Source organism: Pseudophryne corroboree, chromosome 3, assembly GCF_028390025.1.
Source record: "Pseudophryne corroboree isolate aPseCor3 chromosome 3, aPseCor3.hap2, whole genome shotgun sequence".
In the NCBI taxonomy this organism is placed as follows: Eukaryota; Metazoa; Chordata; class Amphibia; order Anura; family Myobatrachidae; genus Pseudophryne; species Pseudophryne corroboree.
The window spans coordinates 327734575-327806663 of NC_086446.1; the positions used below are offsets into that span (position 1 = coordinate 327734575).

Here is a 72089-nt window from a genome sequence, read left to right on the forward strand (position 1 = left end):
CCACATGATTGTAAACCGTTGGGAAATACCAAAGGTGGACATGATGGCGTCCCGTCTGAACAAAAAACGGGACAGGTATTGCGCCAGGTCAAGAGACCCTCAGGCAATAGATGTGGACGTTCTGGTAACACCGTGGGTGTACCAGTCGGTGTATGTGTTCCCTCCTCTGCTTCTCATACCTAAGGTGCTGAGAATTATAAGACGTAGAGGAGTAAGAACTATACTCATGGCTCCGGATTGGCCAAGAAGGACTTGGTACCCGGAACTTCAAGAGATGCTTACAGAGGTCTTATGGCCTCTGCCGCTAAGAAGGGACTTGCTTCAGCAAGTACCATGTCTGTTCCAAGACTTACCGCAGCTGCGTTTGTCGGCATGGCGATGGAAAGCCGGATCCTAAGGGAAAAAGGCATTCCGGAAGAGGTCATTCCTACCCTGGTCAAAGCCAGAAAGGAGGTGACCGCACAACATTATCACCACGTGTGGCGAAAATATGTTGCGTGGTGTGAGGCCAGGAAGGCCCCACAAAGAAATTTCAACTCGGTCGTTTCCTGCATTTCCTGCAAACAGGAGTGTCTATGGGCCTCAAATTGGGGTCCATTAAGGTTCAAATTCGGCCCTGTAAATTTTCTTCCAGAAAGAATTGGCTTCAGTTCCTGAAGTCCAGAAGTTTGTCAAGGGAGTATTGCATATACAAACCCCTTTTTGTGCCTCCAGTGGCACTGTGGGATCTCAACGTAGTTCTGGGATTCCTCAAATCACATTGGTTTAAAACCAGTCAAATATGTGGATTTGAAGCATCTCACATAAAAAGTGACCATGCTCTTGGCCCTGGCCTGGACCAGGCGAGTGTCAAATTGGTGTTTTTTTCTCAAAAAAGCCCATATCTGTTTGTCCATTCGGACAGGGCAGAGCTGCGGACTCGTCCCCAGTTCTCTCCCTAAGGTGGTGTCAGTGTTTCACCTGAACCAGCTTATTGTGGTGCCTTGCACCTACTAGGGACTTGGAGGACTCCAAGTTGCTAGAAGTTGTCAGGGCCCTGAAAATATGTTCCAGGACAGCTGGAGTCAGAAAATCTGACTCGCTGTTTATACTGTATGCACCCAACAAGTTGGGTGCGCCTGCTTCTAAGCAGTCGATTGCTCGTTGGATTTGTAACACAATTCAACTTGCACATTCTGAGGCAGGCCTGCCACAGTCTAAATCTGTTAAGGCCCATTCCACAAGGAAGGTGGGCTCATCTTGGGCGGCTGCCCGAGAGGTCTCGGCATTACAACTCTGCCGAGCAGCTACGTGGTCAGGGGAGAACACGTTTGTAAAATTCTACAAATTTGATACCCTGGCAAAAGAGGACCTGGAGTTCTCTCATTCGGTGCTGCAGAGTCATCCGCACTCTCCCGCCCGTTTGGGAGCTTTGGTATAATCCCCATGGTCCTTTCAGGAACCCCAGCATCCACTAGGACGATAGAGAAAATAAGAATTTACTTACCGATAATTCTATTTCTCGGAGTCCGTAGTGGATGCTGGGCGCCCATCCCAAGTGCGGATTATCTGCAATACTTGTACATAGTTACAAAAATCGGGTTATTATTGTTGTGAGCCATCTTTTCAGAGGCTCCGCTGTTATCATACTGTTAACTGGGTTTAGATCACAAGTTGTACGGTGTGATTGGTGTGGCTGGTATGAGTCTTACCCGGGATTCAAAATTCCTCCCTTATTGTGTACGCTCGTCCGGGCACAGTACCTAACTGGCTTGGAGGAGGGTCATAGGGGGAGGAGCCAGTGCACACCACCTGATCCTAAAGCTTTACTTTTTGTGCCCTGTCTCCTGCGGAGCCGCTATTCCCCATGGTCCTTTCAGGAACCCCAGCATCCACTACGGACTCCGAGAAATAGAATTATCGGTAAGTAAATTCTTATTTTTAATAATAGTGCTGAAGCGGCAGGTCTCCGGGAACGCTGGGTCCAGTCTCCCTGTATACTTCTCCAATTGCAATTGTATATTTTTATATGCATTGTATGTGACTTGTGCTAGCTCTACTGTCTGATTTACTCACTGTCTGTTATATCTATCCATTTTGTTAATTATAACTGGTGGCCAATCCCGGGATCGGTGGGATCACGGGATTTAGGGCCAAAAATGGCCGGGATTCAATCCCGGGATTGGAAGCTCCAATCCCGGGGATTGAGGGTTCAGCGTTGAGCGTCCACAGGACGCTCAGACGCTGCCCGGCTTCCTCTTTCCGGGTCCCCAGCGCAGCGTGAGTGGTCACGCTGCGCTATCAACAGCTCCTAGCAGTGATCAACTGATGTTCCCCTCCCGGCCGCCCTCGGTATATGGTAAGTTATATGTGCGGGGTGGGGTGGGGTGAGGGGGCGGCCACCCAGGATTGAAAAAATGGCCTGGGATTGTCTTCCCTAATTAAAACCCTACAGGTTCTCCTTACCATAGATGCAAGCCTCTGTGGGTGGGACGCAGTGACCGGCCAACACTCCTTGAAGGGCCATTGGACTCCCATTCAGAGTGTCTTGCCAGTCAACGTCCTGGAGCTTCGAGCTGTCTACAGAGTACTCACTCTGGCAAAGTACATTCTCCAGGACAGACCTGTCCAAGTCCAGTCTGAAAACGCCACTGTGGTAGCCTACCTCAATCATCAGGGAGGCACTCGCAGTTTGTTGGCAATGCAAGTAGTGGCACACATTCTCAGATGGGCCGAACGTCATCTCCTGCCCATCTCAGCGGTGTTCATCCCGGGGATCCTCAACTGGGAGGCGGACTTCCTCAGCCATTAGACGTGCATGCCGGAGAGTGGCCTCTACACCCAAAAGTCTTCCAGCTCATGGTGGACAAATGGGGCTGAACGGACATGGACCTCATGGCCTCCCGACACAACGACAAGGTTCCCGTGTCCTTGTCCAGGACAAGAGACCCCAAAGCAGCCTTCATCTATACCCTGGCAGTAAAGTGGACCTTGCATCTGGCGTACCTTTTCCCTCTGCTCTCCATTCTAAACAGGGTTCTTCGCAAATTCAAGCAAGAAGGGACCATCCTGTTGATGGGTCCAGCCTGGCCCAGGCGCCACTGGTTCATTGATCTCCAGTCTCTCCTTTGATGCTCCTATATCACTTTCTCTGCAACCAGATCTGTTGTCTCAAGATCCCGGTCTGTACTCAGCTCATGAGTCATCCCTCCTAAGGTTTCTCCTGCTCTGTAAATCAAACCATCCTCAGGGCACGAAAGCTTTCCTCAGCCCGTGTGTATTAGTGTTTGGCATGCTTACTTCCATTGGTGTGCTGTAAGACTCTATGATCCTCTGTTTTTTGGGGGGTTTCTAGGGTTCTTGCCTTCTCCGAGCTGGATTGGATCTCTGACTCTACCTGGCATCTCTGAAAGTGCACGTCTCTGCTCTGTCAGCCTGGTTCCAGCGAAGGATCGCTCTATTGCCTGATGTTCACACCTTCCTTCAAGGTGTCCTTCACATTCAACCTCCCTTTGTCCCTCCAGTGGCTCCATGGGATTTGTTGTTGGTTCTCCAGGCTCTACAGGAGCCCATGTTTAAACCTCTGGACTCAGTGGACATCAAATGGATGACGGTAAAAATACTTTTTCTTTTGGCTACTGCCTCTGCCCCGAGGGTGTCTGATTTAGGGGCGCTCTCCTGTTACTCCCCTTTCTGATCTTTCATCCGGACAGGACTGTCTTCCGGCTACCTCCCCAAGGTAGTGTCCAGATTACACCTTACCGAAGAAATTGTGGATTCTCCCTTCCAATCCCAGACCTCTCAGCAGAGGAGGCCTTCTTGGATGTGGTCCATGGTCTTCGGATTTACGTGGATATAACCTCCATCAGGAAAATGGATTCCCTCTTTGTTCTCTATGGGTTCCACAAGAGAGCCACGTTTGCTTCTGTTCACACCTTTCTATGTCTTTCATACCTTTGCCTCAGGAGGTTTCCTTTTGATGCCGGTTTCTCCTCTCTGCTCAGGAGTGTCCCCTCCCTTAAAAAGCTGCTTTGGGACATCCCCAGTATCTTCTCTGTGGCGATTATGGACCCTGAAGAAGAAAAGTTATGGAACACCTTACCTTTGTTAACTTTTTCTTTGAGGTCCATAGGATCCACAGGGCACCAACCCTGATGCACCTGGCTTCTATGGGTTCCGTCTCTTGGTCACCGGTTCCCTTCTCTATTGAGTGAGTTTGTTTCTTGTGTGTACCAGTCTTCGTTCTCTATTATCTTGCCTTGGGCTTGTTCACAAAACTGGATAGCCTGGGATGGGGGCGGGGTATAGGGAGGGAAGGGCCAGAGCATCCTGCAAACTCAAAAGCTTTGTTTGGTGCCTGGTCCTTTCCAACCACCTACACCCCAATGTCTTCCTTGTGGACTCTATGGACCTCGAAGAAAGAGTTAACAAAGGTAAGTTTTAGCATAACTCTTATTTCTCTTACATCCTAGAGGAAACTGGGGTCCATTTAGTACCATGGGTATAGACGGGTCCACTAGGAGCACTTTAAGAATTTGATAGTGTGGGCTGGCTCCTTCCTCTATGCCCCTCCTACCAGACTCAGTTTAGAAAATGTGCCCCGAGGAGCCAGTCACGCTGAGGAAGCTCCTGAAGAGTTTTCTGCATTTATTTTCTCTGTTTGTTGTTTTCAGTCAGGGCTGGTTGGCACCAACCTGCCTGCTTCGTGGGACTTAGGGGGGGGAACGGGCCAACCTCTTGAAGGGTTAATGGTCCCGTTCCCCACTGACAGGACACTGAGCTCCTGAGGGAACTATTCGCAAGCCCCACCATGGCGAACGTACATTCCCGCAGCACGCCGCCACCCATAACAGAGCCAGAAGAATGAAGAGTTATGAGTACTTAGCGGGGCACCGGCCATTATGGCGGCACGAGGGTACGGAGATGCACGGCTTATAAACGGGGCGGAATGCGTCTCCAGCCACAGTACACAACTGTGACTCAGTACACTGTACACGGGGGGTAATTCTGAGTTGATCGCAGCAGGAACTTTGCTAGCAGTTAGGCAAAACCATGTGCACTGCAGGGGAGGCAGATATAACATGTGCAGCGAGAGTTAGATTTGGGTGGGTTATTTTGTTTCTGTGCAGGGTAAATACTGGCTGCTTTATTTTTACACTGCAATTTAGATTGCAGATTGAACACACCACACCCAAATCTAACGCTCTCTCTGCACGTTATATCTGCCTCCCCTGCACTGCACATGGTTTTGCCCAACTGCTAACAAAGTTCCTGCTGAGATCAACTCAGAATTACCCCCACAGTACCCAGACTGGCAACACAGCCTTAAAACGGTTTCTCCCCATTTTAAGCACCAGATTCCTCAGCCAGTATGAAAAAAGCGGGAAGGCTGCGCGCCATTGCTGGTGCTGGCCTTCACTATGAGAGGACCCAGCAGCTCACCAGCACCATTTTCCCTCTGCAGTGGACACAGATGCTGACAGGACAGGGACGCGCAGCTCCTCCGATGTGACTCCAGATTACCTCAGTGGTACCAGGGGGTCATAGCAGGGGGGAGCGACTATTAGTGTACTAAGTCCCCTATCAGGGTACTTAGTCTGCGACCTGGCTAAGCTTGGCATTAGCAATAAGGGTGCGGTGGGTGCTGGCTCCAAACAACTCTCTCTCTCCCTGAAAGGCTCTTTGTGGGTTAATTGTGCTTAACCTTTTCCTGCGTGTGTGTGCTGTCACATTTACATTATGTCAGGCAAAGAGTGTGTTTCTTGTACAGCAGAGTGTTCCTCTTCACCAGGGGGCTCACTACTGGGTACTCCGGGTTCACAAGCTAGCGGGGCTGAACCGGAGTGGGTTAATTCTCTCAAAGGACTGATTTCCACTCTTTCTACAAAATTGTCCATCAATGAGAAAGCGACGCAATATTTAAAACAAACTGTGGATGAGTTTATGAACAGAGACTCAGTCCCCAAAAAAGTGTCTCAGTCCCCTCCCATTTGTCCGCAAAAGCGATCTCTGGCCCATATCCTGCAATCTGACTCTGACGGGTCAGACTTGGAGGAGGGTGAGGTAGACTGGGAGGGGGAGGGGGGGGGGAGTGACTCTGTCACAGGGAATAGAGACTCTTATAGAGGCTATCAAGAGATGTTCTGCATATTCCTGATAAGGTGTCAGAGGAGAGTGAGGAATCTTATTTTAATGTAAAGAAGTCCTCAGTTACTTTTCCTGTGTCAAAGGAATTGAATACCCTGTTTGTACAACCATGGGTTAATCCTGCTAAAAAAAAGTTTCAGATCCCTAAAAGGTTGTTCTCATCTTTTCCTTTTCCTCTGGAGGATAGGAAAAATGGGAAATTCCACCAATAGTGGACGCATCAGTCTCTAGGCTGTCACGTAAAATTGTATTGCCTGTTCCTGGTGCAGCCCCCCTAAAAGACACGGCTGATCGTAAAATTGAGACTACACTCAAATCATTGTACACAGCTGTTGGGGTGGCCCAAAAACCCACTATTGCATGTGCTTGGATCACTAAAGCCATTGCTAAATGGCCAGGTAACCTAATTGAGGGGTTAGATTCCTTATTTAGGGGGGATGTTGTCTTACTCCTGCAGCATATACAGCACTCTGCAAACTTTATGGTGGAAGCCATAAAGGAAATAGGTGTACTTAATGCACGCACCACCGCTATGGCAGTGTCGGCATGCAGGGACTTGTGGCTACGCCAGTGGACTGCTGACGCGGACTCCAGGAAAGGCGTGGAAGGCCTACCATTCACAGGAGAGGCCTTGTTTGGAGATGAACTAGACAAATGGATCTCCACAGCTACTGCAGGTAAGTCTACGTATCTTCCTTCCGCAGCCCCCCAAGCAAGAAGACTTATTCAGCTTCTAAGTTTCAGTCCTTTTGGATGGCCAAGTTCAAGAGCAAATCCAGAGGTGCTTCTACGTCCTCCAGCGGCACAAGAGGTAAACCACGCAAACCAGCAACTGCAGGTGCTCAGGGACAGAGCTCAGGCTCTGCTTCCTCAAAGACTTCAGTATGACGGTGGACCGCAATGCCTGGAAGGCTGTCAGGTGGGAACCCGACTACAATTCTTTAAAATTCGTGCCAGGATCCCTGGGTCATAGATCTTATTTCCCAGGGCTACAGACTGGAGTTCCAAGAGCTCCCACCTCACAGATTCTTCAAATCCGACTTGCCAGTTTCACAAGAGGCAAGTATAACTTTACAGCAGGCCATCCAAAAACTGGTACAGACTCAGGTCATCATTGTTCCAGTTCCACCTCATTTACTAAGCAAGGAGTACTATTCCAAGTTGTTCGTAGTACCGAAGCCGGACGGTTCAGTAAGACCGATTCTGAACCTCAAGTCTTTGAACCTGTACTTACGAGTGTTCAAATTCAAGATGGAGTCTCTGAGAGCGGTGATCTCAGGTCTGGAGGAGGGGGAATTCCTAGTGTCTCTGGATATCGAGGATGCATACCTTCATATTCCGATCTGGGTGCCTCATCAGGCGTAGCTACAGTTTGCACTGCAGGAAAGTCACTACCAGTTCCAGTCTCTCCACGGCACCGAGGGTGTTCACCAAGGTGATGGCAAAGATGATGTTTCTACTCCGCAAACAGGGAGTGAACATAATTCCGTACCTGGACGATCTCCTGATAAAAGCGCCGTCCAGGGAGAGGTTGCTGGACAGCATTGCTCTCTCAACCCCAACTCCTCCAGGATCACAGGTGGATTCTGAACCTTCCGAAATCTCACCTAGCGCCAACACGGAGGCTCCCATTCCCGGGAATGATACTGAACACGGAGTCACAAAAGGTGTTCCTTCCATTGGAAAAGGCATTGGTAATCCAGTCGATGGTTTGGGATGTCCAGAAGCCAACCCGGATGTCTGTGCGTCTGTGCATTCGCCTTCTGGGGAAAATGGTGGCATCTTACGAGGCACTTCAATGCGGAAGGTTTCACGCAAGACCCTTGCAGCTTGATCTGTTGGACTAATGGTCCAGATCGCATCTTCACATGCACCAGAGGATGTCTGTCGCCAAAGGCCAGGATCTCCCTTCTGTGGTGGCTACACTCTTCTTACCTCATTGCAGGACGGAGGTTCAGAATTCAGAACTGAATTCTGTTAACACAGACGCAAGCCTCAGAGGTTGGGGAGCAGTCACTCAGGGGTGCAGTTTCAGGGAAGATGGTCAAGTCAGGAAGTCATCCTTACAACATACATTCTGGAACTCTGCCATACACAACGCCCTTCTGCAGGCCTCGCATCTTCTTCAAGATTGGGCAATTTAGGTCCAGTCGGACAATGTGACGGCAGTAACGTACATAAACCGACAGGGCGGAACGAAAAGCAGAGCAGCAATGTCAGAGGTGTCAAGAATTCTCCTCTGGGCAGAAAGAAATGTTGTGGTGTCGTCAGCGGTCTTCATTCCGGGAGTAGACAACTGGGAAGCAGACTTCCTCGGCAGACACGACCTGCACCAGGGGCAGTGGGGCCTTCACCCGGAAGTGTTCAGGTGCTTCACAAGTCGATGGGGATATCCACAGATCGACATGATGGCCTCTCGTCTGAACAAGAAGCTCAGGCGGTATTGTTCCAGGTCGAGAAAACCACAGGCGGTGGCGACAGACGCCCTGATAACTCCATGGGTCTATCGGATGGTGTACGCGTTTCCTCCACTTCCTCCGATTCCGAGAATTCTAAAACGAATAAAAAGAGAAAAGGGGCTGTTTCACACGAAAACACAGGTTTCACTGAACTGGTGTGTTTTCGGGAGAAAGGGTTTTTTGTTGTTTTTTTTTACAGGCGATCCATCTGGATAGCCTGTAAAAAAAAAAAAAAAAAAAAAAAAACACCTGTTAAACATCGAAAAAAAGTCAGAAAAACGGCCGTTTTTCGGACACGATGTTTTAACAGGGATAATTGGATATCCCCCTAGATTCCAGATCCTCACCAATTCCATTTTACAGGTGCCTGTGTAACAGCCAGGTCTGCAGGAAGAGGCCATGATCTGCGGCATCTCATGTTCAGAGTGACCATCTTGCTCAGTGCTCTCTACTTTCTTTTATCAGCAGAACAGGATGTTACAGAATTGTTGATAGGGTGATTACGGTAATGTAGGAATTTACTTCAGATGTGTCCTCCTAAATCTAGCCTCAATACCCCATGCAGCACGGAATGCCTAGCGGAAGTGAGCCACCAGAGGTCCTGTGCAACTCTTCTAGCATTTTATGCTGAAAACGCAAAAATCACAACACAGTGTGAATAGGATGCACCAGGAGACTCTGCTGATTACTTTGATATGGGACACTTGGTGCTTCATACACAGTACAGATCATCTTGTTGAGGGAACAGCTTGCATTTTGATAGGATATAAATGGGATTATGGTAGTAGCTATAATGACCTGCGAAAAGGTTCAGTTACTCAGTGTAAGATCTGCCCCCAACAAGAATTACTGTGCAAGTCCTTATATTGCACTGACAGTCTGAATGCTGCAATGCACTAGGCACTGCTTCCTATGTGCATTTAAGTGCTAAAATTCAAACCTATAGAGCAGGCATTCCCAACATTGGTCCTCAAGGCACACTAACAGTGCAGGTTTTAGGGATACACAGGCCTCCGCACAGATGGTTAAATCAAAATAACTGAGGCACTAATGAAGTCACCTGTGCTCAAGCCTGGATATCACTAAAACCTGGACTTTAGTGTGCCTTGAGGACCAAGGCTGGGCATGCCTGCTCTAGTGCAACTGGAGCCAGCACTCTGTTATACCCCTTTCAGACATCAGCACGCCAGCAAATTCCAGGGTCAGCTCCATGACCCTGGTTGGGAGAAGAATCGCGGAACTGAGAACTGGGTCGTTTGCATTCAGACATACATCAAAATCCCAGGTTGATGCATGTTCACGTGCATAACTCGGGGATTTTGATGCATGCCTGAAGGGGCGATTTTTTTTTTACAAGCTTAGAACTGAAGTTCCAGATAATTGAAAAAGCTACTACCAAAACCTTAGACAAAAGAATAATCTAAACTCCGATTTATTACACTGTTTCTTTGTAAGACCCATTTCCTATATCCCAAATGTTAAGAAGCCCTTCATAAAAAGGTGCATAAAAGATTTTATTTTTTTTTTAATTTAAAAACTGGAGTGTGTGTGTGTGTGTGTGTGTGTAATATAATTCAACAGCCAACAGAATAATCCAGGAAAGCTATTTATTTTTCTGTATGAATACACCTGAACATTTGTCTGGTGCCTCAATGGTCTATAATCACTGCCTTAAACAATAACAAATGAGAATAAGCAGTCTGACACACATTTTAATTAAAGGCTTATTTTATATATTAAACAGTGTTTATATTACAGTGCAGAAAATGTAAGTGCTGAAGTTAGACTCAAACGACTAGTGCACGTCAGCCTGTGTACACCGGAGGCAACAAATCAGTGACCGACTTAATACTCAGTGAGGTCATTAGTTCCAACTGATAGGCAGCAATGTTATTTTGGTTTAGCCACAAAATGGTTGCCGTCTGCGTGGAGGTGACCAGCACTCTTTTTTTAAAACGTTTCTCAAGTCCCATGTGTTAAGGCAGGGATGGGGAACCTTCGGCCCTCTAGCTGTTGTTTAACTACACATCCCAGCATGCCCTGCAACAGTTTCAGCATCGCCAAATAGCAAAACTAACAAGGCATGCTGCTATGTGTAGTTCAACAACAGCTGGAGGGCCGAAGGTTCCCCATCCCTGTGTAAAGGCTATCCATGCATGACCAGAGGGGAGATTGTGCCTCAGACAGTTTAATTAACCCACCTTTGCTCAAGCATGAACATAGTTAATACCTGGGCTGTTGTGGGGTTATGGAAAGTCACTGCTCCCACCCCATATATGAAATCAAGCAGCATTAACATTCAATCATACGCAAGTGCTTAATGACGATAATCGTGATGAAATAAATAGCCAGGATGTTTCAATGTGTCTTCCCCCAACACTTATTTACTGTATAATACCACAGTAACGGGAGAAGGAAACTACACCTAATAGCAGGGATTTCACACACCCAGGGGCTTATGGAGTAGCCCGCCCGGGAATTCCGACAAGACTGCCTGTGTATTTAAAAGCCTTTTAAACGATTGGTGCTTTAAAAATATAAGCAGACGCGCTGTCATTCCCACACAGCCTGCAGCTCGCAGGCTATTACATAGGCGCCCTAGATTATTGGGATAGGGAACCGGTGTAGAGTGTGTAAATCATTATTTACCAATTAAATCAATCTTACACCAACAGCATCTTCATTAGAATTACAGTGTTCCCACAGGCCTTAGTCAGGGACCAAAGGGACAGCAATGCACAACACGATTCATAGCAAACATATCAGAACTTTTTATCCTAAACAAATATGGGATAAAAGTACAACTTCAAAAATTTAATATATATATTATATATCACTGAATGAAAGTTAAATTGCTTTGTAGATACAATAATTCAGCTTAACAGAAGCAGATAAACTGACACATTTAAAATAATATTCTGACAGTAGTAAAAGAAAATGGCTTTTTTTTTCATGGAATTATCAAAGCAGACTTTGGAATGAGTTATTTCACCATAAAAGGAAGAGGACCTCTAACTGAAGTCTCTATTGGTGAGGAAGATTGGAGCGACCAGTGTCCAGGTATAGAGAAGCAGACACACCCAACTAGAGCTGATCTTCACCCAGACAGCTGGCCACTTGCTTGTTATGGTCTTCAAGTCCGCATCCGGGCTGTTACAGAGAAAAAGAAAAACAGAATTGATAAAATGTTCTGAGCTGAGGGCAGTGCTAGGTGTTGCCCAGGCACTTCATCTATGGCGGTTCTTGTTTTTTCCTTTTGAAAGCAGGTTTTATCCTTCTCACCTATAAGTCTCGGTTTGTTTAGCAATATGTACAAGGCCCATCACTCCAGTCAATTTGCAGTAATAATATTACACTACTTGCTGCAGTAACACATGGAATTATAATGTTAACCCAGGAATAGTGTGTCTGATCCCTATGTACAGTAGTAAACATTCAGTGGAGTAAAAGAAATACTACCTCTATTAGGTTATCTCTGTTACTTCTGCCCGAGGGTGCAGATAGTTTGTGAAATAATTTACCCCCTGCCTGCATCTGTATACACTCACAAAGGAAGAGCACAGACATACAATTTTTTCCATTTTCTCTCTATATATATCTATATATATCTATCTATATATCTATATATATATATATCTATATCTATCTATATATCTATCTATCTATATATCTATATCTATATATATAATCTTAATTGTGTTTACCAACACTGATGGAGCAATTCAATTATGAGACTTGATAGACCACATCAACTACAGTAGCCCAATATTGCAGAGTTTCCTGCACCCCTCCGTGGAGAGCAGTACACCGGTAAATAGCAGCCATCGCCCCTTTAGTGTCCCAATCACTTACACCATGACACAGTAGTCTTTGACGTGTACCATACACTTAACAGTAATGTTTCACAGTATTTGTTGGAGCTTAAACCTGGCCTTCTAAGTACATTCACCTGTTTCTACCCTTAATTGCAGCTGGTGACTACACTCAGTGGACAGCTGTGCTAATAGCTCAAGCACAGTGCAGCTTATTAATGATTTTAGAAAAGTGTTAGTACCTCCGCAATGGCACTGCTTCCTATTAAACCGATAAGCAATGTTCTCATTAATAGCAGCTTAGTAAACTGTACTTTACAAAAAATCTTTCTAGATAATACAAAGGTCTCACCTGTACCAGTTGGTGATGGTCATCATTACATAGAGAGAAGCAAGGCAAAGCATGAAGTGGAAGAAAGAATAGCTGTACTGAACCCCATCTCTCTCATTGTCCACCACGCGCCGCACCTCTTCCTCATTGACATCTGTGCTGCTCCCTGTGGTGTCATCCAGCATGACAGTGTCATGTCCAGACAAAGTCAGCTTGTTCACCTGGCTGTTAGTGGAGTTACGAATACTGCAAGGGAAAATAAAACAAAAATTGTGTAATGTTCATGTTGTATAAAAGCACCAAAAAGCCATAATTATGATATTTTGAACACGGGAGAACATACAATAGTATGTGCATTTCTCAGCTGTAGTATCTCTTCCCAAGAGAAGACGGATATTTAAGTGCCTGAGTTTGCACATTATTATTATCCTTTATTTATATGGCGCCACAAGGGATCCGCAGCGCCCATTGCACAGTACATAATAAAATAAGCAAACAAGAAAACCGCACTTACAGTACAGGACAATATAGGACAGATATAGAAAACCCGGGGTTAGGTGCCATCAAAGGGAGTATGGAGTATAAGATAGTGTAAGTGAGAAAAGGAAAAGCACATGAGGCAAATCATCTTCAAATTAACTATAACTGGTAACCTATAGCCAGAACTTCAACAGTGTTGAAGTGTTGTACATTGTAGTGTTGCTTCAACACTACAATGTAACACCAATTGGGACAGCAACATGGAGAGAAAAAAGAAACCCCTCTAAAAGTAGTAAAGCTGGATGTGACATTATTAATTACTCGAAGCCTGGTAACTTTTGACCCAGCTCTCCTGCGTCAAGTAACCCCGTGATTGTTCTTTTAACACAGCATCAATTTGTGAAATCTCCCCATCTAAAACGGTGTGAAACTTTAACATATATGCAGCATCAATCACATGTAATCCTCATTCTCACCAAGAGTACAGGAGGCACAGTACAAATACGATGAGACCAATGATGTTCTGAGCATCCCACCACTGCAGGGACTTGACCGGCTCAGGAGTGATCGTAGTAGTCATTGTTTCATTTATAGAGCCGATTACTGGAGATGTTATTTTGTTCAAGAAGCTCATTAAGTTTGGCCTACAAGTAGTACCTGAAAAGAAAGAGGAATTATTATTTTACAAGCGTCAGTAGAAGGGATGACAAGGTGTGTTCCAGAGTCTACAGAGTGTGGGCCTAATTCAGAGTTGATCGTAGCAGCAAATTTGTTAGCAGTTGGGCGAAACCATGTGCACTGCAGGGGGGACAGATATAACATTTGCAGAGTTAGATTTGGGTCGGGTGTGTTCAAACTGAAATCTAAATTGCAGTGTAAAAATAAAGCAGCCAGTATTTACCCTGCACAGAAACAAAATAACCCACCCAAATGTAACTCTCTCTGCACATGTTATATCTGCCCCACCTGCAGTGCACATGGTTTTGCCCAACTGCTAACAAATGTGCTGCTACGATCAGGTCTGAATTAGGCCCTAAGTCATATTGCAGACAGACATGGGCAACCTGTGGGTCTATAACACAATACCGGCATCAATATACCGACGCCAAACGGGATGGCGGCATTAAAATACCGACAGTCAGCAACCCGATCGTCCTGCCGCGGGGTGGTTAAGTTTAGGCAGCAGGATGGGGGTTAGCGGTTGGGAGCAAGGAAGGGAGGGTTAGGCACACAGAAGGGGGAGAGTTAGGGTTAGTCACCCACAAGGGAGGGTAAGGGTAGGGAAAAGATTAGGGTTAGGAGGCTGTTGGGATCATGACGGATGGGATGCCGCTGTCTGTATAATGACAGCCAGCATCCCATCCATCGGTACATCATACTGAACCCTATGGCAATACATTGTGGTACTGGCACCATATGGGTGATGTATGGAGCATGGAAAATGGTAAAGTCAGCTTCTACATATAATTTTTTAGAATATACTTGATAAATGGTACAATAAGCTAAATGGGTGCTATGGGCAACTTGAGTCTTCACTGCTTAATACATCACCCCACATTCTTAGATATCTATCCTTTAGGTGTAAGTTTCTGCTGCAACAGCAAAGATATTCTGACAACAGCACTGTAACTAACCCCCCTAACAGCCCGATTTCGCAGATTTATATCCTATGGGGATACTAACAAAAATTTGCAAGTCCACATGAACTGTAAATGCAGCACAGCCACTAAGAGAACTCACGGCTTATGGGACTGACCCCTTACTGTCCTGTCAGGTAGTATTATGGTGGGCTGAGTACAGGAATGTAGCTTGTCCCATAGGGGACAGAATTATGGTGTTACACATGATTCTGACCTGCACTCATCTGTGCGGTTTAAAGTCTATATGTACATATTTTCTTCTTTTTTACCTTTAGGTAGACATGTTGGGAAGTTACAAAAGGCACTGTAGCTAGTGTATTCATGTTCTTACTTTGGTGAGAACTTAGTGGGTGTATTCCTAGGACACTCACCAGGCTCATTGGACATAGCGGACCATGTTAGGTATACTGTATATAGTGTAATCACAGAAGACTGAAGCAGTCCAGACCGTGGCTGATGTTCCTGCAATGTATGAAGAGAGAATTTTAAGGACGTTTGGTTCCTAAAAGATCCATATGCACTATGAAGATCATTCGGGGAAGGTCTGGGGAATATAACCCATGAGCAGTCCCCTGAAGACTCATCAACTACAAATTAATTACTGCAGCACAAACCCACCCTGAGAGTAAAAATAAGATTTTACTCACTGGTAAATCTATTTCTCGTAGTCCGTAGTGGATGCTGGGGACTCCGTAAGGACCATGGGGAATAGACGGGCTCCGCAGGAGACTGGGCACTCTAAGAAAGATTTAGTACTACTGGTGTGCACTGGCTCCTCCCTCTATGCCCCTCCTCCAGACCTAAGTTAAGGAAACTGTGCCCGGAAGAGCTGACATTACAAGGAAAGGATTTTGGAATCCAGGGTAAGACTCATACCAGCCACAACAATCACACCGTATAACTTGTGATAAACTTACCCAGTCAACAGTATGAACAACAACAGAGCATCAAACAATGGATGCCAACATAACAGAACCCTTTATTAAGCAATAACTATATGCACGTATTGCAAAAAGTCCGCACTTGGGACGGGCGCCCAGCATCCACTACGGACTACGAGAAATAGATTTACCAGTGAGTAAAATCTTATTTTCTCTAACGTCCTAGTGGATGCTGGGGACTCCGTAAGGACCATGGGGATTATACCAAAGCTCCCAAACGGGCGGGAGAGTGCGGATGACTCTGCAGCACCGAATGGGCAAACACAAGGTCCTCCTCAGCCAGGGTATCAAACTTGTAGAACTTAGCAAATGTGTTTGAACCCGACCAAGTAGCTGCTCGGCAAAGCTGTAATGCCGAGACCCCTTGGGCAGCCGCCCAAGAAGAGCCCACTTCCTTGTGGAATGTGCTTTCACTGATTTTGGATGCGGCAATCCAGCCGCAGAATGAGCCTGCTGAATCATGTTACAGATCCAGCGAGCAATGGTTTGCTTTGAAGCAGGAGCACCCAGCTTGTTGGATGCATACAGGATAAACAGCGAGTCAGTCTTCCTGACTCCAGCCGTCCTGGCTACATAGATCTTCAAAGCCCTGACTACATCAAGCAACTTGGAATCCTCCAAGTCACGAGTAGCCGCAGGCACCACAATAGGTTGGTTCAAATGAAAAGATGACACCACCTTCGGCAGAAATTGCGGACGAGTCCGTAATTCTGCCCTGTCCATATGGAAAACCAGATAGGGGCTTTTACATGACAAAGCCGCCAATTCTGACACACGCCTAGCCGAAGCTAAAGCCAATAGCATGACCACCTTCTACGTGAGATACTTTAGCTCCACGGTCTTAATTGGCTCAAACCAGTGGGATTTCAGGAAACCCAACACCACGTTGAGATCCCAAGGTGCCACTGGTGGCACAAAAGGGGGCTAAATATGCAGCACTCCCTTAACAAACGTCTGAACTTCAGGAAGAGAAGCCAGTTCCTTTTGAAAGAAAATGGATAGGGCCGAAATCTGGACCTTTATGGACCCCAACTTCAAGCCCATAGTCACTCCAGACTGTAGGAAGTGCAGGAACCGGCCCAGCTGGAATTCCTCTGTAGGGGCCTTCCTGGCCTCACACCAGGCAACATATTTTCACCATATACGGTGATAGTGTTTTGCTGTCACGTCCTTCCTAGCCTTTATCAGCGTAGGAATAACTTCATCCGGAATGCCTTTTTCCGCTAGGATCCTGCGTTCAACCGCCATGCCGTCAAACGCAGCCGCGGTAAGTCTTGGAGCAGACAGGGCCCCTGTTGCAACAGGTCCTGTCTGAGAGGCAGAGGCCATGGGTCCTCTGTGAGCATTTCTTGCAGTTCCGGGTACCAAGTCCTTCTTGGCCAATCCGGAACAATGGGGGTAATTCCAAGTTGATCGCAGCAGGAAATTTTTTAGCAGTTGGGCAAAACCATGTGCACTGCAGGGGAGGCAGATATAACATGTGCAGAGAGAGATAGATTTGGGTGGGGTGTGTTTAATCTGCAATCTAAATTGCAGTGTAAAAATAAAGCAGCTAGTATTTACCCTGCACAGAAACAAAATAACCCACCCAAATCTAACTCTCTCTGCAAATGTTATATCTGCCCCCCTGTAGTGAACATGGTTTTGCCCAACTGCTAAAAAATTTCCTGCTGCGATCAACTTGGAATTACCCCCAATGAGTATTTTTCTCACTCCTCTTTTTCTTACGATTCTCAGCACCTTGGGTATGAGAGGAAGAGGAGGGAACACAGACCGACTGGAACACCCACGGTGTTACTAGTGCGTCCACAGCTATCGCCTGAGGGTCTCTTGACCTGGCGCAATACCTTTGTAGCTTTTTGTTGAGACGGGATGCCATCATGTCCACCTGTGGCAGTTCCCATCGATTTGTAATCTGAGTGAAGACTTCGTGATGAAGTCCCACTCTCCCGGGTGGAGGTCGTGCCTGCTGAGGAAGTCTGCTTCCCAGTTGTCCACTCCCGGAATGAACACTGCTGACAGTGCTTGCACGTGATTCTCCGCCCAACGAAGAATCCTGGTGGCTTCCGCCATTGCCACTCTGCTTCTTGTGCCGCCCTGGCGGTTTACATGAGTTACTGCGGTGATGTTGTCTGACTGAATCAGCACCGGTTGGTTGCGAAGCAGAGGCTCCGCTTGACTCAGGGCGTTGTATATGGCCCTTAGTTCCAGGATATTTATGTGCAGACAAGCCTCCTGACTTGACCACCACCCTTGGAAGTTTCTTCCCTGAGTGACTGCCCCCCATCCTCGGAGGCTCGCATCCGTGGTCACCAGGACCCAGTCCTGTATGCCGAACCTGCGGCCCTCGAGAAGGTGAGCACTCTGCAGCCACCACAGAAGAGACACCCTGGCCCTCGGGGACAGGGTGATCAGCCGATGCATCTGAAGATGCGATCCGGACCACTTGTCCAACAGATCCCACTGAAAGATCCTCGCGTGGAACCTGCCGAAGGGAATGGCTTCGTACGATGCCACCATCTTTCCCAGGACTCGCGTGCAGTGATGCACCGACACCTGTTTCGGTTTTAAGAGGTCTCTGACTAGAGTCACGAGCTCCTGAGCCTTCTCCGCCGGGAGAAACACCTTCTTCTGGTCTGTGTCCAGAATCATGCCCAGAAAGGGCAGACGCGTCGTAGGAATCAGCTGGGACTTTGGGATATTCAGAATCCAGCCATGCTGCTGCAACACTTCCTGAGAGTGTGCTACGCTGATCAGCAACTGCTCTCTGGACCTCGCCTTTATGAGGAGATCGTCCAAGTATGGGATAACTGTGACTCCTTGCTTTCTCAGGATCACCATCATTTCCGCCATTACATTGGTAAATATTCTTGGTGCCGTGGAGAGCCCAAACGGCAACGTCTGGAATTGGTAATGACAGTCCTGTACCACAAATCTGAGGTACTCCTGATGAGGTGGATAAATGGGGACATGCAAGTAAGCATCCTTGATGTCCAGAGACACCATAAAATCCCCCTCTTCCAGGCTTGCAATGACCGCTCTGAGCGGTTCCATTTTGAACTTGAATCTTTTCAGATAAATGTTCAGGGACTTTAAATTCAATATGGGTCTGACCGAACCGTCCGGTTTCGGTACCACAAACATTGTGGAATAGTATCCCCTTCCCTGTTGAAGGAGGGGAACCTTTACCACCACCTGCTGGAGATATAACTTGTGAATTGCCGCTAACACTACTTCCCTTTCCATGGGGGAAGCTGGCAGGGCCGATTTGAGGTAACGGTGAGAGGGCATCACTTCGAATTCCAGCTTGTATCCCTGAGACACAATCCGTATAGCCCAGGGATCCACCTGTGAGCGAACCCACTGGTGGCTGAAATTTCGGAGACGCGCCCCCACCGCTCCTGGCTCCACCTGTGGAGCCCCAGCGTCATGCGGTGGATTTAGTGGAAGCCGGGGAGGACTTCTGTTCCTGGGAACTAGCTGTATGGTGCAGCTTCTTTCCTCTACCCCTGCCTATGGCAAGAAAGGATGCACCTCTGACCTTCTTGCTTCTTTGTGATCGAAAGGACTGCATTTGGTAATACGGTGCTTTCTTAGGCTGTGAGGGAATATATGGCAAAAAATTTTACTTCCCAGCCGTAGCTGTGGAAACTAGGTCCGAGAGACCGTCCCCAAACAATTCCTCACCCTTGTAAGGTAAAACCTCCATGTGCTTTTTGGAGTCGGCATCACCTGTCCATTGCCGAGTCCACAGGACCCTTCTGGCAGAAATTGACATTGCATTTATTCTAGAGCCCAGTAGGCAAATGTCCCTCTGGGCATCCCTCATATATAGGACAGCGTCTTTTATATGCCCCAGGGTCAGTAAAATGGTATCCTTGTCTAAGGTATCCAGTTCCTCAGACAGATTATCTGTCCATGCTGCTACAGCACTACACATCCAGGCCGACGCAATTGCCGGCCTCAGTAGAGTACCTGAATGTGTATAAACAGACTTCAGGATACTTTCCTGCTTCCTATCGGCAGGATCCTTTAGGGAGGTCGTATCCTGAGACGGCAGGGCCACCTTCTAAGATAAGCGTGTCAGAGCTTTATCTACCCTAGGGGAGGATTCCCAGCGCATCCTGTCCGTTGGCGGGAAAGGGTACGCCATAAGTAACCTTTTGGAAATCAGCACTTTCCTATCGAGGGAATCCCACGCTTTTTCACATAACTCATTTAACTCATGTGAAGGGGGAAAAGTCACCTCTTGCTTTTTCTCCCCATACATATAAACCCTCTTGTCAGGGACAGGGTTTACCTCTGATATGTGCAATACATCCTTCATTGCTATAATCATGTAGCGGATGGCTTTAGCCATTTTAGGCTGCAATTTTGCATCATCGTCACTGGAGTCAGAATCCGTGTCGATATCTGTGTCAACAATTTGGGATAGTGGGCGCTTCTGAGACCCTGACGGCCTCTGCGCTGTAGGATCAGGCATGGGCTGAAACCCCGACTGTCCCAAGGCATCAGCTTTATCCAACCTTTTATGCAAGGAGTTTACATTATCATTTAACACCTTCCACATATCCATCCAATCAGGTGTGTCGGCGCCGTCGGCAGAGACACGTCATTCATCTGCACCTGCTCTGCCTCCACATAGCCCTCCTCGTCAAACATGTCGACACACGCGTACCGACACACCACACACACAGGGGATGCTCTATATGAGGACAGGACCCCCACAAGGCCTTTTGGAGAGACAGAGAGAGAGTATGCCAGCACACACCCCAGCGCTATATGACCCAGGAATCACACAGTAACTTAGTGTTTACCCAGTAGCTGCTGTATATATGATTAATGCGCTAAATTTATGTGCCCCCCCCTCTCTTTTTACCCTCTTTCTACCGTGAGTCTGCAGGGGAGAGCCTGGGGAGCTTCCTCTCAGCGGAGCTGTGGAGAGAAAATGGCGCTGGTGAGTGCTGAGGAAGAAGGCCCCGCCCCCTCAGCGGCGGGCTTCTGTCCCGCGATTTTGTGTAAAATTAATGGCGGGGGCTCATGCATATTACAGTGCCCAGCTGTATATATGCTGCTTTTTTGCCAGGAGGTAATCAATTGCTGCCCAGGGCGCCCCCCCCTGCGCCCTGCACCCTACAGTGACCGGAGTGTGTGGGTTAGTGTGGGCGCAATGGCGCACAGCTGCAGTGCTGTGCGCTACCTCATATGAAGACAGGAGTCTTCTGCCGCCGATTTTGACGTCTTCTTGCTTCAACCCGCCGGCTTCTGGCTCTGCGAGGGGGATGGAGGCGCGGCTCCGGGAACGGACGACCAAGGTTAGGTTCCTGTGTTCGATCCCTCTGGAGCTAATGGTGTCCAGTAGCCTAAGAAGCGCAACCTAGCCGCAGTTAGTAGGTTTGCTTCTCTCCCCTCAATCCCACGTAGCAGAGAGTCTGTTGCCAGCAGAAGCTCTCTGAAAATAAAAAACCTAACTAAAATACTTTCTTATTAGCAAGCTCAAGAGAGCTCACTAAAATGCACCCAGCTCTGTCCGGGCACAGATTCTAACTGAGGTCTGGAGGAGGGGCATAGAGGGAGGAGCCAGTGCACACCAGTAGTACTAAATCTTTCTTAGAGTGCCCAGTCTCCTGCGGAGCCCGTCTATTCCCCATGGTCCTTACGGAGTCCCCAGCATCCACTAGGACATTAGAGAAATGATAGAATGGCACCATGCAGCAACATTAGTGGGAGCTTCTCATAGTTACATATAGAGACAATCTGCTTTGTCATCGCAAGTTTTATAAAACTTCATATAGTTAGCTCTTCAAGACAGGGAGTGCTTTGCTGTTGTACATGAGTGTCTAGGCTTATATTCCTAAACTGAAAGGTCCTTCCAAGTATTGTCTAGGACTCTTCCCTGATGGAAAGCGCTCATTCCCTAGTTATGAAAGGGCTTAGAGCTTAAATGTCTTTTTCCAAAAGCCTGAGTGAACATAAACATCATGAGAACCTGACAAAGGAAAACTCCACAGATTTATGTGGCCAAAGTTAGTGACTTTTAGATAGCTACACATATCCAGACTAGGCTCTCACTGGGGGAAGGGGAATATTTCCTAAAATTCGATTTTGAATGATATAAAATAGATGACAGTTGATCAAAATCGATATCGTACTTCCAGGGCCAAAACTCAGATTTATTAATATTTAAAAAAAAAATAATAATAATTATATATTTTTATGGAAAGAAAGAGGAATGGCTTCAGCGTCAAATGGGTTAAAAGGTAAAAAAATTTTTTTAAAAAGAAGCAAACCTGCTCTTCTCCAGCTTCTTCCTACCTCATGTGTATGGTGGGTGTATGTGTCCGCACTCCCACAATGATGTCAGCACATGCAGCAGTCATGTGGAGGGGTTTAGTTATTGCACACTGTGGGAGAGTCCCTTGGCATACTTGTTTTATGATGTCATTGCACATACACGTACATACAGACTTCTGGGAGTGTGGGGCTGGCCTTTATAAGCCTAAATCAATTGCTTCCCTCTCACCTCTGAACCAAGGAAATGAACGATATGGAGTAAAAGATCTAGGTAGAGCAGTAATCAAGGGAGAAACAAAATATGACAGCAGTAACTATATAGCATCGCTATACACACAGCAATGTGTGCTGACTAGTGTTCTTTATGCACATGCTAGGCGATCTAACTAGATCTTGCCTGCATGTGCTGAAGATCTAAGCGGGTGATGGCAACACGGCCATCGCTATAGGGTGTACACACGGAGCAATTTGTGCTTAATTTCTAAGCAATCTAGTCAGAATAGGCTAAAATCGCCCCATGTGTACACCCCCATAAGAGTACTCACATTTAAGGGTGTCGAAAGTAAAACCAATACAATGATAGTTCAACATAAATATCTCAAGCATTAAAAGGAAGAGTGATAAAATAGTTTTCCAGAAGCTACTGTCAACAGGTATGTATTGCATTATCCAGGTTGAATTGTATTATTAACATTGTGTTTACGGTGGCCAATCCCGGGATTGGAGCTTCTAATCCTGGGAATTTCGGGATTGGCCACCACCGGGCAGCGTTGAGAGTCCTCGGAAGGCTCAGATGCTGCCCAGCTCCCCCTCGCTCTGGCTGTGCACACTGCACAGTGTGACGTGAAGTTAGAGTTCACGCTGTGCAGCCAGCCTCCCATCGCCCTGCACTGTCTCGCACCACACAGCAAGTGGCTAACCCTCCCTACCGTCCAGATTGGGACGAGTTATCTGGGTAGGGCAGGAGAGGGGGGGGGAGGGGGGGGGGGGGCTAGTGTAAGTAATACAAGGAAAAGTGTGGAATGGATGTGTATAAGCACAAGAAAGAGTATAACAACATAACACTCACATTTACTTATTTACCTCTTACATTGATGGTATTAAATAGCCTCTTTACCCAGTTCACTGATACATTAAACAATTTCCTCTTTCATCCAAGTGGGGCACACTCAGTTATTCATATGGCAAGACGTCAATGCTAACCACCAATAGCCTATAAAGTACCTGCACTTTAGGGAGAATAGAGATGATAGATACGATGAAACAGAGGATCATGTTGAAGCTGATGAAGAATTTGTTCTCTATGCAACCACTAGGGATGGTATAGAATACGTAGAAAAGGACAATGGCAATTACTGACACAATGTACAGCAGGCCGGTAGCAGACAGCAATGCTAGAATAGAAAATAAAAAAGGCAATGTTGAATCCGTTCAATTCATACATAGCAATTGAAGGAAAACGAATAGACAACTCATTTAGAAGGGGGGGGCGGGGGGGGGGGGATAAAACGAAAATGATTGCGGCAGACATATTTACTTACACATTTGATACACATCCTTTACTACCACGCTCAGCCATGCATTATGCTTACCCAGTAGCCAGGATCACGATACCAACCCCAATCAGCCATTGATAAACTATAAACTACAACTCATAAGAGCGTAGTGTTGAGCATCTAGCAGCGCAGACAATAGATCTTTGTCTAGATAGATTTCCATTTACTTATTTAAGAATCTGTTCTGTCATTTTTCTCCTAAAAATAGGAAGTCTACAAGCAATAAATAACCTGGAAAAGTTTACAAAGTCCCTTTTGACTTTATTTCTCCTAAAAGTTTGAAAGCTTGGGCGACGCGCATCTTCTCGCTGTTCAGCTAGGCCATTCATCAGTCATAAGCAATAAACATGTGCGCAAGATGGAAGCCTCCAGATGAAGGCAATAGCTCTTCTCTAATATCTACTAAATGAATCTATACTTTGTACATGATTCTATTTAAATGTGAACATAATATTAAACCAATAAGAATTCTTACCTGCATACCAACATTTAGAGTTTCCTTCCTCCATGCGTTCCACCCATGACTCATTCCAGGAATGAGCAAAGTCAATGAGCAGCACTAACTGGATGACGATGAAAGAAAAGGCTCCTAATGTTCCAACCCAGAACCAGACTAATGCAGGGAGAAAAGCATTGCCATTATTTCATGTTAATATGAAGAGATAAACATTTTGTAACGCTGTATGAATTTGGCTAGCTCCTATAAATGCGTTGCCAATTTAGCTTATTTCTGTATTTAATAACACCTTCATCTGCCCTCCTGTCAATCGGATTCCTGTATGATACTTTCCTTATAATACAGAATAACACACTACCAGCAAAAAGGGCCTAGTGACAGACAGGTCCAATAATACTTGGGAAATAGTCTAATGACAAAGAAGCTAAAGAGGTAGTAACAAACCCCTGTTTTTTCTGGCCGCTTTGGTAGCTCTCTGAGCAGGCCACGTCTAGTATCCCCAATTCCTCTGTACACCGCTCAATTAATCCAGAAACATTTGCCATTAGAGAGACTAACTTGCAGGTACTGTGATGGATTTCTAGTTTTTAGTTATAAAATATTTAATTAGTCTCAGGTTTTAGCAATAGCTTCACTACAATAGAAGAAGTGGCTTCTCTAATTAGAATATGAGAATAAATAATAACTTGTGTGATCATTGTTATGGGAAGACTCATTTCTGCATATCTGAAAGCAAAGTGTAAGGATAATTCATTTTCATGGTTATTTACCTCTGGTAAAAGGTCCTTCTGGAATGTAGAAAGCTCCCACCATTATGCCAACAATAGCCAATACTTTGAAGAACCAGAATCTAGAAACAGGACAAGCCATGTTATTAAACGTTCACTAAAATCTCAGATGTAGTTACAGGTTGAGTCTCCCTTATCCAAAATGCTTGGGACCAGAGGTATTTTGGATATGGGATTTTTCCGTATTTTGGAATAATTGCATACCATAATGAGATATCATGGTGATGGGACCTAAATCTAAGCACAGAATGTATTTATGTTACATATACACCTTATACACACAGCCTGAAGGTCATTTGAGCCAATGTTTTTTTATAACTTTGTGCATTAAACAAAAGTGTGTGTACATTCACACAATTAATTTATGTTTCATATACACCTTATACACACAGCCTGCAGGTCATTTAATACAATATTTTTAATAACTGTGTATTAAACAAAGTTTGTGTACATTGAGCCATCAAAAAACAAAGGTTTCACTATCTCACTCTCACTCAAAAAAGTCCGTATTTCGGAATATTCCGTATTTCAGAATATTTGGATATGGGATACTCAACCTGTATATGTAGGGAAATACAAATTAATTATTACGTATGGTCAGTGAAAGCCACTAACTATGAGGTTCAGTAACGCATCCATTTTTTGGATAACCACTGAAGAATAGACTCCATATTGCACCTTAGATATGGAGCCAAGTAAAATGGTGCAGAATAAGAAATAGTGTGATGCAGTCTGCGGTCTAAAGCGGAGTACTTGAACAACGTATCCATATAGCGAAAGCCCAATACCATGTAACAATACATTGTGTAAGCATATACAATACACCAATCCTAGCCAACCTGTGGCTCTCCAGCTGTTGAGAAACTACACATCCCAGCATGCCCTGCAAAATTGTGGCAGGGCAGGCTGGGATGTGTAGTTTGACAACAGCTGGAGAGCCACAGGTTGGCCAGGCCTGCCACCGTAAGATGACATGATCTATTGTTTCAAGGGTCAAGGTTAGCTGCGCTGCATTGTACCTGGCATCGTCCCTTCTGTTGCGCAGAACTTCATATAAAGAAAACGCGAACAGATGATTCATCAGACATTGAATTGAATTACACTATGACTGTACGATGGTCATTGTGATCCATCATGGATAGCAAGATTGGGCAATATATCATAATGTGTACCCAGCTTAAGCCTGGATTGGTTGCAACATGTAAGTATGTGGTATGGTTTACCCATTGTGCACAGCAGCCCGGGGGTCTCTGCTCGTCTTGACACCTATCATAATCAAGGAGAAGACCAAGAAAAACATGGTCATGGCAAAGCCGACTCGATAGACTGCTTTGTATCCAACCAGCACATTACAGTCAACGTAGCCATTTAGATGAGGAATCACTGATGTCACATGTTCTCTTTCACAGAACCCCGGAATCTAAAAGACACAAGGTAAACAAGACCAGAATAGAACCATTAATACAAATATATATATTTATATAATAGTAGGAGAGATGCTCTAGTTAAAGCATGATTTACAGTTTTACAGTTCGCGAGGGGAAGCGGGCAGGGTGGGTGGTTGAAACTTTCATAGGTCAATTTGAAATCAAAGCATAGCGGAGATACAAAAATGACAAATTCAGTGTTGCATTTGTCACACACACACACGTTAAACAAAATGTGTGAAATCGTAACTAACCTGCTTACATTTTCTGTGAGTTGCTGTACAGATTGTTTTAGTCACCTTTTCACAAGTCGGCATTCTGTAATATCATCAAGCCGACAGCTTTCAGTACATTGGCTCTGAATGATCGTGTGAGCTTAATACCTCAACTACTGCTTAGCAACAGATTTTTTTACATTTTAAACTATCCCTGAAGGAATTTATGATAGAAAGGCAGTTTTATTTAACAGTAATCATATGAATGTTAATGAATGTATTTTAAACATTATATAATAGGTCCATTTTATATACACACACACAAAAATCTACTCCAGACCTTTTATTTGCTTAATTGATGATGAAATAACGAGGGAATAGCCCACTCCTGTCCATGAAATAGTTTTTGAGGTGATTGTCCCATTACTTTTGGTCCCTTAAAAAGTGGGAGGCACATATAGAAACCGTTGTAATTCCTACACCGTTCACCTGATTTGGCTGTAAATACCCTCAAATTAAAGCGGAAAGTCTGCAGTTAAAGCACATCTTGTTTGTTTCATTTCAAATCCATTGGGGCGGTGTATAGAGCCCAAAAAATGAGAATTGTGTCGATGTCCCAATATTTATGGACCTGACTGTATGTATATAAAAAAAAAAAAATTAATTATATTATATATATATATATATATATATATATATATATATATATATATATATATATATATATATATATATATACACACACACATTATATATATATATATATATATATATATATATATATATACACACACACACACACACACACATACATACATATATACACACACACACAAACACTCTAGCTTTTTGCCAGCGGCTTCGCCCGCGTGGAATTCTTAACGCAATAAGACTATTTTCATTGCGCCCATCTTCAAGTTTAAGTTCACTACCCAACCCTAAAAAGAATTAGTGTGAAGATACATAGCCTATATGTTAATGGACAGTCTCAGGAACATATGAATTTTCAAAATGCGATCAGCTATGGCGACCCGAAAACTATGGCTTTAACACTACTGTCAGGCATTTTGGACATTTTAATTTTCACCCATTCTCACCCCCCCCCCCCCCCCCCCCATGCTGATGGGGGCTGAACTTGGACTTAAACTGCATCTGGAGTGTCACAATTCATCTCCGCGACCCTGAAAACTATGGATTTTTACATGTCACCCCCTTCCCACCACAGTATTTTTTTCCAGATAGTAAGTGATGTGTACGAAGTTTGGTGTACATTGCTCCAGGCATTCCAGAGTTATGCTGGAACATACATACATCCATTTTAATAATAAAAAAAAATATATAATAATAATAATAATAATAATAATAAGATTTTACTTACCGATAAATCTATTTCTCGTAGTCCGTAGTGGATGCTGGGACTCCGTCAGGACCATGGGGAATAGCGGCTCCGCAGGAGACAGGGCACAAAATTTAATAGTTTGACCACTAGGTGGTGTGTACTGGCTCCTCCCCCTATGACCCTCCTCCAAGCCTCAGTTAGGATACTGTGCCCGGACGAGCGTACACAATAAGGAAGGATTTTGAATCCCGGGTAAGACTCATACCAGCCACACCAATCACACCGTACAACTTGTGATCTGAACCCAGTTAACAGTATGACAAACGTAGGAGCCTCTGAACAGACGGCTCACAACAATAACAACCCGATTTTTTTGTAACAATAACTATGTACAAGTATTGCAGACAATCCGCACTTGGGATGGGCGCCCAGCATCCACTACGGACTACGAGAAATAGATTTATCGGTAAGTAAAATCTTATTTTCTCTGACGTCCTAGTGGATGCTGGGACTCCGTCAGGACCATGGGGATTATACCAAAGCTCCCAAACGGGCGGGAGAGTGCGGATGACTCTGCAGCACCGAATGAGAGAACTCCAGGTCCTCCTTAGCCAGGGTATCAAATTTGTAGAATTTTACAAACGTGTTCTCCCCTGACCACGTAGCTGCTCGGCAGAGTTGTAATGCCGAGACCCCTCGGGCAGCCGCCCAAGATGAGCCCACCTTCCTTGTGGAATGGGCCTTGACAGATTTAGGCTGTGGCAGGCCTGCCACAGAATGTGCAAGTTGAATTGTGCTACAAATCCAACGAGCAATCGTCTGCTTAGAAGCAGGAGCACCCAGCTTGTTGGGTGCATACAGTATAAACAGCGAGTCAGATTTTCGGACTCCAGCCGTCCTTGAAATATATATTTTCAATGCTCTGACAACGTCCAGCAACTTGAAATCCTCCAAATCGCTAGTAGCCGCAGGCACCACAATAGGCTGGTTCAGGTGAAACGCTGAAACCACCTTAGGCAGAAAGTGAGGACGCGTCCGCAGTTCTGCCCTGTCCGAATGGAAAATCAGATATGGGCTTTTATACGATAAAGCCGCCAATTCTGACACTCTCCTGGCTGAAGCCAGGGCCAGTAGCATGGTTACTTTCCATGTAAGATATTTCAAATCCACCGATTTGAGTGGCTCAAACCAATGGGATTTGAGAAAATCCAAAACTACATTAAGATCCCACGGTGCCACTGGGGGCACAACCGGGGGCTGTATATGTAGTACTCCTTTTACAAAAGTCTGGACTTCAGGAACTGAAGCCAATTCTTTCTGGAAGAAAATCGACAGGGCCGAAATTTGAACCTTAATGGACCCTAATTTGAGGCCCATAGACAATCCTGTTTGCAGGAAATGTAGGAATCGACCCAGTTGAAATTCCTCCATCGGGGCCTTCCTGGCCTCACACCACGCAACATATTTTCTCCAAATGCGGTGATAATGTTGTGCAGTCACCGCCTTCCTGGCTTTGACCAGGGTAGGGATGACCTCTTCCGGAATGCCTTTTTTCCCTTAGGATTCTGCGTTCAACCGCCATGCCGTCAAACGCAGCCGCGGTAAGTCTTGGAATAGACACGGTCCCTGCTGAAGCAGGTCCCGTCTTAGAGGTAGAGGCCACGGATCTTCCGTGAGCATCTCCTGAAGTTCCGGGTACCAAGTTCTTCTTGGCCAATCCGGAGCCACGAGTATCGTTCTTACTCCCCTTTGCCGTATAATTCTCAGTACTTTTGGTATGAGAGGCAGAGGAGGAAACACATACACAGACTGGTACACCCATGGTGTTACCAGAGCGTCTACAGCTATTGCCGGAGGGTCTCTTGACCTGGCGCAATACCTGTCCAGTTTTTTGTTGAGGCGGGACGCCATCATGTCCACCATTGGTCTTTCCCAATGGACCACAATCATGTGGAAGACTTCTGGATGAAGTCCCCACTCTCCCGGCTGCAGATCGTGTCTGCTGAGGAAGTCTGCTTCCCAGTTGTCCACTCCCGGGATGAACACAGCTGACAGTGCTAACACATGATTTTCTGCCCAGCGGAGAATCCTTGCAGCTTCTGCCATTGCCTTCCTGCTTCTTGTGCCGCCCTGTCTGTTTACGTGGGCGACTGCCGTGATGTTGTCCGGCTGAATCAACACCGGCTGACCCTGAAGCAGAGGTTTTGCCAGGCTTAGAGCATTGTAGATTGCTCTTAGCTCCAGTATATTTATGTGAAGAGACGTCTCCAGGCTTGACCACACGCCCTGGAAGTTTCTTCCCTGTGTGACCGCTCCCCAGCCTCTCAGGCTGGCATCCGTGGTCACTAGGACCCAGTTCTGTATGCCGAATCTGTGGCCCTCTAACAGATGAGCACTCTGCAACCACCATAGCAGAGACACTCTTGTCCTTGTGGACAATTTTATCCGCTGATGCATCTGCAGATGCGATCCGGACCATTTGTCCAGCAGATCCCACTGAAAAGTTCGTGCATGGAATCTGCCGAATGGAATCGCTTCGTAAGAAGCTACCATTTTTCCCAGGACTCTTGTGCATTGATGCACAGATACTTTTCCTGGTTTTAGGAGGTTCCTGACTAGATCGGATAACTCTCTGGCTTTCTCCTCCGGAAGAAATACCTTTTTCTGAACAGTGTCCAGAATCATCCCTAGGAACAACAGACGTGTCGTCGGGATCAGTTGGGATTTTGGAAAATTCTGAATCCACCCGTGTTGTTGGAGCACTACTTGGGTTAGTGCTACTCCGACCTCCAGCTGTTCTCTGGATCTTGCCCTTATCAGGAGATCGTCCAAGTAAGGGATAATTAAGACGCCTTCTCTTCGAAGAAGGATCATCATTTCGGCCATTACCTTGGTAAAGACCCGGGGTGCCGTGGACAATCCAAACGGCAGCGTCTGAAACTGATAATGACAGTTTTGGACCACTAACCTGAGGTACCCTTGGTGTAGGAGGGGTACCTTGACTATCACCTGCTGAGAATACAGCTTGTGAATGGCCTCCAATACCGTCGCCCTGTCGGAGGGAGACGTTGGCAAAGCAGACTTTAGGAAACGGCGAGGAGGGGACTTCTCGAATTCCAACCTGTAACCCTGAGATACTACCTGCAGGATCCAGGGGTCCACCTGCGAGTGAGCCCACTGTGCGCTGAAATGTTTGAGGCGACCCCCCACCGCCCCTGAGTCTGCTTGTAAGGTCCCAGCGTCATTCTGACGCCTTTGTAGAAGCCGGGGAGGGCTTCTGCTCCTGGGAAGGAGCTGCTTGTTGCAGTCTCTTACCCTTTCCTTTGCCTCGGGGCAAATAGGAATGTCCTTTTGCTCGTTTGTTCTTATAGGAACGAAAGGACTGCGGCTGAAAAGCCTGCGGCTTTTTCTGCTGGGAGGTGACCTGGGGTAAAAAAATAAGAATTTACTTACCGATAATTCTATTTCTCGGAGTCCGTAGTGGATGCTGGGGTTCCTGAAAGGACCATGGGGAATAGCGGCTCCGCAGGAGACAGGGCACAAAAAGTAAAGCTTTAGGATCAGGTGGTGTGCACTGGCTCCTCCCCCCATGACCCTCCTCCAAGCCTCAGTTAGGATACTGTGCCCGGACGAGCGTACACAATAAGGAAGGATTTATGAATCCCGGGTAAGACTCATACCAGCCACACCAATCACACTGTACAACCTGTGATCTGAACCCAGTTAACAGTATGATAACAGCGGAGCCTCTGAAAAGATGGCTCACAACAATAATACCCCGATTTTTGTAACTATGTACAAGTATTGCAGATAATCCGCACTAGGGATGGGCGCCCAGCATCCACTACGGACTCCGAGAAATAGAATTATCGGTAAGTAAATTCTTATTTTCTCTATCGTCCTAGTGGATGCTGGGGTTCCTGAAAGGACCATGGGGATAATACCAAAGCTCCCAAACGGGCGGGAGAGTGCGGATGACTCTGCAGCACCGAATGAGAGAACTCCAGGTCCTCCTTAGCCAGGGTATCAAATTTGTAGGATTTTACCAACGTGTTTGCCCCTGACTAAATAGCCGCTCGGCAAAGTTGTAAAGCCGAGACCCCTCGGGCAGCCGCCCAAGATAAGCCCACCTTCCTTGTGGAATGGGCATTTACATATTTTGGCTGTGGCAGGCCTGCCACAGAATGTGCAAGCTGAATTGTATTACACATCCAACTAGCAATAGTCTGCTTAGAAGCAAGAGCACCCAGTTTGTTGGGTGCATACAGGATAACAGCAAGTCAGTTTTCCTGACTCCAGCCGTCCTGGAACCTATATTTACAGGGCCCTGACAACATCTAGCAACCTGGAGTCCTCCAAGTCCCTAGTAGGCGCAAGGCACCAAAATAAGCTGGTTCAGGTGAAACACTGACACCACCTTAGGGAGAGAACTGGGGACGAGTCCGCAGCTCTGCCCTGTCCAAATGGACAACCAGATATGGGCTTTTTTGAGAAAAAAACCACCAATTTGACACTCGCCTGGTCCAGGCCAGGGCCAAGAGCATGGTCACTTTTCATGTGAGATGCTTCAAAGCCACAGATTTGACTGGTTTTAAACCAATGTGATTTGAGGAATCCCAGAACTACGTTGAGATCCCACAGTGCCACTGGAGGCACAAAAGGGGGTTGTATATGCAATACTCCCTTGACAAACTTCTGGACTTCAGGAACTGAAGCCACTTCTTTCTGGAAGAAAATCGACAGGGCCGAAATTTGAACCTTAATGGACCCCAATTTGAGGCCCATAGACACTCCTGTTTGCAGGAAATGCAGGAATCGACCGAGTTGAAATTTCTTCGTGGGGCCTTTCTGGCCTCACACCACGCAACATATTTTTGCCACATGTGGTGATAATGTTGTGCGGTCACCTCCTTTCTGGCTTTGACTAGGGTAGGAATGACCTCTTCCGGAATGCCTTTTTCCCTTAGGATCCGGCGTTCCACCGCCATGCCGTCAAACGCAGCTGCGGTAAGTCTTGGAACAGACATGGTACTTGCTGAAACAAGTCCCTTCTTAGCGGCAGAGGCCATAAGTCCTCTGTGAGCATCTCTTGAAGTTCCGGGTACCAAGTCCTTCTTGGCCAATCCGGAGCCATGAGTATAGTTCTTACTCCTCTACATCTTATAATTCTCAGTACCTTAGGTATGAAAAGCAGAGGATGGAACACATACACCGACTGGTACACCCACGGTGTTACCAGAACGTCCACAGCTATTGCCTGAGGGTCTCTTAACCTGGCGCAATACCTGTCCCGTTTTTTGTTCAGACGGGACGCCATCATGTCCACCTTTGGTAATTCCCAACGGTTTACAATCATGTGGAAAACTTCCCCATGAAGTTCCCACTCTGCCGGGTGGAGGTCGTGCCTACTGAGGAAGTCTGCTTCCCAGTTTCCATTCCCGGAATGAAACACTGCTGACAGTGCTATCACATGATTTTCCGCCCAGCGAAAAGTCCTTGCAGTTTTTGCCACTGCCCTCCTGCTTCTTGTGCCGCCCTGTCTATTTACGTGGGCGACTGCCGTGATGTTTTATCCCACTGGATCAATACCGGCTGACCTTGAAGCAGAGGTCTTGCTAAGCTTAGAGCATTATAAATTTACCCTTAGCTATATTTATGTGGAGAAAAGTCTCCAGACTTGATCACACTCCCTGGAAATTTTTTCCTTGTGTGACTGCTCCCCAGCCTCTCGGGCTGGCCTCCGTGGTCACCAACATCCAAAACTGAATGCCGAATCTGCGGCCCTCTAGAAGATGAGCACTCTGTAACCACCACAGGAGAGACACCCTTGTCCTTGGATATAGGGTTATCTGCTGATGCATCTGAAGATGCGATCCGGACCATTTGTCCAGCAGATCCCACTGAAAAGTTCTTGCATGAAATCTGCCGACTGGAATTGCTTCGAAGGAAGTCACCATTTTTTTACCATGGCCCTTGTGCAATGATGCACTGATTTTAGGAGGTTCCTGACTAGCTCGGATAACTCCCTGGCTTTCTCTTCCGGGAGAAACACCTTTTTCTGGACTGTGTCCAGAATCATCCCTAAGCACAGGAGACTTGTTGTCGGGATCAGCTGCGATTTTGGAATATTTAGAATCCACCCCTGCTGTTGTAACAGTATCCGAGATAGTGCTACTCCGACCTCCAACAGTTCCCTGGACTTTGCCCTTATCAGGAGATCGTCCAAGTAAGGGATAATTAAGACGCCTTTTCTTCGAAGAAGAACCATCATTTCGGCCATTACCTTGGTAAAGACCCGGGGTGCCGTGGACAATCCAAACGGCAGCGTCTGAAACTGATAGTGACAGTTCTGTACCACGAACCTGAGGTACCCTTAGTGATAAGGGCAAATTTGGGACATGGAGGTAAGCATCCCTGATGTCTCGGGACACCATATAGTCCCCTTCTTCCCGGTTCGTTATCACTGCTCTGAGTGACTCCATCTTGATTTGAACCTTTGTAAGTGTTCAAATTTTTTTAAGATTTAGAATAGGTCTCACCTAGCCTTCTGGCTTCAGTACCACAATATAGTGTGGAATAATACCCCTTTTCTTGTTGTAGGAGGGGTAATTTAATTATCACCTGCTGGGAATACAGCTCGTGAATTTTTTCCCATACTGCCTCCTTGTCGGAGGGAGACCTTGGTAAAGCAGACTTCAGGAGCCTGCGCAGGGGAAACGTCTCGACATTCCAATCTGTACCCCTGGGATACTACTTGTAGGATCCAGGGGTCCTGTACGGTCTCAGCGTCATGCTGAGAGCTTGTCAGAAGCGGTGGAACGCTTCTGTTCCTGGGAATGGGCTGCCTGCTGCAGTCTTCTTCCCTTTCCTCTATCCCTGGGCAGATATGACTCTTATAGGGACGAAAGGACTGAAGCTGAAAAGACGGTGTCTTTTTCTGCAGAGATGTGACTTAGGGTAAAAAACGGTGGATTTTCCAGCAGTTGCCGTGGCCACCAGGTCCGATGGACCGACCCCAAATAACTCCTCTTCCTTTATACGGCAATACACCTTTGTGCCGTTTGGAATCTGCATCACCTGACCACTGTCGTGTCCATAAACATCTTCTGGCAGATATGGACATCGCACTTACTCTTGATGCCAGAGTGCAAATATCCCTCTGTGCATCTCGCATATATAGAAATGCATCCTTTAAATGCTCTATAGTCAATAAAATACTGTCCCTGTTAAGGGTATCAATATTTTTAGTCAGGGAATCCGACCAAGCCACCCCAGCTCTGCACATCCAGGCTGAGGCGATCGCTGGTCGCAGTATAACACCAGTATGTGTGTATATACTTTTTATGATATTTTCCAGCCTCCTGTCAGCTGGCTCCTTGAGGACGGCCCTATCTATAGACGGTACCGCCACTTGTTCTGATAAGCGTGTGAGCGCCTTATCCACCCTAAGGGGTGTTTCCCAACGCGCCCTAACTTCTGGCGGGAAAGGGTATACCGCCCATATTTTCTATCGGGGGGAACCCACGCATCATCACACACTTCATTTAATTTATCTGATTCAGGAAAAACTACGGTAGTTTTTTCACATCCCACATAATACCCTCTTTTGTGGTACTTGTAGTATCAGAAATATGTAACACCTCCTTCATTGCCCTTAACGTGTGGCCCTAATAAGGAATACGTTTGTTTATTCACCGTCGACACTGGATTCAGTGTCCCTGTCTGTGTCTGTGTCGACCGACTAAAGTAAACGGGCGTTTTAAAACCCCTGACGGTGTTTTTGAGACGTCTGGACCGGTACTAATTGTTTGTCGGCCGTCTCATGTCGTCAACCGACCTTGCCGCGTGTTGACATTATCACGTAATTCCCTAAATAAGCCATCCATTCCGGTGTCGACTCCCTAGAGAGTGACATCACCATTACAGGCAATTGCTCCGCCTCCTCACCAACATCGTCCTCATACATGTCGACACACACGTACCGACACACAGCACACACACAGGGAATGCTCTGATAGAGGACAGGACCTACTAGCCCTTTGGAGAGACAGAGGGAGAGTTTGTCAGCACACACCAAAAACGCTATAATTATATAGGGACAACCTTATATAAGTGTTTTCCCTTATAGCATCTTTTTTATATATTTCTAACGCCAAATTAGTGCCCCCCCCCTCTCTGTTTTAACCCTGTTTCTGTAGTGCAGTGCAGGGGAGAGCCTGGGAGCCTTCCCTCCAGCCTTTCTGTGAGGGAAAATGGCGCTGTGTGCTGAGGAGATAGGCCCCGCCCCTTTTTCAGCGGCCTCGTCTCCCGCTCTTAACGGATTCTGGCAGGGGTTAAATATCTCCATATAGCCCCCGGAGGCTATATGTGAGGTATTTTTAGCCAAAAATAGGTTTTCATTGCCTCCCAGGGCGCCCCCCTTCCAGCGCCCTGCACCCTCAGTGACTGCCGTGTGAAGTGTGCTGAGAGGAAATGGCGCACAGCTGCAGTGCTGTGCGCTACCTTAAGAAGACTGAGGAGTCTTCATGCCGCCGATTCTGGACCTCTTCTTGTTTCAGCATCTGCAAGGGGGCCGGCGGCGAGGCTCCGGTGACCATCCAGGCTGTACCTGTGATCGTCCCTCTGGAGCTAATGTCCAGTAGCCAAAGAAGCCAATCCATCCTGCACGCAGGTGAGTTCACTTCTTCTCCCCTAAGTCCCTCGTTGCAGTGATCCTGTTGCCAGCAGGACTCACTGTAAAATAAAAAACCTAAGCTAAACTTTTCTAAGCAGCTCTTTAGGAGAGCCACCTAGATTGCACCCTTCTCGGCCGGGCACAAAAATCTAACTGAGGCTTGGAGGAGGGTCATGGGGGGAGGAGCCAGTGCACACCACCTGATCCTAAAGCTTTACTTTTTGTGCCCTGTCTCCTGCGGAGCCGCTATTCCCCATGGTCCTTTCAGGAACCCCAGCATCCACTAGGACGATAGAGAAAGGTGGATTTTCCGGCCGTTGCCGTGGCCACCAGATCCGATAGACCGACCCCAAATAATTCCTCCCCCTTATACGGCAATACTTCCATATGTCGTTTGGAATCCGCATCACCTGACCACTGGCGCGTCCATAAACTTCTTCTGGCAGATATGGACATCGCACTTACTCTTGATGCCAGAGTGCAAATATCTCTCTGTGCATCTCGCATATAAAGAAATGCATCCTTTAACTGCTCTATAGTCAGTAAAATACTGTCCCTATCCAGGGTATCAATATTTTCAGACAGTGACTCCGACCAAGCCACGCCAGCACTGCACATCCAGGCTGAGGCGATTGCTGGTCTCAGTATAACACCCGTATGTGTGTATATACTTTTTAATGTATTCTCCAGCCTCCTATCAGCTGGATCCTTGAGGGCGGCCGTATCAGGAGACGGTAACGCCACTTGCTTTGATAAGCGTGTGAGCACCTTATCCACCCTAGGAGGTGTTTCCCAGCGCGCCCTAACCTCTGGCGGGAAAGGGTATAATGCCAATAACTTCTTTGAAATTAGCAGTTTTCTATCTGGGGTAACCCACGCTTCATCACACACTTCATTCAGTTCCTCTGATTCAGGAAAAACTATCGGTAGTTTTTTCACACCCCACATAATACCCCTTTTTGTGGTACTTGCAGTATCAGAGATATGCAAAGCCTCCTTCATTGCCGTGATCATATAACGTGTGGCCCTACTGGAAAATACGTTTGTTTCTTCACCGTCGACACTGGATTCAGTGTCAGTGTCTGGGTCTGTGTCGACCGACTGAGGTAAAGGGCGTTTTACAGCCCCTGACGGTGTCTGAGACGCCTGGACAGGTACTAACTGGTTTGCCGGCTGTCTCATGTCGTCAACCGACTTTTGTAGCGTGCTGACACTATCCCGTAATTCCATAAACAAAGCCATCCATTCTGGTGTCGACTCCCTAGGGGGTGACATCACCATTACAGGCAATTGCTCCGCCTCCACGCCAACATCGTCCTCATACATGTCGACACACACGTACCGACACACAGCAGACACACAGGGAATGCTCTGATAGAAGACAGGACCCCACTAGCCCTTTGGGGAGACAGAGGGAGAGTTTGCCAGCACACACCCAAGCGCTATATATATATATATATATATATATATATATATATATATATATATATATATATAGGGACAACCTTAATAAGTGTGTTCCCTTTATAGCAGCTCAAATATTATAAATATCGCCAATAAGTGCCCCCCCTCTCTGTTTTTACCCTGTTTCTGTAGTGCAGTGCAGGGGAGAGTCCTGGGAGCCTTCCTCGCAGCGGAGCTGGGCAGGAAAATGGCGCTGTGTGCTGAGGAGAATAGGCCCCGCCCCCTTTTCGGCGGGCTTCTTCTCCCGGTTTTTTTGGAACCTGGCAGGGGTTAAATACATCCATATAGCCCCAGGGGCTATATGTGATATATTTTAGCCAGAATAGGTATATTACATTGCTGCCCAGGGCGCCCCCCCCCAGCGCCCTGCACCCTCAGTGACCGCTGGTGTGAAGTGTGCGGAGAGCAATGGCGCACAGCTGCAGTGCTGTGCGCTACCTCATGAAGACTGAGACGTCTTCTGCCGCCGGTTTCTGGACCTCTTCTCTATTCGGCATCTGCAAGGGGGTCGGCGGCGCGGCTCCGGTGACCCATCCAGGCTGTACCTGTGATCGTCCCTCTGGAGCTAGTGTCCAGTAGCCTAAGAAGCAAATCCATCCTGCACGCAGGTGAGTTCACTTCTTCTCCCCTAAGTCCCTCGTTGCAGTGAGCCTGTTGCCAGCAGGACTCACTGAAAATAAAAAACCTAACAAACTTTTTCTAAGCAGCTCTTTAGGAGAGCCACCTAGATTGCACCCTGCTCGGACGGGCACAAAAACCTAACTGAGGCTTGGAGGAGGGTCATAGGGGGAGGAGCCAGTACACACCACCTAGTGGTCAAACTTTTAAATTTTGTGCCCTGTCTCCTGCGGAGCCGCTATTCCCCATGGTCCTGACGGAGTCCCAGCATCCACTAGGACGTCAGAGAAAATATTATTATTATCTATTTATTATTTATTCCATTCCATTCCATGGCTGCATGCGTTCCATAGCTGCACCTCAGTTGCAGGTGGTAGATGATGCAGAAGAGCACAAAATAACGAATGTACAAATTCAAGCTCAACTTAGAACCTTGTTTGAGTAGCCAGTTTAGGTGTCACTTACTTCAGGGGGGTTGGGCATGAAATCTCAGCAGACAGTCTGAATCCTGACACATCCCAGTAAGTGTTTTTAACCTAACCCACCCCAACCTCAACCTTCCCTCCAGCAGCATAACCCTATCCCCCCATACCACTCCCTCACCCCCACGCAACCTAGCCCTAACTCAACTACACCTCCAGGATGTGTCGGGATTATGACCGCCAGGATCCCGGGGATCCAGTTGTTTGCCAGTATTACGATTGCATCCCCTTCAGAGAAAGTGGAGAATGGGATGCAGAAGGACAGCTTGTATGTTTAGGCATATTTAACAAAACATTATCACGTCTGGGTTCAGTATGGGATGCCGGCGTTATCAATACAGATGCTGGCATCCCGATGTTCACAAACCCAACAGAGGTAAAGTAAAAGCATTCTACCCCCCAAACCCTCCGTTACCGCAGCCTAACCCTAACCTCCCCCCTTAGTGCCTAACCCAAACACCCCCCATCCCTGCAGCCTAACCCTAACCCCACACATACACAGGATGCTGACCTGGTCAAGATTCCAGTGACTGTGTTCTGCCCGAGAGCCAGTATCCTGACCGTATAGCTCACATGTCGACCTTCCATCCCTGTCGACCTAGTGACTGTCAACCTAGATGCTGTTGATTTGATGATCCACACCCAAACAATATACCTGAAATAATGTATGTGAGATATACGTTCAGGATACTGGCTCTCGGGCAGAACACAGACACCGGAATCTTTACCAGGTCAGCATCCTGGGTGTGGATCATCAAATCAACAGTATCTAGGTCGACAATGTATAGGTCGACCACTATAGGTCGACAGGGATGGAAAGTCGACATGAGGGTTTTGGGGTTTTTTTTGGGGGGGGGCGTCGTTTTCTTCGTAGAGTGACCGGGAACCCCGATTAGTGCACAGTGTCCGCTCGCAATGCTTCGGGCTAGGTGCCTCGCTTCGATCGGCACAGATTACTGTTCCAATCGTAGTCCATGTGGATCGTTAAGTATGAAAAAGTTCAAAAAAAGAAAGAAAAAAAAGTGAAAAACTCATGTCGACCTTTTGACCTGTCGACTTAGCACGTCAACCTAGAAACCCTGTCGACCTATAGTGGTCGACCTAAACATTGTCGACCTAGACAGTGTCGATCTTCAGACCGGATCCCATATTGTTTACCTTGGTTTTACACAAGCTAAAAATTACATCATCTAACCAATGGTTAACCATTTGTTACATGAGGACTGAACACAGTTGCTGAGAGTATTGTCGATAATACAAAAACAAACTAGTGAATGGAATTTTTAAGGATTAATGACACAAAATATTTTACTGGAGTATATGCTTCCAACAATTATACAGCAGATTGAATCAGTAAGAGCAGAGGAGAAGCTGAATACCAATATCAGTCTATCCCAGTGGTTCCCAAACTTTTATGAATCATGGCACCCTAGAATATCAGCATGTTTTCCACAGCATTCCTTGGCCAAACGTTTCTTACTGAGACCCACTATCGTAAGTAAATTGTGTACAATTGTGTACCCTTGCGTACAATTATGTGGTAATAGACATGGCTGTGCTTCTCTTTGTCCACATAGTTTATAAGTGGCACCCACCAGCCTTTTTCTTATGACCACCAACCTGTGGCAACCCTGCAAGTGCCCTGTGGCACCCCAAGGTGCCATGACACCCTGTTTGGGAACCACTGGCCTATCAAATAATAAGATTTTACTCACCGGTAAATCTATTTCTCGTAGTCCGTAGTGGATGCTGGGAACTCCGTAAGGACCATGGGGAATAGACGGGCTCCGCAGGAGACTGGGCACTCTAAAAGAAAGATTAGGTACTATCTGGTGTGCACTGGCTCCTCCCTCTATGCCCCTCCTCCAGACCTCAGTTAGGATACTGTGCCCGGAAGAGCTGACACAATAAGGAAGGATTTTGAATCCCGGGTAAGACTCATACCAGCCACACCAATCACACCGTATAACTCGTGATACTATACCCAGTTAACAGTATGAAATATAACTGAGCCTCTCAACAGATGGCTCAACAATAACCCTTTAGTTAGGCAATAACTATATACAAGTATTGCAGACAATCCGCACTTGGGATGGGCGCCCAGCATCCACTACGGACTACGAGAAATAGATTTACCGGTGAGTAAAATCTTATTTTCTCTGACGTCCTAGTGGATGCTGGGAACTCCGTAAGGACCATGGGGATTATACCAAAGCTCCCAAGCGGGCGGGAGAGTGCGGATGACTCTGCAGCACCGAATGAGAGAACTCAAGGTCCTCCTCAGCCAGGGTATCAAATTTGTAGAATTTAGCAAACGTGTTTGCCCCTGACCAAGTTGCAGCTCGGCAAAGTTGTAAAGCCGAGACCCCTCGGGCAGCCGCCCAAGATGAGCCCACTTTCCTCGTGGAATGGGCTTTTACTGATTTAGGATGCGGCAATCCAGCCGCAGAATGCGCCAGCTGAATTGTTCTACAAATCCAGCGAGCAATAGTCTGCTTAGAAGCAGGAGCACCTAGTTTGTTGGGTGCATACAGGATAAAAAGCGAGTCAGTTTTCCTGACTCCAGCCGTCCTGGAAACATAAATTTTCAAGGCCCTGACTACGTCCAGTAACTTGGAATCTTCCAAGTCCCTAGTAGCCGCAGGCACTACACTAGGTTGGTTCAAGTGAAAAGCTGATACCACCTTAGGGAGAAACTGGGGACGAGTCCTCAATTCTGCCCTATCCATATGGAAAATCAGATAAGGGCTTTTACATGACAAAGCCGCCAATTCTGACACACGCCTGGCCGAAGCCAAGGCCAATAACATGACCACTTTCCACGTGAGATATTTCAGATCCACAGTTTTAAGTGGCTCAAACCAATGTGATTTCAGGAAACTCAACACCACGTTGAGATCCCAAGGTGCCACAGGAGGCACAAAAGGGGGCTGAATATGTAGCACTCCCTTTACAAATGTCTGAACTTCAGGCAGTGAAGCCAGTTCTTTCTGGAAGAAAATCGACAGAGCCGAAATCTGGACCTTAATGGAACCTAATTTTAGGCCCATAGTCACTCCCGACTGTAGGAAGTGCAGAAAACGACCCAGCTGAAATTCCTCTGTAGGGGCCTTCCTGGCCTCACACCACGCAACATATTTTCGCCAAATACGGTGATAATGGTTTGCGGTTACTTCTTTCCTGGCTTTTATCAGCGTAGGAATGACTTTCTCCGGAATGCCCTTTTCCTTTAGGATCCGGAATTCAACCGCCATGCCGTCAAACGCAGCCGCGGTAAGTCTTGGAACAGACAGGGCCCCTGCTGTAGCAGATCCTGTCTGAGCGGTAGAGGCCATGGGTCCTCTGATATTATTTCTTGAAGTTCTGGGTACCAAGCTCTTCTTGGCCAATCCGGAACCACGAGTATCGTTCTTACTCCTCGCCTTCTTATTATTCTCAGTACCTTTGGTATGAGAGGCAGAGGAGGGAACACATAAACCGACTGGTACACCCACGGTGTCACTAGAGCGTCCACATCTATCGCCTGAGGGTCCCTTGACCTGGCGCAATATCTCTTTAGCTTTTTGTTGAGGCGGGACGCCATCATGTCCACCTGTGGCCTTTCCCAACGGTTTACCAACAGTTGGAAGACTTCTGGATGAAGTCCCCACTCTCCCGGGTGTAGGTCGTGTCTGCTGAGGAAGTCCGCTTCCCAGTTGTCCACTCCCGGAATGAACACTGCTGACAGTGCTAAGACGTGATTTTCCGCCCATCGGAGAATCCTTGTGGCTTCTGCCATCGCCATCCTGCTTCTCGTGCCGCCCTGTCGGTTTACATGGGCGACTGCCGTGATGTTGTCTGATTGGATCAATACCGGCTGGTTTTGAAGCAGGGGCCTTGCCTGACTTAAGGCATTGTAAATGGCCCTCAGTTCCAGAACATTTATGTGTAGGGATGACTCCTGACTTGACCAAAGTCCTTGGAAATTTCTTCCCTGTGTGACTGCCCCCCAGCCTCGAAGGCTGGCGTCCGTGGTCACCAGGACCCAGTCCTGTATGCCGAATCTGCGGCCCTCTAGAAGATGAGCACTCTGCAGCCACCACAGCAGAGACACCCTGGTCCTTGGAGACAGGGTTATCAGCCGATGCATCTGAAGATGCGATCCCGACCACTTGTCCAAGAGGTCCCACTGAAAGGTTCTTGCATGGAACCTGCCGAATGGAATTGCTTCGTATGAAGCTACCATTTTTCCGAGGACTCGTGTGCAGTGATGCACCGATACCTGTTTTGGTTTCAGGAGGTCTCTGACTAGAGATGACAGCTCCTTGGCTTTCTCCTGCGGGAGAAACACTTTTTTCTGTTCTGTGTCCAGAACCATCCCCAGGAACAGTAGGCGTGTGGAAGGAACCAGCTGTGACTTTGGAATGTTTAGAATCCATCCGTGCTGTTGTAGCACTTCCCGAGATAGTGCTACACCGACCAACAACTGCTCCTTGGACCTCGCCTTTATAAGGAGATCGTCCAAGTACGGGATAATTAAAACTCCCTTTTTTCGAAGGAGTATCATCATTTCTGCCATTAACTTGGTAAACACCCTCGGTGCCGTGGACAGTCCAAACGGCAGTGTCTGGAATTGGTAATGGCAATCCTGTACCACAAATCTGAGGTACTCCTGGTGAGGATGGTAAATGGGGACATGCAGGTAAGCATCCTTGATGTCCAGGGATACCATATAATCCCCCTCGTCCAGGCTTGCAATAACCGCCCTGAGCGATTCCATCTTGAACTTGAATTTTTTTATGTATGTGTTCAAGGATTTCAAATTTAAAATGGGTCTCACCGAACCGTCCGGTTTCGGTACCACAAACAGTGTGGAATAGTAACCCCGTCCTTGTTGAAGTAGGGGCACCTTGACTATCACCTGCTGGGAATACAGCTTGTGAATTGCCTCTAGCACAGCCTCCCTGCCCGAGGGAGTTGTCGGCACGGCAGATTTGAGGAAACGGCGGGGGGGGAGACGCCTCGAATTCCAGCTTGTACCCCTGAGATACTACTTGAAGGATCCAGGGATCCACCTGTGAGCGAGCCCACTGATCGCTGAAATTTTTGAGGCGGCCCCCCACCGTACCTGGCTCCGCCTGTGGAGCCCCACCGTCATGCGGCGGACTTGGAAGAAGCGGGGGAGGACTTTTGTTCCTGGGAACCTGCTGTTTGTTGCAGCTTTTTTCCCCTACCTCTGCCTCTGGACAGAAAGGACCCGCCTTTTCCCCGCCTGTTTTTCTGGGGTCGAAAGGACTATACCTGATAATACGGCGCTTTCTTAGGCTGTGAGGGGACATGGGGCAAAAATGCTGACTTCCCAGCTGTTGCTGTGGAAACTAGGTCTGAGAGACCATCCCCGAATAACTCCTCACCCTTATAAGGCAAAACTTCCATGTGCCTTTTCGAATCTGCATCCCCTGTCCACTGCCGAGTCCATAAGCCTCTCCTAGCAGAAATGGACAATGCACTTATTCTAGATGCCAGCCGGCAGATCTCCCTCTGTGCATCTCTCATGTATAAGACTGAGTCTTTTATATGCTCTACGGTTAGCAATATAGTGTCCCTGTCTAGGGTGTCAATATTTTCCGACAGGGAATCTGACCATGCAGCAGCAGCACTGCACATCCATGCTGAAGCAATAGCTGGTCTCAGTATAATGCCTGAGTGTGTATATACAGACTTCAGGATCGCCTCCTGCTTTCTATCAGCAGGCTCCTTTAGGGCGGCCGTATCCGGAGACGGTAGAGCCACCTTTTTTGACAAACGTGTGAGCACTTTATCCACCCTAGGGGGTGTTTCCCAACGTGACCTATCCTCTGGCGAGAAAGGGAACGCCATTAGTAACTTTTTAGAAATTACCAATTTTTTTATCGGGGAAAGCCCACGCTTCTTCACACACTTCATTTAATTCTTCAGATGGGGGAAAAACCATTGGTAGTTTTTTCTCCCCAAACATAATACCCTTTTTTGAGGTACCTGGGTTTATATCAGAAATGTGTAATACCTCTTTCATTGCCTCAATTATGCAACGAATGGCCCTAGTGGACATTAAATTAGACTCTTCGTCGTCGACACTGGTATCAGTATCCGTGTCGACATCTGTGTCTGCCATCTGAGGTAGTGGGCGCTTTAGAGCCCCTGATGGCCTTTGAGTCGTCTGGGCAGGCACGAGCTGAGAAGCCGGCTGTCCCGCATTTGGCAGGTCGTCAAATTTTTTATGTAAGGAGTCGACACTTGCACGTAATTCCTTCCATAAGTCCATCCACTCAGGTGTCTGCCCCGCAGGGGGTGACATCACATTTATAGGCATCTGCTCTGCCTCCACATAAGCCTCCTCATCAAACATGTCGACACAGTCGTACAGACACACCGCACACACACAGGGAATGCTCTTAACAGGAGACAGGACCCCACAAAAAGCCCTTTGGGGAGACAGAGAGAGAGAGTATGCCAGCACACACCAGAGCGCTATATAATGCAGGGACTAACTGAATTATGTCCCCTTATAGCTGCTATAAGTTATACTGCGCCTAAATTTAGTGCCCCCCCTCTCTTTTTTACCCTTTCTGTAGTGCAGACTGCAGGGGAGAGCCAGGGAGCTTCCTTCCAGCGGAGCTGTGAGGGAGAAATGGCGCCAGTGTGCTGAGGGAGATAGCTCCGCCCCTTTTTCGGCGGACTTTTCTCCCGCTTTTTTATGGATTCTGGCAGGGGTAATTATCACATATATAGCCTCTGGGGCTATATATTGTGATTATTTTGCCAGCCAAGGTGTTTTTATTGCTGCTCAGGGCGCCCCCCCCAGCGCCCTGCACCCATCAGTGACCGGAGTGTGAGGTGTACAGAGGAGCAATGGCGCACAGCTGCAGTGCTGTGCGCTACCTTGGTGAAGACTGAAGTCTTCTGCCGCCGATTTTCCGGACCATCTTCATGCTTCTGGCTCTGTAAGGGGGACGGCGGCGCGGCTCCGGGAACGAACACCATGGACGGGTCCTGCGGTCGATCCCTCTGGAGCTAATGGTGTCCAGTAGCCTAAGAAGCCCAAGCTAGCTGCAAGCAGGTAGGTTCGCTTCTTCTCCCCTTAGTCCCTCATTGCAGTGAGCCTGTTGCCAGCAGGTCTCACTGTAAAATAAAAAACCTAAAATATACTTTCTTTCTAGGAGCTCAGGAGAGCCCCTAGTGTGCATCCAGCTCGGCCGGGCACAGAAATCTAACTGAGGTCTGGAGGAGGGGCATAGAGGGAGGAGCCAGTGCACACCAGGTAGTACCTAATCTTTCTTTTAGAGTGCCCAGTCTCCTGCGGAGCCCGTCTATTCCCCATGGTCCTTACGGAGTTCCCAGCATCCACTAGGACGTCAGAGAAATAAGTGTACGTTAGCATAATAGATGGGACAGGTGATCTTTGTCATCCAAATTCTATGCTACTATCTATACACACCCCCTATGTAACATTATCAGCCAGCAGATGCAGGGAAGGGAGCCTAAAGAGATGGCACAGACATATGTGCATGCATATACACATGTTGCTAATCAACTGAACAAAAACAACTATGTACTCTGGGGGTAAGACTTAACCCTAAATCTGGGTACGCACTATACAATAGGGCCAATCAGCTGATAATTTTATAGTGTGTATGGACATATGAGCACCACTTATCTTGTTGGATCGGATGATTGAACGTTCCAGCCTGCTTTAAAGAAGAGATAAATGTTGTGTGGATATGCTGCAGATTTTTTAGTGTGTATGCTGGTCCAATTATCTGTATGACATTCAGTAATGTGGAAGCAGGTTTGTCTGGTGTGTAGGTACATACACAATATTTAGGATAGATAATCATTTGTATCTGAAAGATAATTGAGAAGGGTGTACACTCCAAATCGGACATGCTCAGGATTGTTTCTTAGCTCAAAAAATCTTCTAGTCAGTTGGATCATATCTTCCAGGTGTGTACCTAGCTTTACAATGTTGGAGCACCCCTCCCCCAAAATATTCATATAAATAAGTGCATTAGGCTGAAGGGACACTGACCCCAGGTAAATCTAATAGCAATATTAGGAAAAAGTAATATATCACAATATAGAAATTCAGCGCTCCTTGCAAGGCCAGGATCTATATAAACTATTTACAGAGGATTTGGAAAAACAAAGAAAAGGAACTAAGGGAATCTAATTTATATTTTAATATTGGGCGAACTCTAGGCAGTTGTCAGCATCAATAGGATACTATTGCCCAAATATCACCATTGCACCACATGCGATACATGGTTTTATCAGTCCCTAGCTCAAGATCCTTGTTCAGACTGTGCTCCTAGGCCCAGGTTAAGAGTCCCTATTCAATCAAATCTACTGGCCCAGTGGCACCCACCAGATGTATCAGACCTAGTGGCCTATTACAGCTCCATCTCCAACATCCAGCAGACAGAATCATCAGCAGACATCGTCCATTGCTCTCATCAGCACCAATGGGACCAACGTAGTGTCCCATAACCCACTGGAGAGGTTACAGTGAGTGCAGGTCATTTTAAGGATGTAGTAGAACTCGAGAAGAGGAAAATATTCCTTGTTATGGGAACTCTCAGACTTTCAGAATTACCCAGTCATATACCCATTGGGTAGATGGCCAATAGTTTTTTTAAAAATTAACTTTTAATCTCTTTATGTTAAGACAGCAAGCGAAATATAGTGCAAGTGAAAAATTTAGTGATGAAATTAAAGGTGAATAAAATGTTAAACCAATGTTTTCATTAATCTCTATTTCTCTTAATGTAGTAGTGTGTCTAAATGTTACTTTAGTTAGGCTTATCTATTGCTACAGTAACTTTTTCTAGTTATAAATTAGGTACAATTGTATCCACTGGATTGTCTGTAGTTAATTCACTGTAGCTAGGATGTTCCTTATTAGTGCTTTTATTTACAGAATTATCTTAGGGTGTTGGCAGTGTGCGCACCACTGCACCATAATACACCCTGAATTATTCAGAATGATAGAATTGTCCTATAAAAGCCAATAACTATATGTACATGTATCGCTTTCTGGTTATCTATCTTCAGAGCATGTGTTAATCATACTAAAGTAATATATGCTGGTTACCAAACTGGTCCTATTTAGTATGGGTGTGGTATGGAAGGTAGATAGTAACTAGGTTGACAGTGTCTAGGTCGACCACTATTGGTCGACAGGGTCTCTAGGTCAACAGGTCAAAAGGTTGGAGTTTTTTATATATTTTTTTGGCGTTGTTTTCTTCGTAGAGTGACCGGGAACCCCAATTAGTGCACCGTGTCCCCTCGTATGGCGAGCGAGCTTCGGGCAAGGTGCCTCGCTTCGCTCAGCACAGATTACCGTTCCAATCGTAGTCCCCGTGGATCGTTAAGTATGAAAAGGTAAAAAAAAAAAAAAAAAAAAAAAAAAGTGAAAAACTCATGTCGACCTTTTGACCTGTAGACCTAGAACATGTTGACCTAGGGACCCTGTCGGCCTAGTTACTGTCGACCAATAGTGGTCGACCTAGAGACCGGATCCCATTTAGCATATATTAATATTTATGTGTTGTTCTGTCTGTACAGCCATTATTATTGTGATGGTTTGGTATAAGACCATTGTACCGTGTACATATTGATTTATTTCCAAAATAAACTGGTTTTACTCAATCTCTAACTGATTTGTACGTGACGTTGGCTTCATTCAATTTCTAAACATGAGTCATCAATAACAATTACTGTTCTTAATATATCGCCCCTCAAGTGACTTATTAATGACGTCACCACTTTTATGAGTTAGTATTCAGTATAAAGGTCGTATTGTACATGTGCGCTTATTAGCGCTAACCTATATCCTTTAGAATTGGTGTTTGGGATTCCACTTCCCTATATCTATCTATCTATCTATCTATAATGCTGATTACACATCTCTCAATGTTATAGCAGTGGTCATTGGTCCCGTGTTCGGGATCTCCTCATGCATGCCCTGTTACATACAGTTGCAAGAAAAAGTATGTGAACCCTTTGGAATTTCCTGGATTTGTGACAAATTGGTCATAAAATGTGTTCTGATCTTCATCTAAGTCACAACAATAGACAAACACAGTCTGCTGAAACTGATACCACACAAACAATTATATGTTCTCGTGTTTTTATTGAACACACCATGTAAACATTCACAGTGCAGGGGATGTCATTCAACTAGGGGAAACCAGTCTTCGATATACAGTATGAACAAGAAAAGCTGGGTTAAATGTATCAAAGCACTCCTAACAAGTGTTCTTATATAGATGCAAATCACAACTTACTTTCTCCAACTGATCGGATATTCCCGGGGACAGCAATATGCAGGACAGCACTGTCCCCAGCAGCATGAGGAATGCATAGATTATACGAGTCACCGTGGAATTACCGGAACTTGGACAGCAACGACATAAAATACACGTGGCACTACTGCACAGACATGGAATCTGAGAAAAAGAATATAAGTTATATGAGGAGCGTACCTTTAATGATTATATTATAGTCCATAAACAAAACATTTTCAGTCATGTCACAAGTGGGTGGAGCACAAAAGAGAAGCAGATGGACTCTGCAGTACAATCACTAACAAATACTCAACGATTAATAAGATTCAAACATTATTGGGCTCAATTCAATTCTGCGCAGACTGAATTGCACCAGGAATTAGCTCACGGTGCTATTCAAGTCAGCACAGGGTCATGCGGGGAAGGCCGCTTCTTGCAGACTAAACAGGGTGTTTTCCTGTGAGTACCGGCATTCTCCGTCTAAAGTAACCAGCACGATGCTGTTTCCACCGCGCTTAGGGCAGAAATCAGCATCACACCTCCGGAGAGATGCGAGTAGAAATCCACTCGTTGGGTGTCACAGCGCGCTGTATTGAATAGCATCGGGAGCTATATCCCGGCTCTATTCAATCTGCACAAAACAACAGTCAAGTGAGAATTAGGAAAACACTCACAAGTATAATATTTCTGAGTAATACATACACATATAACCCACTGCCACAACCAACAGGGTGATGTTATTAGCTGCTAGAGAACAAACAGGCTACTACTGGATCAGCTCCCAAGATAACGGTCTAGAACGTGTGTAGAGGTCAACTTTCCTTTATTGTCGGTTGGATATTTTGGCATTAACAATATATTTGACAGGAAATTATTTCCTATACACTTTAACGATAGAAAACAATATCATACTGTCAATTTATTTGAAACATAAAATTATTTATGCGTATGTACCATTATGTGTTTATTACTGAGCAAAGTCAATTGAAAATGTATTATCAACTATCCAAAACATAAGTCTATCCAAGCAGCACAGGATAATAAGGATTAAGTCAGTGACAGAGTATCTGATCACCTCACAGGACTATTATTACACCAGCTGTGTCATCAATGATTACATACAAAGAGCTTTCTATAATAATCAGGTGTACATGTGCCAGGATTAAATATATAAGGCTAAACGCTGCTCCTCAAATCTATGGGGGGGAATTCAAGTGGAACTCGTGTTCAACCTGGCTCGCTGTGCAGTGTGAATGGGAGCGGGGTCGATGTGACCCGTTTCTTGTTCACTGTGTCTGTATACGGGCTGCGCCCTCGCACCCTGGGACCTCCCGTGTCAGGCTCCCGGGTGCGAGAAGTGAGTCAGTGAAGAAGTTGCCCATGGTAACCAGTCAGCTACTCTGTATAATTTTATAGTATGCAAATTATAAATGTTACTTCAACGCTTATTGGTTGCCATGGTCAACTTCTCCACTGGTTCACTTATCCACGTTTTTCACTGCTTAGTACATCTCCCTATTAGAGATAAGTACCAGGTAAGGCTGACAGACCACCCCCTCCCCTTACCCCATCATGACAGGGAAAAAGGCTGTTGGATCCCACACACACACCATTTTATAGTGTATAAGGCTGGCTGATCCCACCCTCCAGCTCTTTCACCATGACAGGGCCCCACCACCTTACCCGTTACCTGCCTAACAGGAAGCACAGCTAACACATCCCCTTCCCTTCTTACAGGCATTACTGGCAGATAACTGTTCACAGGAAGGGAGACGACACGTTCTTACCCAGCTGGCGACAGAGCAGAGGCCCAAAACACCACCCATGGCACAGTCCGGTCCCCCGGGCAACACACGGACCCTTCCTGTTTACACACAGGCACAGACACAGCAGCAGCTACTACGGCACCTCCCTCTCCTTCCTTCCTGTCTCCAGCAGCCGTCTGCGTGATGGCGTCACTGCATCTGCAATTACGCCATCTGTCTCTGGGTGGAAATACGACCTGCGCATGCGTACTGCATCGTTCCACGCCTGAAGCTGCGCAGGCGCGCGCGTTCAAGAACCCACCGGTGCCTTTGCTCACTCCATTGAGCTGCTCGGGGTTTATTTTTGGTTCATTTGTAATTATGCAATATGGTACTGTATGCAATCACAAAGACTACATGCAGTACAATGTATACCGTTTAATGCATAATTAGTATTGCCAGTATTGTAAAGAAACAAATATTAATAGGTACAACTGCATACCTCCCAACATGACCCTCTCCAGGAGGGACAGAATGCTCTGCTTCTGGACTTCCCTCTTATGTTATGATTGCAGTCACCTGGGTAGAGGCTAGATCCAAGTGGCCTAAGGGACCTTTTCCGTCAGGGGGAGGAGCCACGCCAGCGGTACAGTTGGTCTAGTATCCACACCACCAACTATTACCTTTAGTAATTAGGTGGCGAGTGGAGCGAGCCACCGTGCCCGAAGCGTGGCGAGCGTACTTTTCGGGTACCTTGTTCGGCCGCAGCTCCTCCCCCTGGTGACGGGTCTCCTCCCCTAGGTACGTCAGAAGGTCCCTTCTCCTACTCCAATATAGAACCAACCCCTCTTCAGGAGGGACAGAATGCTCTGCTGTGACTGATACCCCTTTCACATCGCACAAATAACCCGGTATCGACACGGCATATTGCCGTGTCGACACGGGTCAGTGTGCGATGTGAAAGCACTTTCCGAGAATTAGCGGGTCGTCTGACCCGGTAATTCAACCCGGTATAAAAGAAGGATTATACCCGGGTTGAATACCGGGTCAGGCGCAGTGTGAATGGGAGCCACGTCGATGTGACATGGTTCCCATTCACAGCATAGGGAGAGGTCGGCGCAGGAGATGAGCTCATCTCCCAGCGCCGCCTCCACCACCGCCCCTGCTGCTGCTGTGCCCCCCCGGTTTATTGCCGGGTCGGAAAGCCAGCAAAGGAGAGCAAATGCTGGATCCCACCCGGTAAGGACACGTTTCTCTTACCGAGTGGGAACCATTTGCGATCTGAAAGCGGTATAAATGGAGTAACATTTGAATTGCTCAAGTTTGCGCCCCTAGTGGTAGTCGCGGGGTAAAACAATTAAATGGGCCCTAGTGTGTCATGAATAACTGAGGTGATGCAGTCCATTTTGTAGGTCGACGAAACAACATTAACTTTGGCAGAGAGTGAGGGAGGATTTGTCATTTAGCTGTGTTTAATTTATGGTCCATTTTTGTGTTGGTCACGGGGTTTGAGGAATGGGTCAAGCCAGCAGTTTATACAAGGGGGAAGTTGGCATTTGAACACCAACAGTTTTCCTAATTAAGCCATGAACCTCCGTCCAATAATAATAATGTTGTATAAGAGGACAACTTCCTCTGGCCACACTTACGCCAAAACAATTCAGAAACAGTGGGTTAGATGGACTGGAGATGAGCAGGTACAAAATACCAGCGAGATTAGAGTTTATATGATTTTTTCTCTTACATCCTAGAGGATGCTGGGGACTCCGTAAGGACCATGGGGATAGACGGGCTCCGCAGGAGACATGGGCACTTTAAGAAAGACTTTAGATCTGGTGTGCACTGGCTCCTCCCTCTATGCCCCTCCTCCATACCTCAGTTTGATACTGTGCCCAGTGGAGACTGGGTGCTTTTCAGAGAGCTCTCCTGAGCTTTCTGACAGAAAGTATATTTGTTAGGTTTTTTATTTTCAGGGAGCCTGCTGGCAACAGACTCCCTGCATCGAGGGACTGAGGGGAGAGAAGCAGACCTACTTCTGTGAGTTTCAAGGCTCTGCTTCTTAGGCTACAGGACACCATTAGCTCCAGAGGGAGTCAGAACACAGGTCTCACCCTGGAGTTCGTCCCGGAGCCGCACCGCCGTCCTCCTCACAGAGCCGGAAGATAGAAGCCGGGTGAGTATGAGAAGAAAAGAAGACTTCAGAGGCGGCAGAAGACTTCATGATCTTCACTGAGGTAACGCACAGCAGTGCAGCTGTGCGCCATTGCTCCCACACACCTCACACACGGCAGTCACTGTAAGGGTGCAGGGCGCAGGGAGGGTGCCCTGGGCAGCAATATAAACCTCATTTCTGGCAAAAGAGATATATATACAGCTAGGCACTGTATATATAAAGAGCCCCCGCCAGTTTTTATTATATTTAAGCGGGACAGAAGCCCGCCGCCGAGGGGGCGGGGCTTCTCCCTCAGCACTCACCAGCGCCATTTTCTCCACAGCACAGCTGAGAGGAAGCTCCCCGGACTCTCCCCTGCTTATCCACGGTGAAAGGGGGTTTCAGAGAAGAGGGGGGGGCACATAATTGGCAGCAAATAATAGTATTACAGCGCTACTGGGTAAACACATTGTGTGTTTTTCCTGGGGTATTAGCGCTGGGTGTGTGCTGGCATACTCTCTCTCTGTCTCTCCAAAGGGCCCTGTGGGGGAACTGTCTTCAGATAAGAGGATTCCCTGAGTGTGTGGTGTGTCGGTACGCGTGTGTCGACATTTCTGAGGTAAAAGGCTCTTCTAAGGAGGAGACGGAGCAAATGTGTGTGTGTGGTGTCTCCGTCGACAACGCCGACACCTGACTGGATATGTGGAATTAAGTGCTGAGGTAAATTTATTGCACAAAAGATTAGAGAACAGACAGGGAATCTACCCATGTCTGTCCCTATGTCGCAGGGACCTTCAGAGTCTCAAAACGCCCACTATCCAAAATAATAGACACTGATACCGACACGGAGTCTGACTCCAGTGTCGACTACGATGATGCAAAGTTACAGCCAAAATTGGCAGAAAAGTATTCAATATATGATTATTGTAATAAAAGATGTTTTGCATATCACTGATGACCCATCTGTCCCTGACACGAGGGTACAAATGTTTAAGGGGAAGAAAGCTGAGATAACATTTCCCCCCTCTCATGAACCAAATGAATTGTGTGAAAAAGAGCGTGAATCTCCAGACAAGAAACTGCAGTTTCCCAAAAGAATTCTCATGGCGTATCCTTTCCCTGCTAGGGCCAGGATACGATGGGAATCCTCCCCTAGGGTGGACAAGGCGTTGACACGTTTACCCAAAAGGTAGCGCTGACATACCAAGATACAGCTACCCTCAGGGATCCTGCAGATAGCATGCAGAAAAGTAATTTGAAGTCCATTTACACACATTCTGGTACACTACTCAGACCGGCGATTGTGTCGGTAGGGGTTTATAGCGCTGTAGCAGCGTGGAGAGATACCTTATCAGCGGAGATTGAAACCCTAGATAAGGATACCATGTTATTGACCCTAGGATATATAAAAGATGCTGTCTTATATATAAGACATGCTCAAAGAGACATTGGTCTACTGGGTTCTAGAGTCAATGCTATTTCGATTTCTGCTAGACGTGTCCTGTGGAACATGCAATGGACAGGTGATGCCGACTAAAAGAGGCATATGGAGGTTTTACCTTACAGGGGTGAGGAATTGTGTGGAGAAGGGCTCTCGGACCTGGTCTCCACAGCTATAGCTGGTAAATCTGATCTTTTGCCTTATATTCCCTCACAGCCTAAGAAAGCACGACATTATCAAATGCAGTCCTTTTGGTCGCAGAAAAACAAGAAAGTACGAGGAGCGTCCTTTCTTACCAGAGGTAAGGGCGCAGGGCACAGCTAGTTCCCAGGAACAGAAGTCCTCCCTGGCCTCTACTAAATCCACCACATGGCGCTGGGGCTCCGCTAAGGGAGTCCGCCCCAGTGGGAGCACGTCTTCGACTCTTCAGCCACATCTGAGTTCACTCACAGGTGGATCCCTGGGCAATAGAAATTGTTTCTCAGGGTTACAAGCTGAAATTCGAAGAGGTGCCTCCTCGCCGGTTTTCCTTATCGGCCCTACCGGCTTCTCCCCCAGAAAGGGAGATAATATTAAATACAATTCACACATTGTATCTCCAACAGGTGGTGCTCAAGGTTCCCCTCCTTCAACAAGGAAGGGGATATTACTCAACCTTGGCTGTAGTCCCGAAACCGGATGGTTCGGTCAGACCTATTTTAAAATTAAAATCTCTGAACCTATACTTGAAAAGGTTCAAATTCAAGGTGGAATCGCGCAGAACGATCATCGCCAGCCTGGAAGGGGGGGGGGGTTTATAGTGTATCTAGACATAAAGGCTGCATACCTTCATGTTCCCATTTATCCACCCCATCAGGCGTACCTGAGAATTACGGTACAGTATTGTCATTACCAATTTCAGGGTAATTGGCGGAAATGATGGTGCTCCTACGCAAGCAAGGAGTCACAATTATCCCATACTTGGACGATCTCCTAATAAGGGCGAGATCAAAAGAGCAGTTGTTGAACAGCGTGTCACTTTCGCTGAAGGTGTCACAGCAACTCGGCTGGATTCTCAATATCTCGAAGTCACAGTTGGTTCCTATGACTCGTCTGCCCTTCTTGGGTATGATTCTGAATACGGACCAGAAATGGGTTTATCTTCCGATAGAGAAGGCCCAGGGACTAATGACTCTGGTAAAAAACCTATTAAAGCCAAAACAGGTGTCAGTGCATCACTGCACTCGGGTCCTGGGAAAGATGGTGGCATCTTACGGGGCCATTCCCTTCGGCAGGTTCCATGCGAGGACTTTCCAATGGGATCTACGGAACAAGTGGTCCGGATCACATCTACAGATGCATCAGTTAATCACCCCGTCCCCTAGAGCCAGGGTGTCTCTCCTATGGTGGCTGCAGAGTGCTCACCTTCTGCAGGGTCGCAGGTTCGCCATCCAGGACTGGATTCTGGTAGCCACGGACGCGAGCCTCCGAGGTGGGGGAGCAGTCACACAGGGAAGAAACTTCCAAGGTCTTTGGGTCAAGTCAAAAAACTTGTATTCAAATCAACATCCTGGAGCTGAGGGCCATATACAACGCCCTTCAGCAAGCGGAAACATTGCATCGCGACCTACCGGTTCTGATCCAGTCATACAAAATCACCGCAGTGGCTCATGTAAACCGCCAAGGCGGCATAAAGAGCAGAGTGGAAATGGCAGAAGCCACCAGGATTCTCCGCTTGGCGGAAAATCATGTAAGCGCATTTTCAGCAGTTCATTCCGGGAGTGGACAACTGAGAAGCAGACTTCTTCAGCAAACACGACCTGCATCCAAGAGAGGACTTCTTTAGGAAGCCTTCGCACAGATTGCAAGTCAGTGGGAACTGCCACAGATAGACATGATGGCGTCCCGCCTCAACAAGAAGCTACAGAGGTATTGCACCAGGTCAAGAGACCCTCAGGCAGTAGCTGTAGATGCCCTAGTGACACCGTGGGTGTTCCAGTCGGTCTATGTATTTCCCCCTCTTCCTCTCATACCCAAGGTGTTGAGAATGGTAGGAAGGAGAGGAATGAGAACAATCCTCATTGTTCCAGATTGGCCACGAAGGACCTGGTATCCGAATCTGCAGGAAATGCTCACAGAAGATCAGTGGCCTCTTCCTCTAAGACAGGACTGGTTGCAACAGGGGCCATGTCTATTCCAAGATTTACCGCGGCTGCGTTGGACGGCATGGCGGTTGAACGCCGGATCCTAGCGGATAAGGGTATTCCGGATGTGGTCATTCCTACGCTAATAAAGGCTAGGAAGGACATGACATCTAAACATTATCACTGTATATGGCGAAAATATGTTTCTTGGTGTGAGGCCAGGAATGCTCCTACGGAAGAATTCCATATGGGCCGTTTCCTTAACTTCCTGCAAACTGGAGTGAATTTCGGCCTAAAATTAGGATCTATTAAGATTCAGATTTCGGCCTTATCCATTTTCTTTCGAAAGGAATTGGCCTCTCTCCCTGAAGTACAAACTTTTGTGAAGGGAGTACTGCATATTCAGCCTGCTTTTGTACCTCCGGTGACGCCTTGGGACCTTAACGTGGTGTTAAGTTTCATTAAGTCACACTGGTTTGAACCACTTAAAATGGTGGAGTTGAAAAATCTCACTTGGAAGGTGGTCATGTTATTAGCCTTGGCTTCGGCTAGGCGAGTGTCGGAATTAGCGGCTTTATCACATAAAAGCCCCTATCTGGTTTTCCATATGGATAGAGCGGAATTGCGGACCCGTCCTCAATTCCTGCCAAAAGTGGTTTCATCCTTTCATATGAACTATTGTGGTGCCTGTTGCTACGCGTGACTTGGAGGATCCCGAGTCCCTTGATGTGGTCAGGGCTTTGAAAATTGACGTGGCCAGATCGGCTACAGTCAGAAAACAGAAGCACTGTTTGTCATGTATGCAACCAACAAGATTGGTGCCCCTACTTCAAAGTAGACTATTGCTCGCTGGATCTGTAACACGATTCAGCAGGCGCATTCTACGGCGGGATTGCCGTTACCTAAATCGCTCAAGGCCCATTCCACTAGGAAGGTGGGCTCTTCTTGGGCGGGTGCCAGAGGGGTCTCGGCGCTACAGCTGTGCCGAGCTACTACTTGGTCGGGTTCAAACTCCTTTGCAAAGTTCTATAAATTTGATAGCCTGGCTGAGGAGGACCTCCTGTTTGCTCAATCGGTGCTGCAGAGTCATCCGCACTCTCCCGCCCGTTTGGGAGCTTTGGTATAATCCCCATGGTCCTTACGGAGTCCCCAGCATCCTCTAGGACGTAAGAGAAAATAAGATTTTAAACCTACCGGTAAATCTTTTTCTCGTAGTCCGTAGAGGATGCTGGGCGCCCGTCCCAAGTGCGGACTACTTCTGCAAGACTTGTATATATATTTATTGCTTAAATAAGGGTTATGTTATAGTCTCATCGGTCTTGGACTGATGCTATGTCGTTTTCATACTGTTAACTGGATAGTATATCACAAGTTATACGGTGTGATTGGTGTGGCTGGTATGAATCTTGCCCTTGGATTAAAAAAAATCCTTTCCTCGTACTGTCCGTCTCCTCTGGGCACAGTTTCTCTAACTGAGGTCTGGAGGAGGGGCATAGAGGGAGGAGCCAGTGCACACCCAGATATAAAGTCTTTCTTAAAGTGCCCATGTCTCCTGCGGAGCCCGTCTATCCCCATGGTCCTTACGGAGTCCCCAGCATCCTCTACGGACTACGAGAAAAAGATTTACCGGTAGGTTTAAAATCTTATTTTTTTAGTACACACTGATACTGAGTACTCCATCCTAATCTTGGACCACTCCTCGGGAATAATAGTCTCACCCACTTTGTGCTCCTAAGCCAATTGGGACTCTTTAAGTGGCTGGTTGTGGGTGAGTAGAAGAAATTAGTAGACTTTGGGCCTAATTCAGAGTTGATCGCTGCAGCAAATTTGTTAGCAGTTGGGCAAAACTATGGCCCTCATTCCGAGTTGTTCGCTCGCAAGCGGATTTTAGCAGATTTGCTCATGCTAAGCCGCCGCCTACTGGGAGTGAATCTTAGCATCTTAAAATTGCGAACGATGTATTCGCAATATTGCGATTACACACCTCGTAGCAGTTTCTGAGTAGCTCCAGACTTACTCGGCATCTGCGATCAGTTCAGTGCTTGTCGTTCCTGGTTTGACGTCACAAACACACCCAGCGTTCGGCCAGACACTCCTCCGTTTCTCCGGCCACTCCTGCGTTTTTTCCGGAAACAGTAGCGTTTTTTCCCACACGCCCATAAAACGGCCTGTTTCCGCCCAGTAACACCCATTTCCTGTCAATCACATACCTAATATTAGGGACCCCCAGTGACGGAGAGGCCTTGTCGATCGGCCTGGGGGCTTAACCCTATATCTGCAGATATACGCAACCAAGATCTCCGTATTATCTGACTATTATGTAGGAATATTATTCACTCAGTGTGCATTAGGGAACCATTGTTTTTTCCTTCACAGAATTACCCCTCCCTTTTAGCACCTGAGTGACATCACTATCTGATTGAGCAGTTCACCATTTTTTTGCATTTTTTTGCATTTTTTTGAATCACATTACGATCGCCAGAACGATGAAAAAGCCGTGAGTAAAATTCCTAACTGCATAGCAAATTTACTTGGCGCAGTCGCAGTGCGGACATTGCGCATGCGCATTAAGCGGAAAATCGCTGCGATGCGAAGATTTTTACAGAGCGAACAACTCGGAATGAGGGCCTATGTGCACTGCGGGGGAGGAGGGGGGGTAGACATAAAAGTGCAGAGAGAGTTAGATTTGGGTGGGGTGTGTTCAAACTGAAATCTAAACTGCAGTGTAAAAATAAAGCAGCCAGTATTTACCCTGCACAGAAACAAAATAACCCACCCAAATCTAACTCTCTCTGCACATGTTATATCTGCCCCACCTGCACTGCACATGGTTTTGCCCAACTGCTAACAAATTTGCTGCTGCGATCAACTCTGAATTACCCCCCTTGTGTGGGAGAGCGAAGCGGTATTGCAAGCGGTGTAACTAGAAGAAATTTTTCTCCACCAAGCCAAAATATTCTCCGGCGCCCAACCCCCCAACCCCCCAACCCCCCACTCACCCATAATTGGCACTAGTAAAGTGATGAATCTACTCATGCCTAAGGCGCTCGCCTCAAAATAGGGGGCGTGGACTTTCTGAAATGGGTGTGGTTTCCCCCCCTCCCTATTTTCCAATACCAGCCTAGGCTTTGACATACCACCCAACTGTCCTGATTTTGGGGGGGCAGTTGGGAGGTCCCCTGTCACTGCTGCTCTGCTTAGCAGTGCGGCTGTGAAAAGATGCTGTGCGCATGCACACAGCGTCTATTCACAGGAGACAGAGGGACTGGGGGCATGCCAGCAGCTCACGGAGTGCTGGGCATGCCCCCTCAGTGGCGAAAATGGGAGGCATGGCTTGTGTTTGAGGCCACACCCCCTTGCAGAGGCCATGAAGCCACACCCCTTGTAGAGGCCACACCCCCTTACCGGACACGCATGGTGAAGAAGTCCCAAGTCTCCAAGTTGGGAGGTATGGCTGAGAGGTCTGGGGCTGGTTATGGATTTGGGAGTAGACACTTTATTTATTAATTAATTTATTTATTTAGTTGTATTTGACAACAAATACAGCAGTGAAAAGTACACACGGTGAGATAAATCTGTAAGATTTTGACTATATAGTCAAAATCTTATCAAAATTTAGTGCATATCACAAGGTGTAATGGTGTGTACACACAGTGAGATTTTTCTTACGATTTTGACTATATAGTCAAAATCGTAAGAAAAGTTAGTGCAGATCGCAAGGTGAAAGTCACCGCGCGATCCTGATTCGATGCCGATGCGCGGTCCTGCGCGGTCGGCATCGCAAGAATAGATAGACTGTGCAGGCAAGTCAATTTTGACTTTCTCTATAGAAGAGATATTCAAAATTGACACCTAGCCAAAATCTCACATGGGGGGGTCATTCCGAGTTGTTCGCTCTGTATTTTTCTTCGCATCGCTGCGATTTTCCGCTTACTGCGCATGCGCAATGTTCGCACTGCGACTGCGCCAAGTAAATTTGCTATGCAGTTAGGAATTTTACTCACGGCATTACAAGGTTTTTTCTTCGTTCTGGTGATCGTAGTGTGATTGACAGGAAGTGGGTGTTTATGGGCGGAAACAGGCCGTTTTATGGGAGTGTGTGAAAAAACGCTACCGTTTCTGGGAAAAACGCGGGAGCGGCTGGAGAAACGGAGGAGTGTCTGGGCGAACGCTGGGTGTGTTTATGACGTCAAACCAGGAACGACAAGCACTGAACTGATCGCAGATGCCGAGTAAGTTTGAAGCTACTCAGAAACTGCTAAGAAGTGTCTATTCGCAATTTTGCTAATCTTTCGTTCGCAATTTTAATAAGCTAAGATTCACTCCCAGTAGGCGGCGGCTTAGCGAGCGAACAACTCGGAATGACCACCATAGTCAGTATCGCAAGCACATAACGAGTGTGCTTGCGATAGTGACCATGTGCCGACCTAGCCCCTGTCGCATAGTGAGAATCAGGCATAGCCCGAATCTCACCGTGTGTACGGGCCATAAGGCAGCTTGCGATACAGATTCAATCCCGATGCGCAATCCCGTGGGGTCGGTATCGCAAGGCTAGATAGACTGTGCAGGCAAGTCAATCTTGACTATCTAGTGTACTATCTAGTACAAAGTATAGTCAAAATTGGCACTTAGTCAAAATCATACAAGCACAGATAGTCAAAATCTGTACTATCTGGGCTTAGGGAAAGTTCAAGGGAAATCGCATATTCAAAATCATACATAGCAAGGATCTCACTCATGTTTCACGGGCCGACTGCCATGCTTGCAGCCCTCTGGTTTGACAGGGAAGGAAAGTAGAGCGCAGCGCGAGCGCGGTCCCTCAGTGCTCAGTCAGACTGTGATCAGACAGTGCTCAGTCAGACTGCGCTATGCTCTCCTCTCCTTAGCTGACACAGCAGCAGCAGTTGAGCAGAAGGGGGGAGGGAGGGAGGGGTCCTTATATTGACTGTGATTTCTGGCACTTTGGGGCATATGTATAACTGCCACTGTGGGGTATATTTGGCACTGTGGGGCATATGTATATCTGGCACTGTTGGGCATATCTGGCATTGTGGGGCATATCTGGCACTGTGGGGGCATATGTATAACTGGCACTGTGGGGCATATCTGGCACTGTGGGGCATATGTATAACTGGCACTGTAGGGCATATGTATATCTGGCACTTGGGGGCATATGTATATCTGGAACTGGGGCCATATGTGTATCTGGCACTGGGGGCATATGTGTATCTGGCACTGTGGGGCATTTGTGTATCTGGCACTGTGGGGCATTTGTGTATCTGGCACTGCGGGGGCGTATCTGGCACTGTGGGGGCATATGTGTATCTGGCACTGTGGGTCATATGTGTATTTCGTCACTGTGGGGCATTTGTGTATCTGACACTGGTGGCAAATATGTATCTGGCACTGTGGGGAGCATATCTGGCACGGTAGGAGCATATCTGGCACTGTGGGGTAGAGCCGGCCTTAGCTATAGGCATGCTAGGCATTTGCCTAGGGCATTCAAGCATGTCTAGGGGCATCCAAGCATGTCCCTGCAGCATCTCATGCTGAGAGGGACAGTCCGCAAACTAACTGTTACTTTCCAAATGTATTCAATCAGTACTTGTATACACTGCTGTTTACATTTGTCAAAAAAAATGCACACTGTGCCTTAAACTTCCTCTGACATGCTTGAATGCCCCTGACTTGTGAGACCTCAGACAGACAGCAGAAGCCCAGTAAATGCAATTCCTGGACCTGTGACATTTTTACTGACTATATAAGGTTATTACTGGATGGCTTCTTATGATAACACATGTGTATTTTGGAAGACTGCTTCACAGAAACCTGACATCACCTATACTGCTTGTGCACATGGGGGAGGGGGACCCTGCCATCCTGTGTGTGTCCCTTATCCCTGTGCAAACCCCAGGTGTCTGCAGGGACATAACATGGGCAATGTTCTCCCCACACTTTATTTCCTAGTCAGTCCATACCGTAAAATTCCCCTGCCATCTAGCACTGTAACGTGGTCAGTAAGTTGCGTTGTGCTATTTCTATATGAAACATCAGTGCAGCGTGACTTTTGGACACATCAGACTGGAGGGCAGAGCATTTAGCTCCCACAGTATAAAGTAAAGTGCATGCAGTTAACGGGAGTAACAGACACCAGCAAACACACTGATTAGTGAAGAGAATGGACAGTTTCTACATGTTTGATACTGATCTTTTTGTATAACCAGCAAGTGTGGCAGTATCTGTGGTTATGTGTATTATGGGCATTACTAATGTGGGGCATATGTGTAAGGTTCCTTTACTGTGTGGAATTATATGTATTATGGTCATTACTGTGTGGCATTGTGCAGAGTTGAACTGGCCCACAGGGTAACCCCCCGGTGGGCCCCACTACCTGAGCGTTGCAGGTACAGATGCAGAACTAGCGGCGGAGCTAGGGGGCACCAGACAAAATTTTGCCTAGGGCATCAAATTGGCTAGGGTCGGCTCTGCTGTGGGGGCATATCTGGCATTGCGGGGGCATATCTGGCACTGCAGGAGCATATCTGGCACTTTGGGGGCATACGTATATATGGCACTTTGGAGGCGTATCTGGCACTGTGGGGGCATACTCCCGTAAAACAGAAAGAGGTAATAATGTGGCTATCTCTCGGTATGTGTATCTGGCACACACCCATTTTTTAGCGCGCACACAGTACCACTAAGAATTTTTTTCTACTTGTACCACTGCTTTCAACTGATGTTAAACCAGACGGATGGTAAATCCACATTTTTTAGACAGCAACACGCCCCCCACCTCTCCCTAATACTCTGAATTGAAACTTTGCATCCTCATGATGATACAGTAAGTATCAGAAAACACCATATTTTCAAAATGCATAGCAGCTGTCCTATGTCCTGTGCAAATGCAATCAGGGTTAATGATGACAAAATGCCACAAGGTGTCCTCAGCTGCTTACAACAGCTATCTGTATACAGTAGGTGCTAGTATGTCAGCTTTTGCAAAATAAACAATACTATTGGACAGAAGTAAAAATGATTCAAGAGAAGCATGATGTAATAGTATGGGACGATACCTCCACACATTCAGGGCTGGATAATGCATTTCTGCACTTTTTCGCTATTAACACCTGAAAAACATATTCAAAATATCATCATTTATCTCTTAAGGTGTGTACACACGGTGAGATCCTCACTATGTCCGATTTTGTTTATGCGATTTCCCTTGAATTCCCCCAGAGCCCAGATAGCACAAATAGTACAGATTTTGACTATCTGTGCTTGAGATTTTGTCTATGTACGACTTTGACTAAGGTGGTCATTCCGAGTTGTTCGCTCGCTAGCTGCTTTTAGCAGCATTGCAAACGCTAGGCTGCCGCCCTCTGGGAGTGTATCTTAGCTTAGCAGAATAGCGAACGAAAGATTAGCAGAATTGCTACTAAATAATTCCTTGCAGTTTCTGAGTAGCTCCAGACCTACTCCTAGATTGCGATCACCTCAGTCCGTTTAGTTCCTGGTTTGACGTCACAAACACACTCTGCGTTCGGCCAGCCACTCCCCCGTTTCTCCAGCCATTCCTGCGTTTTTACCTGGCACGCCTGCGTTTTTTAGCACACTCCCTGAAAACGGCCAGTTACCACCCAGAAACACCCACTTCCTGTCAATCACACTACGATCACTCGAGCGATGAAAAAACGTTGCTCGAGCTTGTGTAAATCTACAAAGTTTTGAGTTAAATTACATGCGCATTTTCCACCTAATCGCTGCGTTGCGAAAAACGGCAACGAGCGAACAACTCGGAATGACCACCTAAGTGCCAATTTTGACTATTCTTTGTACTAGATAGTACACTAGATAGTCAAGATTGACTTGCCTGCACAGTCTATCTAGCCTTGCGATACCGACCCCACGGGAGTGCACATCGGGATCGAATCGGTATCGCAAACTGCCTAATTTTCACTGTTAAATGTTAGAATAAGGCATGATCTTTTTTTCATGACTTAAAACACCAGAACTAAAGGTCCGGTTTCCTCCCACAATCCAAAAACATACTGGTAGGTTAATTGGCTTCCAACAAAAACTAACACTAGTGTGAATGTGTGTGCGTGTACATGTGATAGAGAATATAGATTGTAAGCTCCACTGGGGCAGGGACTGATGTGAATGGCCAAATATTCTCTGTAAAGCGCTGCAGAATATGTGTGCGCTATATAAATAACTGGTAATAACTTATAATAAATAAAAGGTCATATTGGTAAAAGAGCTATGCATCAAAAATGCATGGAAAAAGCATCACTAATACCCCTTTCACACTAGCACCTAAATCATGTGTTTGTGAGTGTGAACACACATCAACCAGGGATTTTGGTAGGTCTTTACCAGGGACGGGGCTGAGACATGGGAATTTGCCAGCTTTTAGACCCGGCAATTTCCGACCTCTAAGTGTGATATCCAATTGCCCGTGGTACATTACCATGGGTAATGATATCGCCCTGGGCTATCCTATAAGGCCCAATAAGCCAGGACGAGCTGTGGCTTATCGGGGATGTTTCACCTGCCTTCACTCAGCATTAGCTCCCCGAAGTTGCGGCTCTGGCAGCTCCACCACCGGTTCCTTACAGCTCCCGCTCCCCCGTCACATGACCCCTGCCTGGTCGGGGGAGTACGTTTTAAATAATGTATGAAAGGGGCACAGAGGGACGTAGGAACGGGGGGAGTACTAGGACAAAAGGAAGGAATCTGATATAACTCAAGTTTCTCTTACGTCCTAGAGGATGCTGGGGACTCCGTAAGGACCATGGGGTATAGACGGGCTCCGCAGGAGACATGGGCACCTAAAAGAACTTTCTAGTATGGTGTGCACTGGCTCCTCCCTCTATGCCCCTCCTCCAGACCTTAGTTAGATCTTGTGCCCCGAAGAGATACAGGGAGCTCTCCTGAGTTTTCTGTAAATAGAATTTTGTTAGGTTTTTTATTTTCAGGGAGCTCTGCTGGCAACAGACTCCCTGCATCGTGAGACTGAGGGGAGAGAAGCAGACCCACTTCTTAAGAGTTTAAGGGCTCTGTTTCTTAGGCTACTGGACACCATTAGCTCCAGAGGGAGTCGGATCACAGGTCTCACCCTGGGGTTCGTCCCGGAGCCGCGCCGCCATCCTCCCCACAGATGCCGGAAAAAAGAAGCCGGGTGAGTATGAAAGACATATGAAGACGTCAGGCGGCAGAAGACTTCAGATCTTCATGAGGTAAGCGCGTAGCTTCCTGCTGCGCGCCATTGCTCCCACACTTACACACACACTGGGCACTGATGGGTGCAGGGCGCAGGGGGGGTGCCCTGGGCAGCAATAAACCTCGTTTTGGGCATTAAAGCATGTAGTTAGGCTGCGGAGGCAGTAAACTACAAATCCCCGCCATTTTTTTCAAATTTACGAGCGGGACCGAAGCCCGCCGTGCGAGGGGGCGGAGCTTGATCCCTCAGCACTAACCAGCGCCATTTTCTCCACAGAGGCTGCAGAGAACGCTGGCTCCTCGGACTCTCCCCTGCTGAGCATCAGAGGGCTGAAAAAAAGAGAGAGGGGCACATATTTGGCGCAGTGAGTGGGGGAAATCTATATTTATATATATATATATATATATATATTGCCAGGTCCACGGCACTCCCAATTCCCAAAAGTCTCTGAATACAAGAGATATGGCCGGTGCCCTCCCTGGTTACAGCAGCGCTGTGTCCAATGTAGCATGCAGAGTTGGGCGGCACTCACGGCGCAGGAAGAAAAACAGACAAGCAAGTCTGGAAGTCTCAATCAACGTTTCAATGTGTATTATAACATTTTCGTCAGGATAAAAAATTACAATGTGTTACTCACCCTTTTAACTCCGTCTGATGGTCCATGGCGCCTCCTGCTAGTCGCGTCCCGCTCCGTCCAACTGATGACGTCATTACGAGGCGCCAGCCGCGGCGTCATGGAGCACCTGGACCGGAGCACACAGAAAACACCACCCCTGTGACAAAACAATTATAAACAAAACACACAATTTAACCACAAGATACAGTATAGGTCACAAAAAAATCAGTGATACTATGTACTAGAAATGTATCAACTTGAAATGAAACAAAGTACATAATTGTATGTAGCAGTAAGCATATTTAACCCATACTGATTTCATAAGAAAGATGCACAGAACAAATGCGCCAATACCTACCTAATAATACTATTACCGAAAAGTAAGTTATATTACAATCAGCACTACAGAAAGCTAATAATAATCATAACTCCAAAGAGCTACCAATCGCTAATTAATTATAAGAATTATAAGAAAGCTGACAGTCCCGCTTGTTCATTCAACCCTTTAGGGGATAGGGTGTCCAATGTAAAAATCCACTTAGCCTCCGCTCTAAGTAAAAGTTGGGCCCGATCACCACCTCGTTTTAATGGGTTCAGATCTTCATGAGGTAAGCGCGTAGCTTCCTGCTGCGCGCCATTGCTCCCACACTTACACACACACTGGGCACTGATGGGTGCAGGGCGCAGGGGGGGCGCCCTGGGCAGCAATAAACCTCGTTTTGGGCATTAAAGCATGTAGTTAGGCTGCGGAGGCAGTAAACTACAGATCCCCGCCATTTTTTTCAAATTTACGAGCGGGACCGAAGCCCGCCGTGCGAGGGGGCGGAGCTTGATCCCTCAGCACTAACCAGCGCCATTTTCTCCACAGAGGCTGCAGAGAACGCTGGCTCCCCGGACTCTCCCCTGCTGAGCATCAGAGGGCTGAAAAAAAGAGAGAGGGGCACATATTTGGCGCAGTGAGTGGGGGAAATCTATATATATATATATATATATATATATACATATATATATATATATATATATATATATATATAAAAGCGCTATCTGGGTTTTTTTCCTGGGTCAGTTTGGCGCTGGTGTGTGCTGGCATACTCTCTCTCTGTCTCTCCAAAGGGCCTGCTTTAGGGAATTGTCCCCTCATAGCTATATCCCTGTGTGTGGGGGGTGTCGGTACGTGTGTCGGCATGTCTGAAACGGAAGGCTTATCCATAGAGGAGGTGGAACAGATGAGTGGTGTGTCTCAATCGGCGGTGCCGACTCAGGATTGGATGGATATGTGGCATATGTTAAATGCTAGTGTAGCGTCACTGCATAAAAGGCTGGACAAAGCAGAGTCCAGCGCGTCGGCAGGTAATCAATCTACGGATTGTACCGACTCACAGGACCCGTCGGGGTCTCGGAAACGTCCCTTCTCACAAATAAGGGACACAGATACCGACACGGACTCTGATTCCAGTGTCGACTATGATGAAGCAAAATTGCACCCCAGGGTGACAAAAAGTATTCAGTGCATGATTATTGCAATAAAAGATGTGTTACATATCACTGATGAGCCCTCGGTGCCCGACACGAGGATACACATGTTTAAGGGAAAGAAACAGGTTATAAACTTTCCTCCTTCACATGAAATTAATGAGTTATGTGAAAAAGCTTGGGAAACTCCAGATAAGAAGCTGCAGATTCCCAAAAGGGTTCTTATGGCATACCCTTTCCCTACACAGGACAGGGTACGTTGGGAATCCTCTCCCACAGTGGACAAAGCCTTAACACGCCTTTCCAAGAAGGTGGCGCTACCGTCCCCTGACACAGCGGCCCTCAAGGATCCTGCAGGCAAGAGACTACACTAAAGTCTATCTACACTCATACTGGTACTTTGCTTAGACCAGCAATTGCGTCGGCATGGGTATGTAGTGCAGTAGCAGCTTGGACAGATACACTGTCAGCTGACCTTGATACCCTAGATAGGGATACAATTTTGTTAACATTAGCTCATATTAAGGACGCAGTCTTATATATGAGGGACGCTCAAAGAGACATTGGATTACTGGGTTCAAGAGCCAATGCTATGGCTATTTCGGCAAGAAGAGCCTTATGGATCCGCCAATGGACGGGGGATGCAGACTCAAAAAGGCATATGGAGGTTTTACCTTACAAAGGTGATGTATTGTTTGGGGACGGCCTCGCGGACCTGGTTTCTACAGCTACCGCGGGTAAGTCGACCTTTTTACCTTTTGTTCCCCAACAGCAAAAGAAACCCCCACAATATCAGATGCAGTCCTTTCGGTCGCATAGATCTAGAAGAGGTCGGGGCTCATCTTTCCTCGCCAGAGGTAAGGGTAGAGGCAAGAGGACACCTGCTGCGGCTGGTTCCCAAGAGCAGAAGTCCTCCCCGGCTTCCGCTAAGTCTACCGCATGACGCTGGGGCTCCCCTGCGGGAGTCCGCACAGGTGGGGGCACGCCTTCGACTATTCAGCCAAGTCTGGGTTCAGTCAGACGTGGACCCTTGGGTGATAGAAATAGTCTCCCAGGGCTACAAGCTGGAATTTGAAGAGGTGCCCCCTCGCCGATTTTTCAAGTCGGCCTTACCAGTTTCTACCCCAGAGCGGGAAGTAATGCTAGCTGCAATTCAAACGCTGTGTCAACAGCGAGTGATTATCAGGGTTCCCCTGAGCCAACAGGGAAAAGGGTATTATTCTACCCTATTTGTGGTTCCGAAGCCGGATGGTTCGGTCAGGCCCATTTTAAACCTAAAATCCCTGAACCTGTACCTGAAAAGATTCAAATTCAAGATGGAATCTCTCCGAGCGGTGACAGCCTGCCTGGTAGGGGGGGATTTTATGGTGTCACTGGACATAAAGGATGCTTACCTTCATGTCCCCATATATCCCTCTGAGATTCGCGGTACAGGATTGTCATTATCAGTTTCAGACGTTGCCGTTTGGGCTGTCCACGGCCCCGAGGATTTTCACCAAGTTAATGGCGGAAATTATGGTGATCCTGCACAAGCAAGGAGTCACAATTATCCCATAATTGGACGATCTCCTGATAAAAGCGAGATCAAGAGAGCAATTACTGGAGAACGTGTCACTCTCTCAGAGAGTGCTTCAGCAACATGGGTGGATTCTCAATCTACCAAAGTCACAGTTGGTTCCGACAACTCGACTAGCGTTCCCAGGCATGATACTGGACACGGAACAAAAGAAAGTTTTCCTCCCATTGGAAAAAGTCCAGGACCTCCAGAACATGGTCCAAGAACTACTAAAGCCAAAAAGAGTGTCAGCTCATCAATGCACTCGGGTTCTGGGGAAAATGGTGGCAACTTACGAGGCCATTCCCTTCGGCAGGTTCCATGCAAGGACGTTTCAATGGGATCTTCTGGACAAATGGTCCAGGTCCCATCTACAATTACATCAAAAAATAACACTGTCCCCCAGGGCCAGGGTGTCTCTTCTATGGTGGCTGCAGAGTGCTCACCTTCTAGAGGGTCGCAGGTTCGGCATTCAGGACTGGATCCTGGTAACCATGGATGCGAGCCTCCGAGGATGGGGAGCAGTCACCCAAGGAAGAAATTTTCAGGGACTGTGGTCAGACCAGGAGTCCTGTCTACACATCAACGTGTTGGAGCTAAGGGCCATATACAACGGCCTTCGACAAGCGGAGAATCTTCTTCGCAACCTACCAGTTCTGATTCAATCAGACAATGTCACAGCAGTAGCTCCTGTGAACCGCCAAGGCGGGACAAGATGCAGAGTCGCGATGGCAGAAGCCACCAGGATTCTTCGCTGGGCGGAAAATCACGTAAGCGCTCTGTCAGCAGTCTTCATTCCGGGAGTGGACAACTGGGAAGCAGACTTCCTCAGCAGACACGATCTCCATCCAGGAGAGTGGGGACTTCAGCAAGAAGTCTTTGCACAGATAACGGCTCTCTGGGGAGTTCCTCAAATAGACATGATGGCGTCACGCCTCAACAAGAAGCTTCGGAGGTATTGTGCCAGGTCCCGGGACTCTCAGACAATAGCAGTAGATGCTCTGGTGATGCCATGGGTGTTCCAGTCGGTCTATGTGTTTCCTCCTCTTCCTCTCATCACAAAAGTGTTGAGGCTCATAAGACGAAAAAGAGTACAGACAATACTCATTGTTCCAGACTGGCCTCGAAGGGCCTGGTACTCAGATCTTCAGGAGATGCTCACGGAAGAGCCCTGGCCTCTTCCTCTAAGGGAAGACCTGTTACAGCAGGGGCCATGCATGTTCCAAGACTTACCGCGGTTACGTTTGACGGCATGGCGGTTGAACGCCGGATCGTAGCGGAGAAGGGTATTCCGGAGGAGGTCATACCTACTCTAATAAAGGCTAGGAAGGAGGTGACGGCAAAACATTATCACCGTATCTGGTGGAAATATGTCTCTTGGTGTGAAACCAAGAATGCTCCTACGGAAGATTTCCATCTGGGTCGTTTTCTCCACTTCCTACAGACAGGAGTGGATATGGGCCTAAAGTTAGGCTCTGTTAAAGTACAGATTTCGGCCTTCTCAATATTCTTTCAGAAGGAATTGGCTTCTCTCCCAGAAGTCCAGACGTTTGTAAAAGGAGTACTGCACATCCAGCCTCCTTTTGTGCCCCCAGTGGCACCATGGGACCTGAACGTGGTGTTGCAGTTCCTTAAATCACACTGGTTTGAACCCCTTAAAACGGTGGAGTTGAAATTTCTCACCTGGAAGGTGGTCATGTTGTTAGCCTTGGCATCTATGAGGCGTGTGTCAGAATTGGCGGCCTTGTCTTACAAGAGCCCTTACTTGATTTTTCATGTGGATAGAGCGGAATTGAGGACTCGTCCTCAATTTTTACCTAAGGTGGTGTCTTCGTTTCATATGAACCAACCTATAGTGGTGCCTGTGGCTACGAGTGACTTGGAGGATTCCATGTCCCTGGATGTAGTCAGGGCCTTAAAAATGTATGTAGCCAGGACGGCTAGAATTAGGAAAACAGATGCATTGTTTGTCCTGTATGCTGCCAACAAGATTGGCGCGACTGCTTCGAAGCAGACTATTGCTCGCTGGATCTGTAACACGATTCAGCAGGCTTATGTTACGGCTGGATTGCCGTTACCGCATTTAGTAAAGGCCCATTCCACTAGGAAGGTGGGCTCTTCTTGGGCGGCTGCCCGGGGAGTCTCGGCATTACAGCTTTGCCGAGCAGCAACTTGGTCGGAGTCAAACACTTTTGCTAAATTCTACAAGTTTGATACCCTGGCTGATGAGGACCTAGCGTTTGCTCAGTTGGTGCTGCAGAGTCATCCGCACTCTCCCGCCCGATTGGTAGCTTTGGTATAAACCCCATGGTCAGTGGCGTAACTAGAAATTTTTCTCCCCCAAGACAAAAAAT

General features: G+C 47.0%; 1 protein-coding gene across 1 annotated transcript; it reads right to left on the minus strand.

Moving 5' to 3' along the window:
- Nucleotides 1-10295: 10295 nt before the first annotated feature.
- Nucleotides 10296-51380, minus strand: SERINC3 (serine incorporator 3). Its single transcript, XM_063959558.1, has 10 exons — nucleotides 51195-51380; nucleotides 49408-49569; nucleotides 26108-26304; nucleotides 24867-24946; nucleotides 24115-24252; nucleotides 23308-23477; nucleotides 15220-15310; nucleotides 13685-13865; nucleotides 12750-12974; nucleotides 10296-11735 (listed from the first exon to the last, which is right to left on the minus strand). Exons 1-10 carry the CDS (start codon nucleotides 51231-51233, stop codon nucleotides 11597-11599), a joined length of 1422 nt encoding a protein of 473 aa, XP_063815628.1. The 5' UTR covers nucleotides 51234-51380; the 3' UTR covers nucleotides 10296-11596.
- Nucleotides 51381-72089: the final 20709 nt, after the last annotated feature.

Excerpts from the sequence above, each read along its gene's own strand:
- SERINC3 (XM_063959558.1), bottom strand. The coding sequence starts at position 51,233 with ATGGGTGGTGTTTTGGGCCTCTGCTCTGTCGCCAGCTGG. Across the intron at positions 15,311-23,307 it reads CTATTCTCCCTAAAGTGCAG|GAACATCAGCCACGGTCTGG; the intron begins GTACTTTATAGG and ends CATACATTGCAG. Across the intron at positions 12,975-13,684 it reads CTGTGCCTCCTGTACTCTTG|TATTCGTAACTCCACTAACA; the intron begins GTGAGAATGAGG and ends TTTCCCTTGCAG.